Source organism: Rousettus aegyptiacus, unplaced genomic scaffold, assembly GCF_014176215.1.
Source record: "Rousettus aegyptiacus isolate mRouAeg1 unplaced genomic scaffold, mRouAeg1.p scaffold_m13_p_5, whole genome shotgun sequence".
Classification (NCBI taxonomy): domain Eukaryota; kingdom Metazoa; phylum Chordata; class Mammalia; order Chiroptera; family Pteropodidae; genus Rousettus; species Rousettus aegyptiacus.
Window position 1 is genome coordinate 73,789,178 of NW_023416308.1, and position 56,636 is coordinate 73,845,813.

The 56,636-nt window shown below is 48.4% G+C and overlaps 1 protein-coding gene across 3 annotated transcripts; it reads right to left on the reverse strand.

Moving 5' to 3' along the window:
- Positions 1–343: 343 nt before the first annotated feature.
- Positions 344–18,724, reverse strand: TSKU (tsukushi, small leucine rich proteoglycan). 3 transcript variants are annotated; one of them, XR_004950928.1, is made up of 3 exons: positions 14,362–14,472; positions 1,654–4,972; positions 344–1,172 (listed from the first exon to the last, which is right to left on the reverse strand). XR_004950928.1 is itself a non-coding variant. In XM_016161619.2 (2 exons), the coding sequence occupies exon 2, from the start codon at positions 4,962–4,964 to the stop codon at positions 3,891–3,893; it is 1,074 nt and encodes a 357-aa protein (XP_016017105.1). In that variant the 5' UTR covers positions 4,965–4,972; positions 18,702–18,724; the 3' UTR covers positions 344–3,890. The 3 variants fall into 3 exon arrangements, 2 of the variants coding, with proteins under 2 accessions (XP_016017105.1, XP_016017104.1); XM_016161619.2 differs by lacking the exon at positions 14,362–14,472 and adding an exon at positions 18,702–18,724 and having other exon boundaries at positions 344–4,972; XM_016161618.2 differs by having other exon boundaries at positions 344–4,972.
- Between the last annotated feature and the right edge of the window lie 37,912 nt (positions 18,725–56,636).

Below are 56,636 nucleotides of genomic sequence, written 5' to 3' on the forward strand. Positions count from 1 at the left end.
TTGACCCTGATCTTTGGCTGTTCATGCTCTAGGATCTAAAAATCAATGATCTGATTAAACAATCTGATCTGATATTTTAGAGCTACATAACTTCCCCAATTTTTTTTCAACAGAAAAATAAATGGAATCCTAGTATTTTTTGGTTTCTCATAATTCTCTGCCCTCTTTGATAGGTAGGATTTGCATGACAAACCTGGCCACTGAGGTAGGATAAATAACATGAAGGTGAATTATCTGACAGATGAAGTCAGGCTCAGGCTGGTTTCCTCATCTGTACGGTGACAATAACACCAGGGACAGTTGTTGGGAGAAGGAAATGATAGCACACACACAAAGTCCAAGAAACTTGTGCCCAGTAAATGGCGGCTGTATTATTAATGAAATGAGAGCAAATATTTGTCACCCACTCTGTGTCATGATGGCAAGCTGTGCCTCAGTTGCTTCCCCATCTCTGAAATTCAACTGACGTGTGCATTATAGTCTAGTCCACGTTGGACACACAGAGCAAAGATCCTGCGGTTTACAGTATTGTTCTGCAATTGTAGATCTTAAACTTTATGAAATTCTTCAGTTCTGAGTCAGTTATCAAAATACAAGTCTAAGACTATGTGGTTCTGTAATTTACTTCATAATTCTATGGTTGAATGAGGGATTTCCAGAACAAGGATTTATGTATGGCGTGTTGATTTTGTGCCAGGCTCTGTGCTTGATTCTTTACACGTTACTTCATTTACTCTTCATATAAACCTGTGGAAGGAGACGTTTTCATCCCCATTTTCCAGGCTCAGAGAGGTAAAATGACTTGGCCAGTCACACAACTGGTTTGTAACGGGCCCAGGACATTAACGCTTTTCTGTGAACTCCATTTTCCCAAACGAATCTTGGTACTCATCTCCATAATTCGGTAAGATTCTAATGACCCCATTCTCAGCCCCAGGAATCCAGGAGGGCGGAGTATAGCAGGATGAAAGTAGTCTCTCCAGGGGAAGGTGGGGCTGGCTGCAAACTGCTCAGGTCCACTTTGGCTTTGCTGGAGTGCCCCTCAGATCTGGGGTGTCTGGCCACATGTGAACACGAGGTGGCGCTGAGGGCTGCGAGCCTCCGGAGGGCCTGCATGGAGGTCCCGTTCACCACCCGGCTTCTGCTCTCCCTCAGACAGGCGGAGGCCAGGGCTGGGGGAGGAAGGACAACCCCACAGTGATGGTGTTTGCACCCTCCCTCCCACTGCAGCTGCATCTCAGGGCGGAGGTGACCTGCCTCAGAGCTCACCACTCCTGCAGGAGACCCACCCAGACTCCCTTCCCCTCTTGCCTGAGGACCGCTTTGTCCCTATCTTTAAGACCTGTATGTTCCATATCCCTCCTCCAAGAGCTCCTTCATCAAGTGGGGCTTTGGGAGGGCCCAGCCCCACTGAGTGTAAGTCCAGAAATCTCTTCCCCTCCTTTCCATTTAAAGCCTCTCTCATCCCAGGGAATGTGGGAGGGGTGCAGAACCAATGGAAGGACTGAGGGCTGGCCTCTCACCCTAACCACATACCCTCCCAGGCCTCATCGCCTTCTCATATTGACTATAGGTGTCTATCTGGGCTCCTGGGGGTGGAGCAGAGGCTGAGTGACAAGATGGGCCAGTTCTGGAGTCCGTGCCATTGCTCACCTATGACTCCTCCCAAGGGCAGCTCCTTCAGTTCAGGCACACTTGTCCTTCTCAGCTGTGCAGATGAACCTCCTTCAGGAAGCATTCCTAACCCTACCACAGGGCTCTCCCAGCTCCCGGTGCTGTTGATAGTGACATGTCCTCTGTGTGTCCTTCTTCCTCGTCCTAACCCAGGAACACGAGGCCTTTCACGGCAGAAATGGGGGTGAACTTGTGATTGTTGGTGATGGATACTCCTGTCGACAATGGCCAGTTAGAAGGAAGAATTTGCTGACAAAAGAGCCACTCGGATGAGCTAGAAATGAGCTCCCTGTCACTGGAAGTATGCAAGCAGGAGTGGGGACACCACGGTAGTCGAAATGCCAAGAAGGAATAGAGTACTGTTGCAGCTCAGAGGAATGAGGTGGAGAGGGGCCTCAGGAAAAGCTTCTGAGGAGGTGAGGTAGAAACTGTGCCTAGGAGGACGAGAAGGAGCTGGCAGGGATGAGGGGAGAGAAGGGAAAGGCAAGGTCCCAGAGTAACAAACGGCCTGAGCAAAGGCAGAGGCATGCAAGAGCCTGGCAAGTACATGCAGTCAGGGTGGCAGGGAGAGAGGAGATAAGGAGGGTGGACAGTGTGCAACCTATAGTGAAAGGTACAACCTATTCTTGAGTAACTCCTCTCTCCGAGTCGCCTCACTTCCCCATCCTGGAAGGTTATTGGGCTTTTCAGGGAAAGCCTGCTGCCCAGGGCGGGGCTGGTCCTGATTCATCCTGTGGCCCCAGGGCCCAGAGCAGGGAATGTCAGTGAACAATGGTAAAGTGATGGAAGGAGGGACCTTTTAAAAAATGTTTATTAAACCAAGGACCAGTTAGGTATTGGGTGGGGCTGGTACGAGAAGACAGAGCTCTCAGTGTCCTGTGGGCATCTTTGTGGGACCAGCCCCCTGATGCCCACATGGCCACTGATGGTTGGCTTCTACCCAACACCTTCTCCCCAACACATCCCTAGGACGCAACTATTACAAAAGTAAACAAATGAAACTTTCTTTTACAAGTGACATTGTTCCATCCCCTACCAGCAGGGGTTGGGGGTGGGCTGGCTGGTTGAAAGTGACAGTCCATTAAAAAGGCAACAACTTGTATAAAAAGACTAAGGAAAGAGCCCAGGGCTGGGAGCCACCCTAGTGGGGGAGCATAAACTTGGATGGGAGTTGCCTCCTCCTGCTGCATTCTCAGTTGGGGGAAGACAGGCTGTGCGGGCTCTATGGGTTCAGGGCCAGTGGGAACTGAATCTAGGAGGCCCCTTCTTGCTCACCGCCAGGTGAGGCTCCAAGATTGCGTCAACATGTTCAGGGGGCGTGTGGTGGGGGTGGGGGAGCATATAGAGTCGGTGCCTCAAGGATCAGTGGGTACGTTTAGTCTCGATGTTGGGGGATCGCTCCTGAGTGGGAAACTGGCAGAACTGGGACTGGCATGCCTGTGACTTAGCCTGTGCTGGTCACCGGGTGCAGCGTTCCACTCCTGAGGCTCTTGCCTGTCTTCCTGGGGATGACAGGGAAAGGGCATAAATGGCAGGCTGTGGGTCTTGGCAGCAAGGGGAGCCCAGAATGGGAGAGGGAGGGCATGATTTAGAGAAGACAGCAAAATGTAAACGCACCCAGCTGGGAGGCAGGACCCTGGGTCTGGTCATGCCTCTGCTGCTGCTATAGTACCTCTTCTCTAGGCCTGTTACCCCATCTGTCACGTCAGAAGGTGGACTGGATTTTTCCTCCAGTCCTTTCTATAACTAAAATTCTAACAGGGTCCTAGGGGGAAGAGAAAAGGATAAAGAGGGCCTCATGTGCCCAGAGCAGAAGAAATCCATGCCCCTGAGTAACTGGATTGTGGATCCAAGGGGGCACTCAGCCATAGACCTGAACTCTGACTTTCTTCCCGTCCTGGTCAGGTTGGTCCAGGCCTGAGAGAAGGCACTTTAGGGTTAAGTGGGGAAGGACAGCAGGGGACTGCTCTCTGCTTTGGCATCAAAGACCCTCTGCTTATGGTTTGGGGGCAACCCAGACAAAGTGGCAAGACTTTGCTCCTAGGTGTTGGTCCCAGGTCCAAAGCCTCTTCCTAGGTCCACAGCTATGTTTCAACGATGTCACCACACAGGCATGCAGAGTCCCCACTGGCATTGGCACATTAAAATATAAATTACCCAGGACCTGAGTCAGCCCAGGGTAGCAGTCTTTATGTGGTCCCAGACCACACCATTCGTCACAAGGTGTGGGGATCCCTGGCAGCTGGTTCCCGGGTGTCTATGCAGTGTAGGGCCACCTTGGAGCTGGAGCCAGGCTGCCGGGGATAGGCGCCCTCTCGTACCAGGCGCTGGCACCGCATACCCTGGCCCACGCTGATTCTCTGCAGTGCTGGGAAATGAAGGAGCAGCACCTCAGGCAAGGGCACCAGGTCTGTGCCCGACAGGTCCAGCTCCTGCAGAGAGTCCAGGCCTGAGAACATCTCAGCTCCTACCCACTTGAGCTTGGGGTTGTTTGACAGGTCCAGGACCTGCAGACCCTGCAGCTCACGGAAACTGTAAGGCTTCAGTCTGGGGAAACCCTGCAGGCTGCCCAGTGAAAGGTGTGTGAGGCCAACCAGCCCCATGAAGTCGCCTGGGCTGATGGCAACCAGTGGGTTCCCATCCAGGCTCAGGTAGCGCAGGGGCAAGTCCTGAAGGTCGGGCACGGTACGGAGCTGGTTCCAGGCCAGATTCAGGCTTTGAATTGTGGGTGTGGGCAGGCTGGCCTGCGCACGGTGGGGCACGAGGTGGTGGATGAGGTTGTGGGAGAGGTCCACTTGCAATGCCCTGCCCTGGCTGTGGGTAGTGAAGGCAGACACTGGGACCTCACGTAGCCGGTTGTGGCTGAGGTTCACGTCACTCAGGGGTGAGCTGGTGAAGCTCTTGGCTGGCAGGGCTGCCAGGCCATTGTGGCTGAGGTCGAGGGACTCCAGGTAGCGAAGGCGGGAGAAGGTAGTGGGCGAGATGCTGGTGAGCAGGTTGTGGCTGAGATCCAGGCCAGCCAGTGTGGTATAGCCTGGTCCTGACAACACTGACTCATTCACTGTCTCTAGCCGGTTGTAGGACAGGTCCAGGTGGGCTGTGTCCAGAGGGATGGGCACAGGCACAATGTGGGGGCCCAGGCCACTGCAATCCACTTGTGTCAGGCTGAAGCTGTCGAAGAGGCCGAAGGTCTCCACCTCACACTGGCACCCAGGAAAGCATGGCCGAATCATCTGGACTCCTCTCACAGCCAGCAACAGCAGTGGGGGCAGCAGCATGGGCCACAGCATGGTGGCAGCTAGAAAAAGAGCCATAGGTGAGGGTTTTGCAGCAGGTACCCCACACAAGTTGGTTCTAGCCCCACCCCATAAGACACCAGCTAATGTGTCTAGGCACAGCTGAGAGCTGCCACGAGCACCCCATCCTCCCAGGATGCTTTCCCTGAACACTCTTCATTATATAATTCCTCATCCCTGTGTCTCTCTGGCTTCAGACTCCCCAGCTGTTTGGTAAAAGTGGTTAGGCCACATTGGAGGATTTTGAACTTTCTTAGTTGAAAGTAGGCCTGTTCTGGCTGAAGTGAGAGGGGGGACCTGGAGCCTTCCATGCCTGCTTACCATCTCTGCCTAAGGACATTAAGGAACTCAGCTGGAAAACCATTGGACTAGATGGGTCTTTGGCTGGCCCCTGCAGCTCTGGTGATCTAGGGCCACGGGGCTGGTCTCGACCCGGGCCCTATCGGTAGTGGGTGGGATTCACGGCTTAGGGGTCGGGGTAGGGGTCAGGGTGTTCCATTTACTTCTGCTGAGCATGTGCCATGTGTCGGGTGCTGTGCTAGCCACCTCACCTCACTGTGGTGACACAGTCTTACTTAACCCTCGCAACCACAAAAACTGTTAAGATAGCAATTTCTGTTGCCATGTCACAAAGAAGGAACTGAGACTTAGAGAGGTTCAGAATGCTATGTGTGGCCACATGCAAATGGGAGGGGAACTAGATGGAGCACAGGGAAAGCGCGGTTCACTGTCAGGGTTTGGCAGTGGCTGAGCCATGCCTGAGACCCACATTCCAGCCTCTCGGACCAAGGTCCCCCTGTAAGAACTGGCCCTACCTCATCTCTTTTTGGGTGACAATGTCTGAGTCCATAGTCCTAAGCCCCCTCACTTGGCCTGTCGCCCAGAGGCAGGATCCTTCATTCCAATTGGGGATCCTGTGTCTAGACTTTCAGATAAACTCTGAGGATACCATCCCAACCCTTTCCCCCTTGCCCTGCCCCCGCCCTTCCCCACTCATACAGCTCTTACTCTTCTTTGGCTCTTTCTTTAACCTAGGGCATGCAGCTGGGCTAGTTCACCCATTATACAGATGAAGAAATAGAGGCTCAGAGAGGAAAAGAGTTTTACCCCAAACTAGTAAAAAGCAGGGCAGGATTAGAACGCAGGCCTGTGCAATTCCAATTCCTCTATTTTCATCTGCTGTCTCCAGCAGTACTGGCAGGGTGGCCGGCGGAGAGACAGGATCCAAGAGGGGCTTTTCCCACTGACACTTGCTATGGCACAAGCCACGTCGCCTCCCCTGACCTCAGTTTCCCTCCCCGTACAATTATCACAGTAGCTGTCACTGATGCCAGGCACTACATGTACACTGTGACATTCAATCCTTATGTCCACTGTAGCTCCTTGGATGGCAGTGCTCAGGGAGGGAAAGGGCTGAGCAGTGAAAAGCGGGACGGTCTGTGGTTATCCCCTCCCACCACACAGCATCCACTCAGCCTGGGACATAGAAGGCACCAAGCCTCACTCCAGCAGGTCTCTTCATCTGGGGTGGCCCTGCTCTGCCCCAGTGCCCTGTCTTCCCCCCACCCCTCCCACTGGCCTTCAGTTCAGGGAGGGATAGAACAGGGACCTGCCCACCTTCTAGACTGGGGTGGCCGGGGAGGGAGCTGCGGGATAGTATTACCACCCTTCCATGAAACTTTAAAGGGGTTGCCACCTGATCCACAGTGGCTCTGCGTGGGGGCAGGGATAAGCAGGATTCTTCTCCCCACCCCGCTATGGGAAACTCCTTCTCTCCCACCCCTTTCTTTTATAGAGTTCAATTTGAGGATTAAATCCAGCCCAGGTGCATTCCGGGCTTGGTCCCAACCGAGGAAGGAGAGAGCATTCCAATGTCTGGAACCAAAAGGAAAATATTAAACTGCTTTAGGTCTCCTTTGTTCCCTTGGGTAAGCTTTTCACCACAGAGGTTCATTACCAGTCAGGGTTCTACCTTGCCTGCTTATCAGGTCTGCTAATATCTACCCTTCCTGGGGTTTAAACAAACACTATACATACAAAAACAGGTCCTGAGATTACCCTTTGGTAAAGGTGATAATACAATGTGTCTATTAAGAGCTAAATGGCCTCTCACTAGCTCCTGCTTATGTAACCAGGAGCCCAAACATAGCCCAGAGGTTACCTGTTGAGACAGGAGGCCTCTCTCTCACCACTCTTCTCCAGGCCTGAGCCTTGTCCCTTGAACCACAAGGCAGTAATTCTTGTCCTGCCCTCCTCATATGAGTTCATTCAACCCTCACTGAAATGTAATGCAAACTGAAAAGCTGTGTTTGCATGCAGGATGGTCATCACTGGACCACCATAAGCATGGAATTGAGGCAATGGTAGGAACAGCTGATGTAAAGGAAGAAGGGGCATTAAATGAGACCTAACTAGATAGCCGTGCTTGTGAACACTCTGAGAGCACCCTGGACGGGTTCTTGCTCAGCCCTGGACATTCACATGGAAAGTGCTGACGGTGACAGTCAGAGACAGTGCTCACTGTGCGCTAGTGCTGGACACATATCCTCTCATATAATACCCAGTCACTCCAGGAGGTCAGCAGTCTTATGTCCATTTCTGAGTGGAGGAAACTGAGATTAGAAAAGGAAGGCAGCAGAGCCAGGAGCTGAACTCAGGTCAGGCCTTTGTAACCTCATAATTGGTTTGATTCCAGTGGAATCTGTATTTCTGTGTGTTGCTGCGAAAAGAAGAGTGTCGAAAGTCCTAGGGCTGAGCTCCAGCTGCCAGTGACTGCCATGACAGCTGGTAGGTGCCAAGCTTTTTAGTACTCAATGGCTCCGGAGCTTTCATGAGGTCACAGTAGAGCCCAGAAGCCTCTCAGGGGTGTCCCAGGCTGTTGAGAGAAGAGAAGGGAGAAATCTCCCAAAGGGTACAAAGGCAGAGGTGTGGGCTGGTGGTCTTTGAGAGTCGGTGACCCTGCTCTGCTTAGAGGAAATGTCCTCTTTGGGGTAACATAAGGAGAGATGCCTTCATGTGAGTGTCTCAGAGATGCTGGGACCTGGCACTACTGCTACAAGCCTCTTAGCAAAGGCTCAGGGACCAAGGGGAGGGAAGAACTTTTCCTGGAGGAGACTGAGGGAAGATAAGGAAAATTCCTGGTGGTGGGGCAGAGCCCTTTATAATTTACAAAAGGCCTCTTCTCACTTTCTCACTTGTGATTTGAGCAGGGAAGACTGCCGAGCGGGGTGTGCACTCCTTCACTTTAGCAATGAAGAGAGCAGGCAGCGACTTGTCCACGGATCCCCAGTGAGGCGTGGTGACCAATGCTCAGGCTCCGACCTCCTGATCCCAGGCCCAGGGCTTCTCTGGCCCCTGAAGATACCTACTAACTCTCCTAAAGATCTTAGGAAGTCAACAAAAATAACACTCCGAAGAGCTTGTAATTTCATGATGCCATAATGCTAGGTATCATAAGGATAAATTGCATATCTAAGAAAACTGTAACTTATAACTATGCATTACAAAAACCCAACCTAAATTCTAATTTTGGAAATTCTAGAAAAAAATAAATCAGCAAAACAGTGGTTTTTCTTCAGATAGGAGAACTCTAATTTAAACATGACTTAATCTCCTTTCCCCCTCATTTCCTCTCATAGTAAGAAAATATATAAAACACAGTGAGTAACGAAGGCTCCAAATAGGACTGCCTCTTGGCCCTCTCTGCTTTCTCTGATCTTGGCTGGCCACAATCCCTGAGCCTCAGTCTCCTCATCTGTAAAACGGGGCATTAATAGCCACCTCACAGGACTGTCATGAAGAGGAAACTGTAAAACAGTGGAAGTAAGGAACCTAGCAGGGCTCCCAGCACAGGGGAAGGGCTCAGTGTGGGCTGCCCTGCCTTCCTCCACTGACAAGGAGCCAGTAGGGTGAGGATCAATGGATGGACCTGACCCCATCTTCTTCCTCCTTCCTTTAGCAAACACGTATCAAACATGTCAAAGCTCTTATCAGTACCCTCCTGGGGAGCAGGTCTTTCCATGGAGGACACTGTGTTGTTTCTTTACAGGGCTGCTGGATCTGGGAAGGGATGGGGAATGTGAGTTCCTCCGGACAAAGACACCAGCCTCTGCTCTACAGAGAGGAAAGGCCTTCACAGTGTGAACCAGGCGAGTCTAGAGAAAGGGAAAGGCAGACCAATGACCACCATGGAAGCTAACGGAGGAAAGGGATCTGTGGCTCCAGACACATCACCTCTTATCCAAACCCTGACCTGCAGATACAAGGTAAAAGATCCACTGATGAATGAGGTTACAGAACACAAGGGTGGGAGGACAAGGACTTAGAAACTACCCACCTTTGCTTTAGGGGACAAAGCATAAGGTCTTCTGGGCAAGGGCCATGAGTTGGGCCCACAGTGACTCTAAGGAAAGTTTGCTGATGTCTGGTGAGGTCAAAAGAATAGATAGTGTGGTCCTAATAGACTCCAGACAGGTCTCTCCACTGTTGACACTCCAGGCCCTGCTAGAGGCTCTAAAACAACTTTGGCCACATCATCCACCTTCTCAAAAACCTCTCGACTTCTACTTTTACTGACAGAAATCCAGTTCTTCCTTGTACGGGGACACTGCAAGTTGTCCCCACCTTCCTCCCTCTCCTTACTAAACCCCCATCTTAACTTGAATCTACAGTGTTGGTGACAGCCACTGCTCACACTTCCCCCAAACTCAGAGAATTTCAGGGCTGGGGATTCCAACAGTCTCCGCATCCACCTGGCCTGCCCTGGCCCTGCCAGTGGAACGAAGCCTGTTCTGCCCACTCCTGTGCCACCCTCCCTCCCTTCCTTTTTCCCCTGGCCTGTCACACCACACTTTGGGCGCACTTCCTCAGACATACACTGAGTAAACTCCATGCTATTAGTTATTTACCTGCCCATTTCCTGACTTGAAGTGTGAATAGGTGTGGCATGACCCTGCCTTCTTCACCTGTTAATCTCTTCCCACACCTGAAGCCAGAGCCAGGCTTGGTAGGCAGCACTGCTGGATAAAGAAAGAGTCCAGCAGTTAAGAGTTAACCGCTGGGCTCAGACCTGGTGTGAAGTCAACTCCATACCTACTAGCCTCAGCAAGTCTCAACCTGGTTGAGTTTCAGTGTCCTTAGGAGGGATAACAGTATAGGGCTGGCTAAAGTATTAAGCGGCAGCGTGTGAAGCATTCGGCTCTGCCACATATTTGCTCAGTGCATGGTAAACAATGATCGTGATGATTTATTAAACTTCCTGAGGGCAACCACAGTGTCATTTTTCTTTATGTTCCTCCCTAACCAAGTACTCAACGCATGGCAGGTCCGTTGTGCCAACATTCTCCACTCTGTTGGTGTTTGCTGGCCAGGCCCCAAGTTGCCTCTCCTCTGAGAAAATGTCTCTGGGGTTAGGGGTCCTGGCTTGGCCCTCTCGGCCCCAGCTGCCTACTTCTGGTGCTGCAACACAGCATCTCTGGCCCAAAGATTTGCCAGCCCCTCACCACAGCTTCAAGAGGGAGTCTATGGCACAGGAACAAAGTGGGTGGGGAACTGGGTCTTGGGCTGGACCAAGGGTCCCAGCACCCACCTAAGACTGGCCTTTGCTTTCACCAGCTGCTCCTCAATGCCTGGCTGCCTCCCACCCTGCTCCCTTCTTCATGAGCTCACTCAATCTGATGCCAACGAAATCCCCAGGTGGAAATTCCATTAACATCCTGCCCCCCAACCACTTAGTCAGCTCTGGAAACGCAAGGCAAAAAGAATTTCAGGGCCAACTCCTAGAGCCTTGAGGGCTGGCTCTCCCAGCAGGACCGCTAATGGTACACATCTGTATAAACACATCAGCTCACCATGCACTTCTACGCTAGCACCTTGTTTATGCCTCACCACAGTCCTTGACCATGGGGATTACTGTCCCTATTTTGCAGGATAGGAGACTGATATTTTTAAGCTGGGTAGTAGAGGAACCAGGTCTCAACCCCAGAGGTTCTTAGCTCCAAATCTAGTGCTCCTTATACCACTGTGCCTCAATGTACAAATGGGCCCATGTAAATGATGGCTAGCTAATTGTGCTGGATGATAATTACGTTTACCTGTCTGTCCTCTGGTGGGCAGGGATGGGGTTAGGTTCATTTTTATGTCCTGGGAGCTGAGCGTTGGGTCTGTCACACTATGTGAAGATATACCAGGCATGTAGAATACTACCACCTCACCCAAGGACACCACTCAGCCTTTCCAGTGCCTCCCTGCAAGTCACCCTGCAAGGTTAGCAGGTTAGATGGCATCCTATCTCTTTTACAGCTGCATAAAGAGATCTAGGAAAGTTCAGTGATCTGTCCAGAGTCAACACGGCTGTGAAAGCCAAGGGCTGGACTCAGGATCCAGGTAATCTGACACCCAGTGCCTGGCCTCTGTAATATCATCCCTGATGCAGGTGGGCCCTGGGGCCCCAGCAACCTTGCCCAAGGAAGATAATCTACAAGGAAATGGGTAAGGTTCCCAATAGTATTTTTTCCTTCCAGTGTGTCTTCCTCCTGGCCTAGACTGTTGCAGTAGCCTTGTTCCTGGCCCTCTGCCTCCAAGAGCCTGCCTTGCTGGGCACCAGAGTACAATCTCAACAGAAGACTAGGATCCCACCACTGCTCCCTGTTTAAAACCTATCCCACAAAGAGAAAGTGCCAGTCTCGCTCTGAGGGTTCTCTGCCTTTGCACAGGTTGTTCTCTCTGATGAAGATGACAGAGATGGCCTTCTTTTGTCTACCAAACAAATTCTCACTCATCCGATTCCAAATCTAACCTGCCTCTCATCTGACAAAAGGTAACCCTCCCACCGGGCTGTCCTTCAAGGTAAAACACTTTGTTGTCTGTGGCCATCTCCAAATTTGTGTCCAGCTCCTCTCCTGTATGGCGCTTGGCTAAATGAAAGGGGATACACTACATGTGAAAAGTCCTGATCAGAAAGCTTTCCTCTGCTTGGAGAAAGTAACAATTGGTCCAAGCTTGCAGGATACTAAGGGTTTTGTCAGGTGGTGAAAGCAGGTGTAGGACCATACAGACTATAAATCTCTTCTCATTTTATTAGCACATGTAATTCATGATCCTAGCTAGTTGACATTCGCAGATTAGTGAGACAGGAATTCCTGTCCTCCTTTGAAGGATGAGGATACGAAGAATCAGAGAGGTCAAGTTGCTTGCCCAAGGCTACAGAGCTAGGAAGCAATGGAGTAGGAGTAAAATTCAGGTCCTTCTGACTCTAAAAGGCTGGAGCAATCAATGACCTCCAGATTAATCTCCCAGTGTCTAGCACCACCCAGAAGCCAAAGGAAAATTTCTTAAATTACCTTTTCCATACTGTCAAATCTGTTTAAATCCTCCAGCAGCTCTCTACTGAGCACAAGTTTAAATACCAGCTCCTAGGCCTGGCATTCAAGGCCTTCACACTTGGCCACTGCCTTTCTTCCCAGTCTCAAACTGAATTCTAATCCCTGCCCCCATCTAACGGTCCACAACGCAGACCACTTCTGTGCTGTTATCAGAATGCACAGAGCCATGCAGTGCAGTTTCCTCTGTGGGAGATACTTTCTGTCTCCAGGGTATATTCACCTGACTCCCCCAGACTGTTGCATTCCAGCCTTCCTGGACTGCAGGGGCTCCTGGCCCACATCACTTCATCCCTCACTAACTTCAAAGCCACCTCCTAGCCCTTCCTTCAAAAGAGCAAATTAGTGCCAGCGAATTGGTCAAGGTAGAATGGAGATGTGTGTAACATTAAAGCGTTTTCAAGTGTTGGGGTCTCTACCAGCCAACCTGAATCCAAAGGGAGGAGAGAGGCTGTCAACACCTCCCTTTTCCAGAAGAGAAACTGAAGCCGGGAGAGGGAAAGAAAGTGCCCACAGTGGCCGCCTTCCCAGGTGAATGGCTTGTGCCCCTCCACATTTGCAGCTTCTGGCAAAATTCTGGGTATAAAAGACTGGGGCAGGGTGGGTCCAGTGTGTGGTAAGGTGTTAGGGTTATCTTTGTGACTCAGGATCAAAAACCCAGTCTCCCGCCACCTGAGTCCTCCCTCTAGGGTCAGACTTGGGCTCTGCAAGCCTGGACTTCTCGGAAGGGTAGAGCAGGCAAGGAGGAATAATAGGATAGGCTCCTGAGTCACCTCTTCGCCCGGGCCAAGTGTGGGCGGGCACCGCTCGCAGGCCGGCTCTCGCAGGCTGCGCTGGTTATCCCGACTGCACGCCCGGCGCCACGAGGGAGTTCCCACCCTCATCCTAAACAAGCTGGGCAACTTGCACAGTGCCGTAATGTGTGGGCCAGGAGCCGGCCTGTGCGCAACCAGTATGTGCAAGGTTCCTACACACCACAGTCCAGTTGGGGGTCCGGGAGCCGGCGCCCCGGCCAGGCCTGGATGCTGAGAAGCCGTCACCTTCTCACCTATGGGATCGGAGGGCTGGTTCCCCTACCCCAGGGGCGGCATGAAAACCGAGAGCGGATCTCAAAGCGGAGCGGGGGCTGGGGGACTGGCCTCTCTGCCCAGCGGACACGTCTCTCTCGATCACATACACTCCGAGAAGCGCCGGGCGGGCAACATCGGTTGCCTGCTCCTCTTCTCCAGCTCCTGGCCGGGGCCCAGGACCAGTCGTTTCCCTCTCTCCCCCTAGCTAGTTCGGCCGGGGTGGCCGGCACGTTCCTCCCGCCCTGAGTGAGGCCATTCCCCAGGCACTGCCGATCCCCACCCTCTAACCCCGCCAGTCCTATCCCGTCCCCTCTCGGCTCTAAGGACCCCAGGAGACGAAAGAGGGTAGGGTTGCCAGCGTCCCCAGCCCAGGCTGCAGCGGGGAGTACCTGGGCTGCTGCCCGAGAAACCCGGAGAAAAGTTTGAAGCCAAGTCCGGGGCCCCGGCGGACAGCACGGGAGCGAAGAGCTGGGGCGGTGTCTGGCTCTCGGCGCGCACACACTCCACGGACGCCCAATCCCGACACGTCGACAGGCACAGACCACGTACGCGGACACAACGATGCGCCCACCAAAACCCACAACCAAACGGGCCCACACAACGTGGACACAGGCGCGAAACAGCTACGCGAAGCCAGGGACATACAAAGCCACAGACTCACAAACGCGAGATGCACGTGTCGGCACAAAGACCCCCGAGGCGCCGGCCCCTGCCCCCAGCCCCGGCCCGAGTCTTTGTCTCCTGGAAGCCCTCTCCCTCTGGCAGGGTTCCCCCTCCCGCCGAACCCCGGGCATCTGGCGGCCGCTGCTGACACCCTGGGTCCAGGAAAAGTTGCGAGGCCCCATCCCGGTCCTCCTGGTCCAGCGCCGCCCGCTCGCCAAACGGGGCGGCCAGGCTGGGGTTGCGGGCTCCCGCTCCATCCAGGGACGCGCACGCACCCACCTGGAAGCCTGCGCCGCTGCCGCCTCGGGACGCACACCCAGGCGGCCCGGCCGCGGGCCCTCCGGCCGGCGCTTTTCTCTGTGCGGTGCGGCCCGCCCCCTGGCCCCCGCCCGTCCCCGGGCGAGCCCCCCGCCCGCCCGACGCCCAGTGGCGGCTCCGCCGGCAGCCCAGAGGTTTAGGGAGTGTCGCCAAAGTGTCTGCTTTTCCTGGCGCGCTCCCCGCCCCCGGCCCGCCTGCGGAGCCCGCGCGGAGCCCGGGCGCCACCCTAGGGAGCGTCTCAAAAGTGCGCACGCTGCTCCCGCCCACTCCAGTCGGCCTCGCTCCCAGCTTCCGGCAAGCGGGATCCCTGCCCCCTTCCCGGAGCGCCTGAGCAATCTCAGCAGATGGCCGCACAGTCAGGAACATCTGGAGGTCGCTGGAGAGTGTGAGTGAGTGAGTGAGTGAGTGAGTGAGTGTGTGTGTGTGTGTGTGTGTGTAGGGGGTGGTAAGAGATTGTGAAAGGGAGGCTCCCCTCTTCTCGATTTTTCCCCCCATTTTTTTTTAATGAATGAAAGAGGTCCAGAGACTTTAGTGAGAGGGAGACCTACAATCCCCAAGCAGAGAGACTGGCTGAAAGATGAACCCGCAGAGAAGCAGAGAGGAGAAAGCCGGACTTGGGCACAAAAGATGACAGGAGAGAAGAGAGTAAGCAGCAGATTTATATTTTTTCTGGAATGAATTATCGAAGTTCTGATTGGGATTCTAAGAAGAGAAACTGTATGTGACTAGGCAGCAGTTTATGTCTATATTCCTCACTCTGCAGCCCACCTTCTCTCACCCCTTTGTGGTGAAAAGGGCAGGAAAACTTGCAAAACAACGTATTAAAATGGGGGTTTAGAGGAGAAATTGCTTGGTGGTTACATTCCCTATGTGGGCGAGTGGGTGTGAGTTTGACTCTCCCAGTCTACAGACGGGAGGAGGGACCCCAAAGGTACAGGGTGGGGGTGTTTGTTGAGGGAAGCAATGGTCTTGAACCCTGGGCCTCCAAGAACTTCCTTGTTGTGTAGTTAGGCAGTGCGCCCCCTACAGTGGCCCAGGCTTCCCACCCAGTCTTTTTGCTCTTTCTTTCCTTAGTACTTTTTTTTTTTTTTTTAATTAAAAATTTTGCTTGGGCTTGTGTATTTGTGTCTGCCTTTGTGTCTGGAGAAGGAGGAAGGCAAGTAAGGAGATGGGGAAGGAGGAGTAGAGGCCACAACCCCAGGCCTCAAGGCAGCAAAATCAAATTTGCCCAGAGAACTGGGTGCTCTTGCAAGTCCTTACCCTGCAATCAAAGACTGGTGGTGGTGTGGCAACTCAACTCACCTGGGCCAAGACCCATGGACCATTTAGATCCTGCCAGTTAGGGAGGTCTACGAAGAAGCCTGGGAGCCTGGTCTTATCACTGTGGGATAGGGAGAGCTACCCCCGTCTCCTCTCCGTCCATTATTGGCCCCCAGTTAGAATTTCATGTTCCAGAACTGGGAGGCCAGTGGGGGCCACCCAGCTCAGACTTCTTGTCAGTTTTTGAAATAGTACTGTAGATCCCTTTGCATCGTTACCTCCTCATAATCGAGCTGAGTGAGAGCTAAGTAAATGGGCTGCTGAGAGTCAACTCTGCACCCCTTAAGTGTACTCTGTGCATCTTGAGGCCCTTAGGAGGAGTCAGAGCCCTTCCTTCACCCCCTCCCCTCCCTGCCTAGAGAGAGCCCTGAAAATCAGCAAAAACCAGCATTTGGTGAGTGCCCCAAGCTTGGACAGGAGTCAGACACATCCCTGTCACCTACCAGCTCTAGGTAACCTTAGGAAAATTACCTAACCTCTCTGAGGGATTGTCAGGAGTAAACAAGGTCACTTGGTAAAACATTAGTCTGGCTCACTGGAAGCACCATTGTGCGTTGTCATCACCATTATTATTATCCCAAGGTGTCTCCTGTTAGGGATGGAGCAGAGTCTGGAAAGCCCAGTAGTCTTGGGAGGGGAGAGGACCAAGGAATGGTCTCACCTGACCCTCTGGCCTGGCTAGCCCACACTTGCCTGCTACCTCCAACCCTCCTGTGTGTGGGGGACCTTTTGTTCAAAGGAACCCCTCTTGGCCCTGACCTAGAGACTTTCAACCTCCTCCCTTGCTGTAGAATGAGGTTTATTTACTTCAGCATCTGAGAAATGGAGATGAATACTCTACTCCCAGGGAACTGAACGACGTCAACTCCCACTGCCCTTGTCTGCAGGGTTGAGCTGGCTGGGCTGGAGGCTCTAGGCCCCTTCAAAGGGCTTCTCACTTACTTATAAGCATAACAAACGACCCTTCACATTTGAGCTGGTGGCTGGCAGCTGTTTCTGAGCACTTCTACTTTCATCATATCCCTGATCTTTAATTGGGAGGCAGCCTCCAGGGGATTCTTTCTGGTGGGGAATCTCTATTAGCCATACCCTCCCTCTGCAATGTGCCTCAGTCGATGGTCTCTCGGCTTCCAGGACCCCTCTTGTCTGCTGTCCCACTGTACCAAAAAATGGCCTTTATAAACTGTAGATCTGCAAAATGGACCATGACAGTTGCCTGCTTAAAACCTTTCAATGTCAAAATTCCAACTCCTTGGCCTGGCATTCAAGGCCCATGTGACATGCCTCCTTCACACTGAAGGAGACCAAAAGTTTTGCCTTTTGAGATATTGATTTTTAAGCTGTATTAAGCAGCAAGACTCAGAATGAACCGTTGATCCTTCTCCCTTTCCTGCCCAAGAGATTTAGATAGAGAAGCCTGCTTCAGAGAGGAAGTTTTAGGGAGTTTACCTCAGCCTAATTTGAATTAAATATGGTAAATAGGAGGGCTTCAAGCTGGGCCTTTTAGCTAGATACCCCAGTATCCCATTGTTTTTGAGTTGCCTAGTAAGAATTTTCCTTCCCTGTGTGTTTGTGTGTGTAGTCCTTTCTTACTCAACTACCTGTAAATTGCCCATTCTCCTTTCTGAAATCTTAATACCCCATGCCCCCCACCCCATCACTCCTTTGTCCAAAATGTCACATATACCCAATCTGTCACTGTTAATTTGATTATTAGCTCAGTTAGAAGAACTTAGAAGGTGGGAGGAAAAATATCAATTTTTTTATAGCCCCACAATCCCCACCTCTTCAGCCTCATTACACATCCCAAGCTCTAGTCCTCTTCACTTGAAACTAAGGGGAGGGAGGTAAGGGAGAGAAGTGACTCTTCATTCTTCAAGTCTCTGTCCAAATTTTCCTCCCCTAGGAAACCCTCTGGCAAAGTTGGTCCCTCCTTCTATTATGTTGCCATACACTATCACTTTCCCCATCCTCTTCACCTTCTTGTGGTCATCCTGGGCTTTATCACATGTCAGGGATTGTGTTGGATACTTTCAAGGTCATTACGTCATTTAAACGCTATGATAACCACACTAGATTGATAAATGGTGAGGCTTAGAGAAGGCAAGAGATCTGTCTGGGGTTGCACAGCAGGTTCTCGACAGAGCTAGAACAACAGTTAGGGCTCCAGTGCTCTTTCTATATTACCTTACAATCAATGCAAGAAGCAGAATGCAGTAGAGAGGACTTGGAACCTAAGAGTCCCAGGTACAAATCATTGCTCTATTCCTGGCTACCTATAGACTCTGGGCTAGTCACTTCCACCCCCGAGCCTCAGTTTTCTTATTAAAATGGGAATAAATAAGAAGCCCCATCTCACAGAAATATGAGGATCAAATAAATTAATACAGATGCAAATATGTTGTAAGTCATAGGATACTGTGTGCTTCTAATTGATTTTCTTGATTACGATACTGCAACTGAGGGTAACTAGTTGAAAGTTTTGTTATCTCTCAGAACTCTTCAGACTGGAGGTCAAAGGGACCATCAGTCCTTTTGGCTGCCTTGCTCATTTCCCCATGTTTTGAGAAAGCTACAAAGTCTTTCTTTTTCTTTCCTTTAGCATAGCAGTCAAGCCCTGATGAGAAAACCCTGCAAATCCAATGTATTTCCAAGAACGCCAGGATCTCTAATTATATTTCTCTTGCATTTTCTTCTCCCCATCTGTCAGAAGCTGGCCGATCTAAAGTTAATAGAGCATCAGGACTGCATGAAGAAATAATAGAAAAGAAGAAATGTAAGAAAAAGAATGCCTGTCCAAGCACCCTTCTGATTCTGTAGGTCTAGGTTGACCTGAGGTATTTTTTTTTAAGCTCTAGTGGTGATTCCAATGTCAGTATAGGGATTGGGGCACATGGCAGAATGCCTTAGGGTATACAGAGTCCTTCCCCATACTTTCTCATTTTTAAACCTCTAAGCAAATGTCTTAGGTAGTCACTTACCACCTCCATTTCACAGATGTGGAAACAGAAGTGTCTCATCCAGGGTCACACAACCCAAACTTAAAACGGGCTCCTTGAGGGAACTAGCCATTCTTCTGCAGGGTAGGATTCTGTGCATGGGCTTTGCTGGTTCTTAGTAGTCAATGAATGATGAACACCCCTCCCCTCCTGCCAAGTCAAATGCTTCTCTAAATATTTCTCTCCCACTCTCCCACCTCCGTACTTTTCCCCTGCCTGGAATGACTTTCTCAGCCCAGGCTCCCAGCTGTAGCCCTCACTGTCTTCCAGCCCCGTTGCCTCCTCCACAGAGACATTTCCATTTTCCACACTTTCTCTTCTTTGAGCCTGGAAATGCAATGATTTGTGTCTCTGTGCAGTCCTCTCTCCAGCCTTGCCTCTTGCTGTGATTTGCTGCTCCAATATCCATAGCTGTTGGGGTTCATGCAGATGCTGCCAGTTCTCTGCTGCCTCTATGTCTTTGCTCCTGCTACACTCCCTATGGAAGTGCCCCATTGCCTCACCCCATCTCTTACCATTCAAAATTCAGCTCAGTATCATCTCTTTCAGGAAACCTCCCCTGACCTTCCCAACACTGAACTCTGCCATGTGAGGTCCTTCTTCTGTGCTTCCACAGAACAGTGAGGATACCTCTGTCGTGAACAGAGAGTTGGTCTCTGCATTGACAGGTATTCATCTGAGAGCCCCAGAGAATGGTGCTCAGGGAGGAGGGAAGGTTCTGGGAGTCCTTGTCCCTCTCTTGTTAGTCTGCTTCCTAAGGCCTGACAATACTCTCTAACTTCCTGCCCCTCCTTCCTCTTGTCTGTCCCCTCTTTTGTTCTTCTCTCCTTTTAGTCTCTCAGTCCAGTAATCAATTACTTGGGACTCTCCCCACTTTCCTCTTTGTCCTGTCTTCCTGGCAAAAAACAGACCGTATCCTACTACCACACTCTGCAGGCAGAGGGCCCCTGACTGTAAGTCAGGACGTGGGATCCCAGTCCCAGCTTTGTTTCCGATTGACACAGGCAAGAACAGCTTATTAATAACAACATATTTGCAGGACCATTTACAGCTGACAAAGTCAGTCTGACCATTGTCTCCTTTGCCCCTCGCTACAGTGCCCTCTGTCTGAGCCGATGTCTCATTTAGATGGTGGTGCGAATGACTAGTCTAGTCCTTAAGGGCCAATGAACTTTGTTATTAGGCTTTGGATACATGAGGACATGATTGCATGCTGCGCGCTCAAGGTATTATCTTCTGTTCTAGGACAAATAGAAGTATACTCATTCCTATCTCTTGAGCAAACAAGTTCTATCAATAGACCTTTTTTTTTTTTTTTTTATGACAGGCTATAGTAAGAAATAGTTATTATCACACAACCAAGGATACGGGTACCAGCACATATACATGTACATAAAGCTGAAACAAAAGTTTGACAGAACAATGCTTATCCTTACCGCAGGTAATACACTCTACTACCTTCTTTACTTTCCTATTTATTTGATCAGGAATAACAGTGGCGATCACAACCCTGCAATTTGATTTCACATCTCACTAACAGGTTACAATGGGAAGTTTGATAACTTCTGTTTCAGTATATGTCATGTTCAAACAAAATAAACCCAAAGAACAACAGAGTACTTCCTCCAGCCTAGTTCCTCTGTGCTCACTGCTGTCTCTCTTCCCAGCCTTCTCTCTGATATGTTCACTTAGAAATATTTCCTCACCTTGTATCCATTAAACTTCTTAAATGACAGTCTAGATTCATTGTTTTCACTTTCCATTCATCTCCTCTAGAAAACCATTAACTGGTCTTTGCCACTGCTAAGCTCCCAACCATGCTCACCAACCCTCATGTGATGTTTGCCGCAGCTGACTCTCCTGGCTTCTCTCCTCATTTTCTCTCATGCTGTTACGATCTGTTCCTTGTTGATCTCCTTTGCTGACTCCTCCTTGGTTCCAGTTCATACATGACTGCTCCCCTGATTCTTCTCTGCATTCCCCACTCCTCGCACTCTGCGATGGGTTTCTGGGGCTGCTCACCCCACCCCACCTCATGCTTCATGTCTTCAGTCGCTTGCCATGTTGAAGAGTGCATATTTTTATTTCTAGCTGTCATCTCTCAGGTCAGCCTTTGTCAGACCTCTCTGGCCACCTGCCTGCTCATCGTCTCCTTTTGGAAGAGTGCCACAGGCTTTACACTCTATTTCCCTGAGTAAATAATTTAGCTCCCACTCAAACCTGCCCTTCCCAAGTCCTCATCTTAGGGAAAGGTGCCACTCAGCTGTCCAAGGCCCCTCTCTCTCCCTCGTCCCCGCATTCAGTGTATCCCTAAGCTTCTCAAATCTGTCCTCTTCTCTCTGTTTCAATTACTTAATCCTAGTACAGGTGACGACATTTCCTGCCTAGACCATGGAAATCACCTCCTCAAGGCCTCTTTGCCTACACATCATCACCTCTAGACCAAGCTCTTTAGAACTGTAAAAGCATTTCTTTTAAAATGCTATACTGATCTTGTCTCTACTTGGTTTAAAATCTTCTCATGACTATTGCTTTTACAATGAGGTTGTAATCGTTTCTCGTGACATGAAGAACCCTGTGTATTCTGGTCCCAGCTGCCTCTCTTGCCTCACTTGCCACCTGTATCTCTGTGTGCAGACATACACAACCACCTTCAGTTTTTGGATTAGGTGCCCTCTCCCCTCCCAGCCTTTGGATCTGCTGTTCTCTCTAACTAGAACACTGGCTAGAGTCTACTGCTTCCTCTGGCTGCAACTTAACTGACAACTATACAGAAGGCCTTGTGGATCCTACAAGTGAATCCTGTGCTCTGTCCGGAGCACTCTCTGCTTCTCCTGTCATGGTCCTTACCACCTTTTGTCAAAATTGGCTCATGCTTGTGCTCTTCACCTCCAGACAGTTAGCTCTGTGAATCTAGAGACTCTGCTGTCTATGCCCCACAAATCCAGTCAGAACCTAGCACACAGTAGGCATTCAGTGAATATTTGTAGAATAATGGGCATTTATACTTATGGATGTTGAAGTATATTAGAACCACCATCGTGTTAACAAGAGACAGTAATCGAATGTTTGGAACATAGACTGTTACAATCAGAGTCACAGGACATTGGAATCATGGAAATACAGTGATTAGATTCAGAGATTGTAGACACATTCACAGAATGACCAGGGGATATTTCAGTTCATCTACTTCCCCACTATGGTCTTGGGCAGATTGATGAAACCCTGTCTCTGAATTTCCATTTGATTTTTTTACATACATAAATAAAGTTTTATTGGAACATAGCCACATCTGTTCTTTTACGTAATATCTCTGGCTGTTTTCTCATGGTAGCAGCAGAGTTGAATAGTTTTTTATTTTCAATTGCAGTTAACATTCAATACCTTGGAAAGTGGTAGAAAGAATTCAATGGAATCATTTATGTACAGTGGTTCACACGATCTGGACACATAGTAACTGCTCAGTAAGTATTTATTAGTGTCAATAAACATCAAATAACAATCTCTTGCAATAAACATTTTAGAACTCAGTGTTCAGTAAAGCCTTGTTGCGCAATAGGAGTGACTGTTCATACACCTGCCCTCAGAACTGAGACAAGGGTATTGGAGTAGAGGACAAAGGAAGAGACTTACATTTACAGAGCTCCTGCTATATGCTAGTCACTGTGCTAAATGTTGTAAGTACCACTATCACCTGTGTGAATGCTCACAACAAACTAGGTGCAATTAGTCTGATTTTATAGTTGGAGAAACTGAGGCCCAGAGAGGCGAAGTAATTGTATGGCTTGCCAGTGACTAAATGGAGATTTAAAATCCTCGGGCTGGTTGGACCTGAGAGCCCATGAGCACTCAGCCACACCCCTCTATGCTCAGAGTTTCACTCAGAGCTGTTTCAGCTTTAGCTTACCTCCTGAGAGATCCCCTATGTCACACTTGTATTGGGACACACTGGGCTCTCCAAGTGGGCTTTGGTCCCAGGGAGCACACTGATCATCAGAACTTTGCCCCATTGCCTCTCAGTCTCTCAACGTTCTTGAGGGACCAAGAGGTGAGGTCCCATCTGCTTGTCCAGCCTCATTTCCTACCATACATCTGCATACCTCCATCCATAGCTGATGGTCACCCCCAGTAGGTGACAGGCTCCCAGAAACCCAGTGCTTTCTATCCTCTAAACTTCTGCTCTGGTCTTGTCCACCGTTCATGACAACTGCTCCCCTCCCCTCAGAGACGGAGATCTTCAGTGTCTTCAGTTAAAGGCCTAGGAGCTGGAAAGTTAAGTCTGTCCTCAAAACCAGGGTCTGAGGGGGAGGAAAGAGTATGTTCTGAGTTTGGGGAGCAGGAATTAGAGAGTAAGGGGTGAGAGAGGAGGGAAATAGTAGAAGGAGGGAGAGGAGAGAATGAAAGAGCAGGGCAGGGCCCAGTGTACAGTTACATAAGGGTGCGTGCCCAAGGCCAGTGCATGACGTAACTCAGGTTCCCTGCCAGGTAGTTCAAGAAAGTTCATCAGCCATGGGCGTTGGTGCTATCAGAACAGATATCCCAGGAACAATTATGTAAAAGAGGGAGGTTTTAGCCCATGAGGAGCTGCCGTAGTAGTCGGTGACCTGGCCGTGGCTGAGGCGTGGGCTCCCCTCCCACCCCAGCCGGTTCTATGCCCTACTATTTGGAGCTACAGGAGAGGACCTGTACCACAAAGAAGAAAAGATACTTGTCTGTCAACATACTTTTATTTTAATTCTGTTGCAGGAATTAAACATTTGCAGAACATTTCCCTGGGTTCATGCTGTGGTCGCCTTTGATGTTTGCAGCGACCCTGGGAGGTGAGGCTCATGCCCTCATTTTGCAGACTGGGGCTCAGAGTGGGGACGAATTTGCCCAAAGCCACACTGTGAGAAAGAAGCAGAGCTGGGACTTGTTGTTGATTGTTGCACTGCTGGTACCTGTGATAGTGACCTCAGTAAATAAAGTTAACAACTTCCCTGAGACTTGCAGTGGGCAAGATATAATTCTTATCTGAATTCATTTAATCCTCATAACTCTATGTGGGAGGTGATACTACTGTTAGATTCTCTGTTCCACAAAAAGGGAAACTCGGGCATACATTGAATTAATAAGTGATGGAGCTAAGACTTGAACCCAGGCACTCTGGTTCAGAGTCTGTGCTCTTAATAGATTCACTTAAATGGGGGTCAGGGTGGAGGGAGTTTTCAATTATGCCATGAGGCCCCTGCCCTCTCATTCATGGATAGTGGCCCATCCAGGCCCTGTGGTCAACATCATTGTTAGCTGGCCCAGCCGTGGACAGGCAGGAGGATGAGGTATCTGCAGGGCTGGCTGTAAGCCTCATTCAACCCAGCTCAGATCAGAACAGGTGAGGGCACTCCAGGGAACTCTGGTGCCCTTTTCTCAGAATCTTACCTCCAGGACAAAGCAGCAGAACAAGAGGCTGTTGAGTTCACATGCAGCCTTCATGGGGTGAGATAGTGGGTGGGTATGGAAGGCTGGTTCTGGTGCGGTCCAGGCACTTGGACAGATGTGGTCAGGGAGGTCAGAGATAGGGTTCCAGCCTTGGCTCTGGCCCTGCTCACTGTAAAAACCTGGGCAAATCCTTGCCCCTGGGCCTCGGTCTCCCTATCTGTATAGTAAGGATCTTGGACAGTATGATTTCTCAGGCCCCTTCCAGCCCCGTTCCCTCTGCTCTGAGTTATAACTCCTTAGACATGACTTCTCCTTTCAAAGGACAGAGATGCCTTCATGTCAAACACCGTCTAGGTCAAGAGTTCCTAGCAAATTTTTCACTCCCACCAGCTAATTCTGGCTTTTAGCCATGGTCTCAACCCCCAAAGGAATGGCCGAGGGAGGAGAATAGGGCTGGTGTTCAGACCGTGTGCATCCAAACTGCTTACTCTTTGTAAAAAGATTGATATACTTCTATATTGGTTGGTAAATAGCCATTTCCCTCAACTCCCCCAGGGCTCCCCATTCTGCCCAAGTATTCCAGCAATTAAATGGTTAATGCGTGGCAGCCCTCTGCCCCAGCCAGGAGTGCCAACATCTATTTGGCTGCACCGCCATACTGCTGTGTAGTTGTACCATGGTCAAGTAAGGTGAACATCTCACAGGAGTGGGAGCAGGGTGGTGGGGTGGAGAGGGTCGGACATGTGAGTGCACGCCCTGCCTTGGCCACTAACACCCTGTGTGCCCTCGGGCCACTTCCTTTCCATCAGCTTCAGTTTCTTCAAGGTGCTCACTTCACAGGGTTGTTGTCTTAAATGAAATAATGGGGGCAAAGCACCTTGTATGCAGTTAGATGCTCAGAACATGTTCGTTCCTTTTGTGGCAGACCAATGAGAATTGTTTGAGTTCAGGGGAGAGGGAGGTGGGTGACGTGGCATGATAGAAAATGGGTAGATTTTTGATCCAGAAAGACCCAGTTGCGAAGTCTGTCCACTTACTCATTGTTATAGGCTGAATCGAACCTCTCCAAAATCCATGTGTTGGAGTCCTAACCCCCAGGACCTCAGAATATGATTGTATTTGGGGACAGGGTCTTTAGAAAGGTAATTAAGTTAAATGAGGTCAAATGGGTGGTCCCTAGTGCAATATGACTGGTGCCCTTCACAGACACATGGAGGGAGACTGCCATGTAAACATGAAGACGACCACTTACAAGCCAAGGAGAGGAGCCTCAGGAAGAAGCCAACCCCGTTGACATCTTAATCTCAGACTTCTAGCTTGCAGAACTGTAAGGAAATAAATTTCTGTTGTTTGAGCCACCCAGTCTATGGAAATTTGTTATGGCAACCTGAGCAGACTAATATACTCAGTATGCAACATTAAGCTAGTTAGTTGAAATTTCTTTGCTTCACATATTAAATGAGATAGTGCCTGAGAAAGAACCATCACAGAGTAGGCCCTTCTGCTCCAAGCTTGGGAGTAGGAGAGTAGAGATGTTACTGAGTCACTTTGCCTCAGCATTAATCTGCAGGACTCCTGACCCTTGACTGGCCCTCACTTTTTTCTAGCCTGGCAATCCTGTCCTCAGCTCCACCCCTTGGCCTTGACTCTTATTTCCTATCTGCCAGACTGTAAGGTGGTCAGAGTTCATAGAGGCTTTGCCCTTATTTGGGAGCAAACTTGCTGTGAGTGATTGGTTAACCTGACTGAGGCTCCAACACTAGGGCAGCATTGGATGGGAAGTAGGTATAGTGGCCCGGGAGGTTTCAAGGCCAAAGGGGTTGACTGTGTATCATGGTATTATTTTCCAGAATGCTTGCATACCATGTCTCATCTGATGATCACAGCAAGGTGGGCTGGGCTGATGGGCTCCTCTTCACACAAAGAGAAACTGAGGCCCAGAGAAGTTAAGGGACTCTTGGCTCAGCAAGCCTGGGTTGAGATTAGGATCTTGGAATCCAGTCTCAGGCCCTGGCTCTTTCCACCACTGGGACTACTTACTTGCCCTCTAAGCACCTGGGGGACTGCGGGGTGTGGTGAAAGCACATGGACCGGGAGTCACCAGACCTAGGCTTTAATCCCAGTTGGACCAGGGACCAGCTATGTCAATAACTGACAGTTATTGTGACTGTTTTATAACTAACTGCTCAGTAACTGTTGATGAATCAAATTCCTGGAGAGCCATGAAGAATGACTGTGGATGGGAGAGATGTCTAGCACTTGGGGGTGGGGCCCAAAGCCTCCTTCCCCACCTGCCTCCTTCCCCCAGTGTCCGGCAGTCCTTGAGAGGGAATGAAATAGAGGGCTCTCATAACAGGGACAGGGAAAGATAGGTCTGAAATTTACCTCTCCCCAGCCCACTGTAGCTGTCTGAAACCCGTCTCCATATTTGCAGTTCTTAGTTCAGTAAACAGTTTCATTATCTCCATAACACTGGTCACCATCCAAACTAATTTGGATTACTCTATTTTGACTATCCCTGACACCCCCACAGAATGATGGCCATGCAGCAGAGACTGGTCTGTGTTGTTCCCTGCTCTGTCTTCTACACCTAGAACAATGCCTGGCGTATGGTTGGTGTTTGGTCATTATTTGTGCAGTGAATGAATGAATGAGTGAGTGAATGAGTTGATCCTTTGTGATCAGCCCTTTGCGGTATTTAGGGATGTTGCTTAAGTCAAAGCCCAACCCTGTTTTCTGGACCCTTCCAGTCTGGTGGGGGAGGCAGACACAGACAGTGACCAACGTGTGACCTGTGCTGTGACAGAGGGAAGGAGGCACTTGGGCCGGGGGAAGCCAGAGCAGGTGGCATCTGATTTGCTTGAGGGAGCAAGAGGGGCCAGGTGGAAGGGCCTGGGAGGCCTCCCAGAGAAGCCTTAGCTAAAGAAATAAAAGACGAGTGGGCGTTAGAGGGACAAGGGCGGCAACAACATTCTAGGCAGGGAACATGTGCAAAGGCACAAAGAAATGAGATCCTCTGCAGTTAGAAGTGCCTGATGCTGTAGGGGCAAGACAGCAACTGAGATGATGGATTCCGGGGGTGTGGAGGGGGCACCTGTGGGCACAGCAGGGTTCTGATGGGAGCACAGCTGAGGGATGTACAAATCCGAACTGTTCCTTCTCCCAGTTCTCAAAGGCTGTTCACCTGCTGAGAGGTAGGGGCTGCGCAGTGGCTGCGCAGGGGCTGCAGCGTCTCCCAGTGTTGCAGATGTTTCCTCCCTGCTGCCTGACTTTCTCAGGTTAGCGCAAGCTCCTCTCAGAGCTTGGGTCAGTCTCTGCCCCGCCCCCCCCCCCCCACCATTCCAGAGAGAGAATGGGCTGGTGGCCAAGCCAGCCCAGGGTGGCAGTGGGGTCTTGAAGCAGCCACTCCCCTTTCCAAGCCTAGTTTGCTCCTCAGATTTGTAGTAGGTGGATACTAAGTGCCTTGCAGGCCTCCCCTCCTGGAGTTTTGGTGTTTTGGCCGATGGAGCCAAAACACCAGGGGAGTATGTGGTGGCTTTTCCAGCCTGAAGACACTGCCCAGTGGCACCAGGAAGTGTGACTCATTCCATCCTTGCTAGGGGTGGGGATCAGGCTTCTGGGGCCTACCTCCTCCTTTAGCCAGAAACCTCTCAGCCCAGCAGCCATGGGGGAGCCTTAAAGCCCGAGAGATGGGTCATAGACTCTCTTGGAGACCTCAGTAGGTTTCTGCCTCTTTCTGGGCCTCGGTCTCCTTTTTGTAAAATGGGTATAAACAGTACCCATCCTCTTCCTGCAGATCCAGGGTGCTCCTCATCCTGGGTTTGGCATTGGTTCACCTCGGGAGAGTCTGCCCTCCTTTTGGGCCTCAGTCTCCCCTTGTGCATGTTGAGGGGGTTGGAGGGCCCCTGAACGGCTTTCACTGGATCCAGTTGGTCCTTGGTGATCACACTACTGCTCAGTACCCACCCAGGATCTGCTCGAATGCTTCCAGGAAACTCGCCACATCTCTTGCAACTTCCTTCTGCCTCTGGAAAAGTCTAACAAAAGGCCTTTCTTACACTGTAGCTGTCTTCTCACATCACTCCATCACTGGGGTCAGTTCTGCCTTCAGAAGCTATGGAACTCCATTCAATTTAAGAGACCCTAGGCACTGGACACCCTGGCCAGACCTTCTACTGGCCTCCAGGGTCATGGAGGAACCAGAAATGGTCATGGTTCTTTAGGGGATCATTATCAAGATAGGGAGAAAGACCTATAAACACACAGTAAACATCTAATTTTAGTGAAACCTGAGGGTATGAAAGAAAATGCTGGAACTGCTGGAGCAAAGCATGAGCAAGGGAAGGAAGCAAAAAGTGAGGGTGGCTGTTTTAGGCACCAGGCCAAGAAGTTGCTATGTTGTCCAGCAAGAACTGGAGAGATGTGGCAAATCCACTAGCTCTGTTTGACTCCAGACTGACTAAGAATCCCAGTAGCCATCTATACCCACTTCTGAGCACCATGCCCTGTTGCTTCATTGAATACCCTCAATATCTGTCTCATAGAATCCCCACAACAACCCTGCCAGATAGTAATTCTTATCCCACTTCATAGATGAAACAACTGAGGCCCAGAATAATCAGATACCCTTCCAAAGTTTACATGGTGAGTACACTTGGAGCCCAATTAAAACCAGTCTGGCCAAAAGCCTCTCTATAGGCCATGCTGCCTCATGCGTCCATCTGTTCCTGTCGTGCCTGGGTTTGGGATCTGTTCCCTCCTAGAGCCTTCTCAGAACCAGCCCCTGGCTACTCGTGCATTCCCTAATGTGAGTGAGCCAGGGCAGAAGGTTCCCAGTTGGGATGGAGACTTTGAGGACAAGATGCTCATCACCCCAGAGGGATTCCAGGTATAACCAGCAGCCTTGGGAGGGAGGTACCCCTTTGTGTGGATGAGGTGGGGTCTTCCCAGCACCCTCAGATTCCTCCTTAAAGGTAGCCTTTGCTGCAGTAGCCTGGCTGTGGCAGGGCCCTGATCTGGAAGCACCAAGTCCAGGCTGCAGCCCTGGTTGGCTCTCAGATGGGCTCTTTTCCCTCAAGGCTCCAGATTCCCTATTTGAAGACAGGAAGGGACAAGCTCTCCAAGCAACACTCATAACCGGCTTAATCAAGCACAGTCTCCATCTGATCTAGAAGGGCAGATGTGATTCTGAATATCCCCCTCCATCCCCTCCCAAGATCCCTCCCAAGTCTCTGAGGGCTGCAGCTGGGCCCACCCTGCGTCCTCAGTGGGGTGTCCTTTCATTTAGGAAAAGAGTTACTGAAGTCAGTGATGGGATGGGAGGGCTGGGAGAGGATGTGATCAGTGTGTCCTTGGGTCAGACAGACCATTAAGCAGCTGTGTAACCTGGGTCAGAGCTCTTAACCTTCCTGAACTTCAGTTTCCATATTTGTAAAGTGTTGATAATAATAGTGCCTACTATTGGGGATAGTTATAGTGAGGATAAAATAAGAATTTCAGGGATATATGTCTATAAAGCCCTTGGCACAGAGCCTGGTATGTAGTAAGCACTCAGCAGTGTGGCCTTGACGACAGCGATGACGATGGTGGTGATGATGGCTGCGAGGGAAGGAAGCACGCCAGCGACAGCTATATCAGACAGCATGAGACATTCCCAGCGTGCGGCTACTTTCCCACTTCCAAGCTTTGCACAGACTGTTTCTTTTTCCTGGCTGCCATTCCCAGAGACTCTCCTACTCTAGTTCCCCAAATGCGTCCTGAGTAACCAGGGGCCCTCATGGCACCAGGCCCTGTGGCTCTGAGCCTGGACGAAGCCCCGTGCAGATCGGCACCCGACAGCTGTGCCCTGGGCGCCAGGTTTGGAGGAATTAGTAGAAGGTTTCCCAGGAGAGGCAGAGTTCAGCTCAAGTCTTTATGGAGGAGCGGGAATGGGCTGGAAGAAAATAGGATTTCTTTTTCCATCTGAAGGCATTCCAGGCAGATGAAATAACACGTGCAAAAGCAGAGAGGTGTGAAATAGCATGTTGAGCTTGGGAAACTGCAAGAAGCCCAATACGGTTAGAAAGTTGGAAGCAAGTGGGGAGGGGTGAGAGATGAGGGTGGAATGGAGGGGATGGTGGGGACAGATCATGGAGAGCCTTGGGTGCTAAATAAGACATTCAAAATGTATCTTGGAGGCAATGGCGACTTATTATCTTCCTCGTACAACAAACATTTCTGAGGATCTACTCAACCCAAAGCACTTTTGTAGTGGGCCCTATAGCACACTCCCCATTTGCCCATACCTCTTTCCTCAGACTAGAGCGTTTATCCCTCCAATGGCTGACAGCTCACAGCTGAGACTCTGTTCTCTACCATAGCTTTAGGCTGAAGAGATACTCATCTAACATCACTTCCGTTCCTGGGTCCAACCTACATCTACTGACTGGTCCATATGGGGTTATAAAGTTGTCCCCAACTTAGGACAACTGTGAAATATCATTCCAGCTCCCCCTTGGTGGGGTCTGCATCACAGCCCCACCTGTCCCTCTGCCAAGTTGTGCTCCAATCACTCTCCCACAGGTATAGATCTTGAGATCAATCCCCAATAAATCTCCTGCCCACAAATCTTCATCTCAGAATCTTCTTGCCCAGGAACCCAAACTGTGACAATCATCACTGAGAGCTGTCAATGATGGCTCACCGAGGGGCCAAAGAGACACCCATGCTTTTGGAAGGTAGTTCTGCCCACAGTGTGAGAATGAAATGGAGGGGCAGACTGGGCTTCTGGTTTGGAGCCCAGAGGCCAGGGAAGAAGTTGTTCTGATTTAGCAGAGGGACAATTGAGGACATAGGTGGGTAAGGGCAGGAAAGGGGATGGATCTGGAGGACTTAGAGGAAACAGGATTGCCAGACAGGGGACAGACTGGGTATGGAGGCTGCCCAGAGCAGCTGAGCAAAGGTTAAATCAATTCCTGGGATGGATTCCGAAAGACAAGTTTCAGTTTGGAAATGGACAACGTGCTATGCCTATGAGCCATTCAGGTGGAGCCCAGTGAGTATCCATGATCAGGAGAGGAATTTGAGCTGGAGGTGGGGATATGTCAGGGGAACCAGCACCTGGCAGTTTACAAAGCATTTCCTCACACCCATTAGTTTAGTATGGGTACCAAGAAATCAGGAGGTTCACCAAGGTCCCGGAGATCCACTATTGGGCTAGATGTCAATGCATTACTGACTGGATCATGGGGGTGGTGCGGTGTGCTGGCTGGGAGGGACACTTACAGGCCTCTGAGCAGCAGCTATTTACCAAGCAGTAAGTTAGCATCCTTGCATGCCAGCTGAATATCAGCACTCCTGGTTCCTGACATGATCCTCACAAGAATCTGCTGAGGCAGATACTACTATAATCCCTTCTTCAAAAGAGGAAAACAGGCTCAGTGGGGGGAGTGACTTGCCAGAAATTGGACAGCTCCTAAATAGGAGAGCTGCAGTTGTACCCAGGCCCATCTGAGCCTGTATCCCATGTCTGTAATTGCTTGAGTGGGATCAGAACCCAGAATTCTGGCCTCTTCAGTAAGGGTCCTTTCCTTTTGTTCAAATGACCACTTTCTGTAGTGAATTTCAAAATTTTTGATCATGAGCTATTGTCTCCTTCCAAGAAATGGTACCGAGAATGTCCAGGCCCGTCTCGAAGGGAGAAGTCCCATCTGCAGTACTGACCCAGGGTGGAGTGGGACAAGGCCAGTGCGAGGCACAAGGAAATTTCCAGACATGACGATCCCCCAGCTCCTGATTTGGAGCCCAGTGTGTAGGGAAGTGCTAATGGGCAGCACCTCCCCAGTGGCAGGAGACCTGGAGGCTGGCTGTCCCTGTCTCAGTTGGGGCACACCACCTTCACCCTCTTTCTCCAGAATGAATAACTTGTGAAGCAGTAAGCCTGTTATTATTGAAAAGGTTCCTGTGGAGCCTGGCTAATCATTCATTTATTCATCGGTCCATTTAACACCGAACAGCCGTTTAGGAAGTACATCCCATGTGTCTGTGCCACATGAGTCCTGCTCTCACGTGGGTCCAGGCTCATGGAAGAGTTGGGTACTAAACAGTGAGACAGACTGGGAAATAACAAGGCTATTTTGTCTGTGCCTGTGTCCCCCGTGCCAGCACACATGAGGCCAGTAGAGGGATACTGCCAGGGGCTATTGATAACGGATAAAGAAAGGAAGGGCTGAAGGTGGACAAAAGGGCTTTCTGATCAGTATGAGAGAAACCCCTTAAGAAGGGGTGGGTGGCATCTGCATCCCTGGAGAGAGCCAGCCTCTGCCCTCGGTGTTTGACAGCTATCCATCGAAAGGCAGGAGACACTGGGGCCTTCCCAGATCTGCAATCTTCAGTTCTGCTATGGCTCCAGGTGGTATCCAGTTTCCAAAAAAAACATTTTGGCTGTTTGCTCAGCTGTGACCCAGAAGACACTAAACTGATTTTCTTAACTAACTCCTGCTCAGGGAGCCTGAGAGAGTGTTGGCAGGAGAAATGGAAAAGGGAGAGGCCCCATCTGCAGTACTGACCTTGTACCAGAAGTCCCAGGTACGAATTGATAGGGTTGCACTTTGTCAGGGTTTTAAAAACATGACCTGAAAAGAAAAAAACAAAACAAAACAAAAACCCATGACCCGGTGTTTTTTTTTTTCTTTTCTTTTAACTTTTATTACTTTTCTGAGAAGATGATTTTAGAAACCAGCTCCTAACTCATCTCCCATCTCTCAGTCACCACCTCGTCTCTATCTACATGGGGCCGTGGTACTCAGCAAAGAGGCCAGGTTCCTCTGTGGCCACCCATGGAAGAAGAAATGACTGCATGAGAAGGGGAAGGTGAGGGAGGAGACTGAGTATTGATGAGCACCTACTATGTGTCATTTTTATGGATGAAGACAGAGATAAAGTAATATGTACAAGAACACATAGTTGGTGATGACTCTGCTAATACTAATAAAATGATAATTATTAGGTGAAACCATTATTTGAAAAACCACAGTTTCTTATGGTTCAACCTAATACATGTTATTTAAGCACAATGCAGGATGTTCTATATTCTTGAGGGAATTCTCTGAAAGGAGGAAGTTTTTATTTTGATCTCAAAGCCAAAGGAATTGAGGATAAGAGAGTTTAGGTGACTTGCCAGTGCTCCCAGTAGGTTGGCAGGGGCTAGGCTTTGAACTCAGATCAGTTTCCAAAGCCCGTCAATTCCTTGACCTCAGGCCAAGGACCACTTTGTCTCCTGTCCTGAAACTCATGTTGACTCAGGAGGTGGAAAGACACTACTGACCTGGTAGTTGGGAAACCTGGGCTAGTACAGACTCTGCCCCAAAGCTCTGGGTGGCCTTGAGCAGATCGCTGCCTACTCTGGGACTCACTGCCCACATCTGTAAAGGGAGGGGTGGAACTCACTTATTTCCCCCTGAGACCACCTCTGGATGTGGAATGTGCATGTAGGCTGGGACCAAGCCTGCCTCATCTGTGGTTCCAGGGCCTGGGGTTGCCCTTGGCTCAGAACGGGCCTCAGTGAGTCTGCACTGACTATAGCGGCAGGAGAGAGTATGCATGGCTGCGCTGTGAGTGAGAAGCTGAAAGGCACCAAGTGAGCGGGCAGGGAGCCCAGAGCTCCTCCTCCTGGGATGGGAGGCTGCCTTCCTGGTGACGGGGCAAGACTCCCCTGCCTAGACTTTTGACAGGCTTCTGAAGGTAGAGATTCTGGGGATCCCTTCCAGCTTCGCTTGGGGGATTCATGGCCTGGGATACCCCTCAAAAAAAGGCCCTCACTCTTGACCTTTATTGGGTCTCCTGAAAAGTTGGAGTTGGAAGCTTGCTAAGGGGCTCAGTGTCTAAATGCTTTCCCCAAATTGCCAGTCACTTATGTCACCATGTACTCAGTCATGTCCCCTTACTCCTACTCTAGAGAAAGAAGACCAAGCTCAAGGTATCTCTCAGAAAGAGACAGAGCTGTTCCTCTATCCATCTCAGGGAACTGCCCACCCAGCTCAGAGGAGAAGAGTGAAAACAAGATCAGCGCTTTCTACATCCAGGCTTGCGGAAGGGAGGACGGTTCGATGGCCTCCAGGGAATGAGCTCATAGACGTTTTACATCACGACCTGGGTTGACCTCCTGGTTCCTGAACTTTAGGAGGCTCATGAGATAGGCATCATGGGCCTCCATTTTACCATCTGAACTGCCAGGCACAGTAGCGACTGTGACCATTTATTGAGCACTTACTGTATGCCAAGCAAGATGCTCAACACTTCGTATTTCTTCTCACATTTGAACTTCATAACAGCCTTGTGAGTAAATTATTATTTTTATTTCCATTTTACAGCTGAGAAAATGAAATTTTAGTGATATTATATAACTTGTCCAAGTTCAGCTATCTTATCAGTGGTAGAGCTAAGATACAAATCCAGGTTACTTACATCCATCCATCCATCCATCCATCCATGTATCCATCCATCCTCCATCCATCAGTTACCCATTTGTGTTAGGTAGAGTCCCATTAGAAAACAGATTCACACTTAAATTAGGGGAGTTCAAGGCAGGCTTAATAAAGAGACTATATATAAAGATGGGGAGGGGATAGTGTGAAGAGAAACCATACAGGATCTTGCAATATCTTAGAGTCAGGAATAGCAGGTTGATATTACCTAGAACGTGAAGGGGTGAGATGTTAATGGAACTGGATGAGAAAGAGTCATGTGGAGATGGGCCTGGCAGAAATGGTGCCCATTGTCAGAGATGCACCTGTCTGAAGCACCACACAGAGAGGGGGCCTGGGAAATAAGGACTCTGGCTTCCTCCCTTCCTCTCTTATTCTTCCATCTCCTGCTGGCTCCCCTTTTCTAGACCCAGCCAGAAGCCAAAGGGCCCTGGAGCCCGTTGATACAGTCCCTTCAAATAAGTGTCCAGGATACAAAACAGAATGCAGAAATGTGGAGAACAGATCAAGAGGGGCAAAGGGAAGGCACTATCCATCCACCTTCCATGGCTCTCTTGGCACCATGCAGTGTCAGGCTCTACTATTGGTGTGAGGATGTTATTCCAAGCAAAACAAATGTGGTTAGTTTAGTCATATGCTCACCTACTCATTCATTCATTCACTTATCCTTTCATCCATTTATTCATTCATTCATCAAGTGCCTTTGAGGCTTCTGTGAGAAGCTCCGTGCTGGGCGCTGGAAGAGTGAGACCCAGCTCCTTCTCTTTGATTGCTCACAAACCACTGATACGTCATTCTGAGATGTGATCCGAGCTTCCTACTTCATAGAGAGTGGGTCTAGGGGTGATAAGGTTGGTGTGTCAGATGACATGGAAACAGTTCAACCAGCAAGGATCTATTTGCTGACTTTGCTAATTTGACCAATTATTCTTAAGATTATATTTGTCTTTTGGGGGTGGGAGATGTAGTCAGGAGATGAAAGACCAGCTTAGGGCCAAGGTGAGGCTCAGTCCCCGGTCACATTAACAACATTATCTTATGATGAAGAAACAAGTCCCCAGCCACATGAGAGCAAATCACAGCCCCAGGACTTCCATGGCTCCTGTGGTACCTGGGGAGGTAGGCAGAGGCCACTTATCACAAGATCTGGCTTCTACTCCTGTTCAGATGTGCGCCCTTGAAGGAGGCCTCTGGGCCTGCCCTCCCCAGCTGTACAGGGGTTGCTGGGACCTCCAGCTCTGAGGTTCAGTGAGTCTGGGAGGAGGCCACAGCTGGGGACTCCTTTCTCTTTCCCTGTGCCATCCCCAGAGCTTTTGACAGGCCTACATGAATGATTCTGTGGTTCTGTTTTCCTTCAGGAACTTGAAGTTGTTGCCTCACTTTCCTGCACTCAGTTACCACCTGCTCCCCTTAGCCCTGATTTAATTACTGCACCTAAACACCTCTAAGCTCATTACTCTTGGGTGCTCGACTTGCTATGAGGTTAACGGCACTGGTAGTGTTGAGCTGAGGGGTCTAGATGTCTGCTTCTCTGATGCTTCTTTGCCTCTTGGTGCTTCAGTGTGTCAAACACAGGAGTGCCCAATGGAGTATTCTCAGCCCTGGGGTCTCTGGCTTGACGGGGACAGGAGCAACTTGTGTCTTACTTCTTGTTTGCTTAGTCAGTCAGTGGACTTTCAAAATAATTCCTTGAGAGACTATATCTCGATCCTGTATTTATATCTGTATTTCAGTCTTTGTGATACAAATGGGCCTCTAGAACTCAAAGCCCAAGCAGGGCCCCCTTTTGCCCAGATGTCAGAGTGGCTCTCATCAGATGGGAATGTGGGCACTTCAGCAGAAACCAGAGGGGAGAGATGCTGGTGACCTGAGCCACCAGTGGGAATGAGAGGGCAGCGGGGTTTGCCACTATAGAATGAAGGTGGCCAAGGACACATGACGCTTGCCGTTGCCCTGGCACTATGCACCTTATCCACTTCGAGAATTCTAGCACCCCATGTGGGAGGGAGTGGGAACCCATGATCTGTCTGAGGGACCCCTGAACTGACCAAAGTCATGTCCATAGTAGCAGAAATTAAGCCTGAAGTTCGCACTTCTGCATCCATGGGTGTGGCTGACACGGTCCATCCCTCTCTCCACCTTGGGCCTCTGTTAGGGGTCTCCAAAGTGAGTGCCTTCCATTTTGCTATGATGGGAGGAGCGTCAAGGCCCCTTCCAACTTGAAGTGTCCTCTATTTTTGGAGTGGGGGCTGAAATAGAACCCCATTTGTGCAGGACTGCAATGTTTCCCACATCACAGAATTTTGTGTCCTGCCCACTCACTGCCAGCCACCCTTCCCCCACCATTGGGAGCAGGTGACTGGATTATATCCTCGGCTATGAGTATATGTGACTATGGGCCTGACCATGAGCACAAGAGTGAGCGAGACTTTCCTGTGAGAATGCGTGTCCACACAAGGAAGCTCATCAAATTAAAAAAATCAGAGAACATGGAACAAAGACCATCATGTGCTACTGGCCTTCAGCCTCTGAGTCGAGGTGTGTGTTTCAAATGAGGACCCAGCAGTCAGCCTGCTTGGTAGGTCAGTTCAGTGGCTTTGAGCCAAGAGACTCTAGACTTAATTTTTTTGCAGGGTCTTTTAGTGTCTTGGGATGAGGGGCTCCTCAGGATGAAAGATGGGGGTCGGAGGGAGGCTAATGTCAGGGGCCAGGGGGGATATTCTAGGTCATCCAAAGCAAACATGGCCCTAAATCAGATCTCACAGCAAAAGCCATCACTGGGTCTGTCCATGCAGAGGACTAGGCTGCTGGCAGGAGAGGGAGTGGCCAGGACCAAACATGGAAGCTGGAAGAAAGAAAGAGCAGAATTTACCTGGACACTGCGTTTGGTTCCTCATGTATAACTCAGTTCCCCTTTGCCACTACCTTGACAGGTAAATGATTGCCCCACCTTACAGAGGAAATAATAGATGCTCCAAGAGCAGGCAATAACTTGCCCAAGGTCACGGAGCCAGTAGAAAATGCCACCCTATTGCGATGATCCCCTTGCTCCCTAACACACAGCAGAACTGTTTTTGGGAAGCAGAGAAAGAAGAGGTAAGGTTTGCACAATGGAATCAAATACACATGTGGCCGTATTTCAAGCACTGGGGCTGATGGGTGCTACTCTGAATGTCTATACTCACCTGACAGTCACCCTAGAATTCAGATGGGCACTGGGTGCCCTATCAAGGAGTGCCCTGCAAGGAATTAAGTCATATTTCCTTTAATGAGAGAAGTTGTAGACAGACAATAACCTTAGAATTCCAGAGTGTGGCTGCAGGGAAGTTCTTCCACTTTCTTAAGAAAGTAAGGGGTCCTCTAGCAGGGAGGGGTGGTGGGTCAGAGTTGTTGAGAAGGCAGATGCTGGAAGCAACCTGAATCCCTGGCTCTAGGGTTGCCTAGGAATGAAAACTGAGACAGGGCTCAAGCCCTTGGGGTATGAGGGGCTGTGAGGGAGCAGGCTGATGCTGGAGCATTCCTCTTCTGTTCAGCTCTGGGAAACACAGCCACCCTTTGACAGGAGTGGGGAAGGAGCTATGGAGAAAAGCCAGGTCTCGGTGGGGCCAACAGCGTGGTCAAGGAGAGGGAGTGTAATTAGAGTGTTTTATGGTCTGACAAGGAAAAGCTGCCAGATCTGGGAGGAGAAAAAGGTACTGAAGTCTTATCCGAGGGAGGATGGAGGTCAAACCCCATCTTGCCAGGGCTGCCCGTGGCCGTGGGCCTAGCAGGCAGTCCTGCCAGGCAAAGAGCCCAGGTGCTGTGTGTGCTTATCTGAGCTTGGCATGGCAGCGGCAGGATGGTCCTTTGAAGGAACATGTGGCCTAGTAGAGGGCCCTGCCTTTGCTGTCAGATCGTGGGGGTCAGGTTTTTGTGCAGTGACACTGGGTGGCAGGCAGGAGCAATGGTAGCCAAGGCTACTGGACACAGGTGCTCTCTCACTGCTGGGAAAGTTGGACTAAATCCCTGGAGTGGAGAACAATTAATGAGGTCTCTTGCCAGGAGAGAGAGAGACCAGATTGGAAACCTGAGCAAATTTAATTTTAATTTAAAAAAAAAAAAAAAAGATAACAGCCCTAAAGGATAAGTTTGCCACACTTGTGTATGTATCGATTAGGAACTTCTTTGTAACAAGATACAACATAATGTTAAAGCACAAATGATAAATCAAGAGAAATGTTTGCCACACATATTAGAAGAAATCGATGCCTAGAAAAGAGGAAAAACTATACATCAACAAAAAAAAGACAGACAAGCCAATAGAAACTGGGCAGTGTTTGAATAGGAAAGTCACAAAAGAAATAAATAGGATTTATGCAAGCAAAGATGTTCACTCTGCTGCTCCTCAGGGAAATGAAAATTTAAAATGAATATTGATAGGGAAATTAGTTTTCACCTCTAAGACTGACAACTTTTGAAAAATGTTGGTGATATCCGATTTCGACAAGAATTTCTGGCAATGTAAGTTGAGAAAGGCTTTCAGGAGGCCCACCGGCAGACTCTATAATTTACATGTATTTTGGTGTATTTGACTTAGCAATTCACCTCTTATCTGCCCTCGAAGAAACACTATATATGTGCACAAAGAGGAAGGTGCAAAGATATTTATTATAGGGTTTGTTGTTCATAATAGTGAAAAATTGGAAGAAAATGTACAAGAATAGGGGATGGTACATTCATTCTATGCAATACCATGCAGCTACAAGGACCTGCAGCCTTGTAAACTTGGACTTATATATGATCCAAAAGAAGGAGGCCTGAGTATTTATATCCCTGGGCTGTCTTGTGTTCCAAGTACCCTGGAGGCTGAATTGAGAGCCAGTGCGCTCATAGGCTTCCACTCAATAGCAGAGGCTGAGGGGAGACCATTAGGCAGGGAGCTAGATGGGGGACGAGGCAGAGACTCTGGTTCTGCAGGCAAAATGAGCCAAGGTGTAGCCAGGTCAGCCAGTACTACCACTGGGGTGTGGCCTGGGTTGAAAGAAGACCCTGCGTTCACTAGCCTGAGACCTCACACGAGGAGCCCAGCAACCAGGCAGGTATAGGATCACCCTGGAGAGGTATGGACTGACTTATGTCTTTAGGGCAGTCCTGTACCTGCCTGGTCGTTTATGTCAGTTAAGGCCCCTCTACTCACACACACCAGGGAAGCCAGGTGGAGGTGGAAACTACCTGAGGGGTAGAGCATTTTTATACAAGACAAACTGAATATTTCCCAAAGAGACTATTCAAATGACCAGATCAGACAAAGCTTTAAACCACATTAGATGACATTGTGCAATATTTTCCTGCTAACCAAAGGGGGAATGGTTTAGAAGGAAAGTTGGATGAGTAACAAAATATTACAGCTTCCTGTGCATTGGAGTGTCGTGAGCTGAATTCTGTGGTCCTGACGCAGTGCACTGAGTTTGGTCAGTTTCCTCTGCATGGCATGCCTTCCCTCCTTGCTCCTGTTAGCTCTTACTCACCTCTCAATTTAGCTCTGATGTCCCTCCTCAGGGAGCTGTCCTTGAACCCTCGGATGGCTTCCACACCCCTGAGCTTCCCTTTATCACAGCACTTAACATGCTGTGTTGTCATGCTTCTCCCTCATCAGACTGTGAGCTCTGGGGGGCAGAGGCCATCTACTATTCATCGATATACCCCTAGTACCTAGCACAGTACCTAGCATATGGCAGATGCTTCATAAACACTTGTTGAATAAATGAGTGCATGAGTGAGAGGGGCTGCATTTATAGAAGACCTGAAAGCTGTGTGACCCTGGGCTAGTCATTTCCCCCTCCTTGGGCCTGTTTTCCATCTACAAAGAGGTGGAGGTGGAGGAGTTGGGCTTCTTTCTTAAAACCCCGCATACTCAGTCCTTCTCCTGCCCAGCTGGCCCAAGACTGTGGTGTGCTCTGTCCTCTCTGCTCACTGAGAAATTCTAGACCAGAGAGCCCAGTCTATGCCACCTCCCTGCCCCCTCCAATTCGGGCCTTTGCAAAATCCTGCCGCTTCCTCTTTCCAGATATGCTCATGTCTGGCTTCCTCTCCACACCCTCCGCCTTGAGGGACCCTGAGGCTTCCAGACGGGCGTGGTCCCTGCCTCTTTCCCGGAGTCCAGCAGGCCGGCAGTGAAGCCGCAGCTAGGAGCTGCCCAAGGCCTCTCCCTGTCCTGGCAGGAGATCCCGCTCCTCTTTTTCAGACTCTTTCTTTCTCTGTGTGTCATTCTCCCTCCCGTTGCTATGTTCCTCTTTCCTTTCTCTCTTTCCCTTGTTGACATAAGAACGTAAAACCTGTAGAAAATTTTTACAAAAATTTGTTTGAGCCTAACAGAGGATATGCCTAGAAGCAAGATTGCAACAGACTCAGAAAAATGTTTTTCAGAATGAGTTTGTAGCTTCTTTTATTCATTTGGAATTATGGAGGGAATGTAAGGAAAATTACATGCAGGTGGGAGAAAGCAAGGCGGAGATCGGATTACAGGACAGTCAACAAGATTGTGTGCTCTCTTGAGGGTGGTTTCTCTTGAGAGGTCTGAAAAAAGGCATTTCAAAAGAGTGTTTACCTAGATGCACAGAAACAACGGGAAGAGCTGGCTTAAGACAAAGATAAAGAAGTTAAAGACTGTGTGTGTGACTACTCAACATGACCTGCCCAGGTAGGGATTTATGATCAGACCACCTTATGAGGTGACTTTCCATAGAACCTCTTTTTCATCCACACCCTTCCTGTCCCTCACTCCGTGTCTTGATTTGTCTGTGTCCTCTCCTATTTCTTCTCTCCAAACCCATACTCTACCCTAGTGGCCTTCTTTCCTTCCATAGGCCTTAGCCTCCCCAGCCTGGCTGAGGGTTGCTCTCAGTTTCTCCCACAGCCCCATTCTGACTCCTGACTCACCTGCCCCCGCTTGGACAAGCCTGATTCCCCACCCGTATCCTTCTGTGTCAGGTAGGTGCTCCAGGACAGCCACTGGCCCCAGCACAGTCCAGGGGCCATGCTAGACCCACAACATCCTAGCGTCATATTCCTGAGGAAGAAGAGGGAGTGGTCATGACCCATGGCCACGGTTGTCTGGGCCATTTCTGGCCTGGAGATATCCTGCCCCCACCCTGTGTGAAGTAGCCTGGCCCCATCCTGTCCCTGGCTGCTCTAGTGCCCTGGCCAGGGAGCAGGCTCCCACACAAGGGCTACACTCATGGGTTCCCTGAGGGTGCTGTTTTCCCTTGTTGGCTTTCTACTAGGATCAGGGCTCTTAGATATCATTCGGTTAGAACCTAGGCCCCGCCAGAGGGATGCAAAAGCCCCAAAACAAACATGGCATAGATACCGTGAGACTGGAATGTGAATGCTGCGATGGGAATTAAACACGTAAAAGTCTGCCATTTGATCCTGGGCTCTGCTTCTTACCAGTGAGATAGTCTTAGGAAAATCATTTCACCTTTTTAGCCTGTGTTTTCTTTTCTATAAAATGGGATGATAGAGTCCCTCCAGGTACACTGTTATGAGAATTACATGCGAAGACATAGACAAAACACCTATCACTGAAGGCTCTCAATAACAATGAATGTCACTCAAGATGGAATCTGAATGCCTGACAAAGGAATGACCTCGAGGTCAGGGGCTCAGTGTTCAAATTCTATCTACACCTTCTGAGGCTGGTGTGTGGGAGTAGTGGGGGGAGAGATGCTCAAAAAGGGTTGAAGAGTGAACAGATAAAAGTGTGAGGGGACGAATGACTGAATCTCAGTCACTGACCAACTTGCAAAAAATCACAGGTCCTCAGTAAAATGGAGAGGTGATCCTTACCTTGAATGTATGAATGAGAATGAAATTAAATAAGGATGGTAAAAATGCATAGTTAATGCTCAATAAATCTTAGCCCATATATAAATTATAATAATTACATAGCACAAGAATTAAAGTTAAAAATTCAGTGTATAAGAATCAATTCTTACATAAAATGAGTTAGTTACCCCTTTTGAGCTCTAAGTGCTAAGGAGCATGGGCAAAGGGCTTGGCTTGCTTCTTAGTGGCCCTTGGGCTCAGAGCAGACCGAGTGAAGGTTCCTAGACAGTGTTTGGCAGGTTCTTGTCCAAGTGGTTGCTGAGGAACCAGAGCTCCAAACTTAGGAAAATTGCAGTCTGGAGGCAGACCCAAGGATACCAAGGTCAGGGGGCCAGTCCTGCCAATGAGGGCAGAGGCAGTTTTTGTGACTACAGGCTTCACCCCATGTTGGTAGTGAGCCTGGGCACATCTTATTCCCAGGCTGGGCACCAGACACCTGCCCCATCTGAGCATGTGTCACAGTGGCAAGTCAGACAGATCTGGCTTTATCTGATGCTGTCTGCCCTTGAATGTGTCCCACATGCTACCAAAGGAGTTCAGAACAGGCTTCCCCAAGGAGTGCCACTTTGGCATATAAATTGTTTTGAGCTGAAGGCAATTGAGATTCTGCAGGCTCACAAGAAACTTTTACTTTTCCTTAAAAAAATATAAATTAGGGGGCTTGCCCATAATGAGAGTGGTCACCAGAAATAACCCTTTATGACCATTCTATAAGGTAGGGCAAATGTCTAATTATGTGACATCTGTTCTTCTATTGTCCTTCTGCCTGAAGTCCCAAGGCGCCTTACCTCATCCTTAGCTCAGAATGTCACGTATACCTAATTTTAACTTTCTGTCTCTGAACCTCTCATGTATGTGGGGTTCCCAAATGTACATATGTGATTGAATTTGGTTATTTCTCTTATCAAACTGTCTCACATAGATTTAATTATTAGACCAGCTGAAAGAACCTTAAAAGGTAGAGGAAAGTTTCTTCCTACCCCACACCACCCCATCTGTGCCTTGGCCCCCCACTGTCCCTGCCACCTGAGATATGCAGTCTGGCCTTTTCTTTCTATTACTATCCTGCTTACTGTTCAGCTGCCAGCTCTGCTGCAACCCCTCAAGATTTCTCTGGGTCAGAATGACTCACTCACTAACCTGACTTTGGGCACGTTACCTGACCTGCTGAGCCTCAGTTCACTCATTTGTAAAATGATGCTGTTCATACCTACCTGTGTGTCTTATGAACATTTAGTGAGAAAACTCATATGAGAGTGTCCAACATGATTTTGGCACATAAATTCTTCTTGACACTTTCCTTTTCTCTTCAGTAAAACATTCGTCTTGCTGTTTCCCTTATGTTGGTTGGCACGCGTTCCCATCAGAATGGGAAGTCCTCAAGGAAAGAGTTATTCCCATCCCCACTGTCTAACACAAGACCTGACCCAACATGAAATGCATAAAGGGACATGGTCCTGGTCCAGACCATCGCAAGATAAGTAGAGTCACATTCTTTGAGCACTCACTAGGTCTCAGGCAACATGGGAAACATTCTCTGGACATCGTTTAACCACTCAATAAATATTTAATGAGCATCTACTACATGTCGGGTTATGCCAACAGAGCTTAGGTAACATCAGTGACCAAGAGTCACAAGTCCTGTCCTCACAGAGCTTGCCTTCTAGCAGAGGGAGCAGATGACAAACAGCAAACAGTAAGTGTTAGAATGTGACAATTGCTGTGGATGAAAATAGAGCAGCTCGGGCGAGCGGGGGAGGGAGAGTGGGTTACAATTTTAAATTGGGAGGTCGGTGTAGGGCTCCTTGGAGAGGATATTTGAGCCAAGGCTTGAAGGGATGAGGGGGTTCACCATACAGATATATCTGCGGGAGGTGTATTCCTGGCCAGGGGACAGCCAGGACAAAGGCCCTAAGGTGGAGCTGACCTGACTCGTTAGGGTGGAGAAGGAGACAAGGGAACATTAGGGCATGAGGCCAATGCATTACTGGGTTAGTTCACCAGAACTTTATAGGCCATTGTAAAGACTGACTTTTGCCCTAAATGAACTGAGGAGCCATTGGAAGTTTTGAACAGAGGAGTGACATGATTCAACATATCTTTTAAAAAGATCTCTCTGCAAGACTATTCTACGGGTTCAAATCCAGCTCCGTCTCTTTGTAGCTGCATCACTGGGCAAGACATTTTGCCACTCAGTTTCGGTTTCCTCTCTGTGAAAAAGCAGATTAAGGATAAGTGTCTAACAGATTCTTGGCAGAAATTCCTGTCTGCTTTGAGGCCTAAGAATAGCAGTCCTTCTGAGCAATTGGTCCATTTCAATCTCACCAACACTGTGGCAGTGTTTCTCCTGCGAACTGCTTGTTGGGAAGCTGAAAGCAAAGTGGTGCCCTACTCAGAGCAAAGGCATCGATCTGCAGGCAGTCGCAGCTTCACTCCTGTGCTGTTCCTTTCCACGTCTACTTGAAACTTAAAAAAAAAAAAAAATTATATACTTTAAATAACTTCTTTAAGATGTTAGATATTTGGGGACATAAACATGTACACACCATGAAGTAAATATATGTGACCCAAAGAGAATCACTTTTTATCTTTTTTGTAGTATTTCTGTAGTATTCTGGAGTATTTTGTAGTATTTCTGTAGTATATGTAATTGAGCACTATTAAACGCTTATTCTTGTCTTTCTGTACTTCCATTAGCCCTGTTCCCTTGTCCCTGCCCAGGCTACCAGGGAACTGCACTTTTGTGCCGCAGTGGAACACAGATAACAAAGGTAGCAAACACTTGGCTTTTGAGGTTCGGGTAAAAGCGACGCATTTGGAAGAACTGATGAAGAATCAAGCAGTCCAAATCCCAGACCAGACTGTTGTGGCCGCCAGCCCCCGAAAGACACACGGACCACCAGAACTCAGTGAGTGAGTTATAGGAAACACTCTTTATTCAGCCAGCTGGGTCTGCCAGGGGTACACAGACCCCAAATTAAGCACCCCCGAAATGTAGAGGTACAGAGTTTTTAAGCCCAAAATCCTATTCTATATTCTGTCTAAACACAAAGGGCTATATTTCTTCTATTCATTACCTGTCAACTCGCAGGTCAGGTGCATATGCGGGGGGTACAGAAGCAGAAAGCTTATTGCTAGAATGTCGTGTTCCTATGGGTGACAGCCTATGTTCCCATGGACATAGCCATGTTCCCATGGACATAGCCATGTTCCCATGGACATAGCCAAGCAGTAATTTTCCTGCAAGTAATAAATTTCTAGCAGTCATTTTTCAGCCACTACAAGACAAGGAGCATTCTAATGGAGAGAGGAGGTAGGGTGGAGGGGAGGTAAGAGACTGCATGTGCTAAGGGGGCCAGCATCATCTACCCCCACCACTGCTCCTCCTCACTCTGCCCCAGGAAGCCCATGTCCAGGACCAGCCCCAATGAGGTAAAGGAGTGTTGCAGGACACCGTGAGCCGGAAAGAGGCCAGGGCACTTGATGTCCTTGCACCCTGCTGAGGCTCTGGACAACAGAGCGGAGAGGATGCAGAAGTACAAGCAGATGGGCCGAGGCAGCCTAGCAGAATTCCCCACAGCCTCTGAGAGGCTTAGGGGTGGGAGAGGGAGGTCCTTGCCCTGGAGGGTTGGATGAAGAGCTCCCTAGTGTCCCCTTGGCTCACACATAAGTGGAAAGATCACAATGAACCTGATGTGTAGCTGTATCAGCTTCCTGGGGCTGCTGTAACAAACTGCCATACACTTGTTGTCTTAAAACAACAAAAATTTATTCTCTCATTGTTCTGGAGGCCAGAAGTGCGAAATCAGTTTCATTGAACTGAAATCAAGGTGCCGGCAGAGCCAGGCTACCTCTGGAAGCTCTCAGGAGAAGCTTCTCCTTGCCTCGTCCGGCTTTTTTTTGGTGTCTGTTGGCATTCATTAGCTCATGGCTACATCTTTCTCCATTCCATCTTCACGTCTGTCTAATCTCCCTCTGCCTCTCTCTTATAAGGATATGTGTGATTATAATGAAGACCTATCTGGATAATCCAGGATAAACTTCTTCTCTCAAAATTTTTATCTCAGTCACATATTTTGCCATATAAGGTAATACTCACAGTTTCTGGGGATTAAGAAATAAACACGTTTTGGGAGAGGGGAACACTTTTTTCTGCCTACCTCAGGGCCCACAGTAGCCAAGAAAGCTGCCTGACACTGAAGGACAGTGTGCTTGGGAACAAGGCTTGACAGGCATCACCCACTGAAGCCTGACACCCAGGGCTCAGACACCACTGCGGACAGATAATTCTTCCAGACCTACCTGTAGAAATAGGAAAAAGGAGATGAGAGTGGGTGGTTTGGGTGGGGGACACAAGAATGACTAAGATTAAGTTTCCACCTCACAGAATGGGGGTTCATAATAGAAATTAAATTAGAAAAATGAAGATGCCACTTTGTTACTTCTGAGTGGTCTGCAGTTGGAATCCATGTACATACATGCTCCCACAATATAACTCTCATCTACAAATACTAATTTAAAGGTAGTGATTTTTGACTTAATAAAATACTGTAAATATCTTTCCATGTCATTAAATATTCTTCTACATCATCATTTTTACAACTACCTTTAACATTCCATTTATTGATATAAAATCCTATATATACATCATTTTATATTTTTACAAAATGTTGTAAGCCACTTTAAATCCCTTCTTTTTTGATGTGATGGGAAATTGATATACTTATGAATATCTTATAAGATTGTAATGAGGATTAACTATAATATATGTAAAATTTGAAATTGTAATCCATTCAAATCTGGTCATACTTTTTTAAAAATCAAATTCACTTCTCTATCTTTTCTTATCGAATAAAGGTATTGCTCAAATTAGAAACCTGGACGTCACGCTAACCTCCTCTCTTATCTCACTCTGCCCTCCCACACCCATATCTAATCAGTTGCCAGTTCCCATCCATTCTGCCCTTGAAACTTCTGTGGGACCAGCCAGCTCTCTGCATCCTCATTGCTCCTTTCCTGGGAGAGGCCCTTACCACCTCTCGCTGCCACTGAGGCACCAGCCTTCTCCCTGCTTCTTTGTTTGGGTTTCCCAAAAAGTAGAGCCTGAGACAAGACCTTGGGTGCACACAATTTATTTGGAGAGTGATCCTAGGACTAAATCAGGCAGGGAGGAAAAGAGAGGAGAAAAAACAAATAAGCTCAGGTGCCCGTGGGGCCGAGCAGGCCCCTGCAGAAGCCCTTCTCTCCTGGGACAGAGAATAGGGAGGCAGGTGCTTGGGGTGGGAAGCAGTCAGCATGTGTGGGAACTGTTTCCTGTGGTTGCGTTTGGACTCAGGGGTGGTCCAAGGAGATCCGGGGGGGGGGGGACATCATAGTGTCTGTGACACTGGTTCTGCCTCAGTTTCTCCTTCTCCTGCCTGTCTGCACTTTGTAGCCACAGGGTTCTTTTTGTGACATGGTGTCACAAGCAGAACCAGTGTGAAAATGAAAAAGCCGGCATGGGTGGTGGGACAGATTGTCTCCCCAAGTGGTGCTATTCAAGGAGCTGCACCTGGGTCCACTGGCAGACTTGCGTCTGAATCTAGTTCAAACTGAGTTGGCCTGGGCCACATTGGACTGGAACAGGCCAGAAGTGTGTGAGCAAGCCTCAGGACATCAGATTGTATTTGGTTCAGGCTCTACTGGTAAGGTCTTTAGCTTCTGATGAGAGGGGGAGGTGGCCCAGAAGGACCAGGGAAGCCACCTGGGAGTCCACGCTGGCCGTGGAAAATCCACATGCAAATAATTAAGAGTTTACCCTGTGGCTTTTGAATAAGGCATAAATGGTATGGAGATGTATTTAAATCAGCATTAATACCAATTAATATTCTCATATATGTCTGTAGATCTTACCAGAAAAAAAAAAAAAGTATATGACTATTGGAATATTGCCAGTATCAGAAAATAAATGAATAAATGAAAGACTCATGTGTATCATGAGACCAGCTGATAAAGCAGCTGCCTGGAAGCTGGTGACTTTCCCCAATAGCCTTGTGAGAGCCTTCTCTCTCAGGCATCTCAAAGAAACCTAGGGACTCTGTTGGAAACATGCTGTTTGGCTTCAGCCGGAACAGACCCTTCCGTATCCTTAAAGGAACAAGTTTCATTATGTGCTAATTAAATAATTAGTTCATCAGCCATTTTCCTGGTGCTTGCTTTGTGCCAGCCCCTGAGCTGGTTCCTGGGACACAGAGGTGGTTCAAACATGATTTCTGTTCTCAGAGGGCTCAGCATCAGGGGTGACCGAAATGGGAGACAGAATTCAGTACTGTAATGGAGGGAAGCATAGAGACCCCGGGTGGCCTGATGAGCCCAGGAAACTTCCTACAGGGTTAATTATGACGTGGGTCTTGATGAATGAGTAGAAACTGACTGGGTAGGAACAATGTAGGGGGTAGGGAAAGTGGGCATTATTTCAGCTCCATTTAGTGAGCACCTGCTCCATATATCAAACCTCTTGAGAGGTAGTAGCTGTGTGAAAATAAGAAACACAAGAACCCGACTGCTGAGGAACTGGAGGCCCAGAGAATAAAGTGACATAATCAGAGTTCCACAGCACATCAGGAGCAGAGCAAGGAGTGGAATTCTCCAAGTCCCACCCTTCCTGGGCATGACTGGAGGACAGCACTAGGCAGCTGGTGGGAACACGGTTCCCCACTCTGAGTGTATACATGCAGGCTGGTTCCGAGCCACCCCCTCTCTCTGACTCCTCAGCATGAATGGATATGTTGGATATGCCTTTGATTTCTGTTTTCTGTGCCTTTCTCCACCTCTCAGGTCAGAGACTGTGAAAGCGTCTGACCCCAGGTAAGAAGACCAAGGCAGGTATCCAGGACAGGTAGTCCTGAGGGAGGGTTTTGCTGAGATAGCTGAAGAAGCCAAGTCCAAACAAACATTAGCATAGCTCAGGTGATGAAGCCAGGGTCTGAGACAGAAAGCCGCTCTGTGTCACCTGCAAGGTGCAGGTGGGGTAGGGAGAAGGTCAGACGCAGGGGATGATACTGTCACAGGCATTTTTGGAAAATATGATTTCCCATACGACTTTGCAGCTTCTATTTTCACTTCCTTTATGATATCGTCTGATGAACAGGAGTTCTAAACTCTATAGTAGACAAATTTTTTACACTTTTCCTTTATGTTTGCATTTTTCAATGTCTTGTTTAGGAAATTCTTCTCTGTATTAAGTTCATAAAGGACTGTTTCTATATTTTCTTCTAAAATTAACAAAAGAAGTTGCACTCACATTTAAGTTCTTGATCCATCTGGAATTGATTTTTGTGTATAGTGGTATAAGGTGCAGACCACACTTTATTTTTTCCAGAAGGATAATCAGAACCAGAAGTGTCAGCACTGTTCAGTGAATAGTGCTTTCTTCACCTAGAATGCAGGTCTCATATATCAAGTTTTTTTAAATCATGAATAAACATTGGATTTTATTGAATCCTTTTCGTTTTCATCTTTGAGGTGAAAATACAGCTTTTCTTCTTTAGTTGACTATTGTTGAATATTAGGATAAGATTCAGCTATGAATGACAGAAACCCAAAATAATAGCAGCTTAAACATAAAGGAGTTTGTCTTTGTCTCATACAAGTCTGGAGTAGGCAATTCAGTGACAGTTTGGCAACTGTGCTCCAGAAAGTCCTCAATGTCCCAGGCTCTCCCAATTTGTACTGTCACCTCTCAAGGAGACTTGCCTCCTGATCCAAGATGGCGCTCCTGTAGCACAATCACCTGCTGTAGGGAGTGGAGGACCATAGGGCGGAGGGCTGGCCAGCTGGCTCTCAAGAAAGCCTCCTGGAGTCTGGTGCCTTAGACTTTGCTTGTATTTTATTTGGGATTTTTACATACATGTTCATAGGTTCTATAAGCTCATGATTTTCCTTTACCTCAGCAACTTTGATATTTGTATGGAAAAGTTATATAAATTTGGTTTATACATTCCTTGAAGGTTTGACATTGCTTATAAGAAAAACTCTTCATCTTGTGAGTTTTGTTGTGGGAAGATTTAAAAAAATTCTTCTTAGCAATTGCACGTTTATAGAAAAGTTGTAGATAGGGTACACATAATTTACTTTTTTCCAAATGAATATTTTATTGTTTCCCACAAACAAGGATGTTTTCCTACATAACCAGAATAGGGCTATCAAAATCAGGAAATGAATGTGTATATATTACTATATTAATATAATACTTAGATTTTATTCATGTGTCTCCAGTTGTCCAAAAATGTCCTTTACAGACAAAGGACCCAGTTCAAAATCTTGTTATGTTATGTTTCCTAGTGTCCTTCAAATTGAAACAGTTCCTCAGTCTTTCCATGACTTTTATGACCTTGATACTTTTGAAGATTATAGGCCAGTTATTCAGTAGTATGCCCTTTAGTTTGGGTTCATCTGATGTTTCCTTATGATTTGATTAAGGTTTACAGTCTTTAGCAGGAATATCACGAAAGCAATTCTGTGTTTTTCTCATTGCATCCCTATTGGTGGCACCTAATTTTAGTTTGTTCCATTACTGGAGATGTTCACTTTGATTATTTGGATAGTGTTTGCCAAGTTTCTCCACAGGAAAATTACTGCAGAAAATTATTTCCATTTGTAATGAAATAGTATTTCATGGGGAAGTATTTTGAAACTATATAAATACTCCATTCATCATCAAATTCGTCCTCTCTTATCCTTTCTTCCCTCTCTGACAGTTTGAACTCATGGCTTCGTATTTTATTCAATGAATTGTAATCTGTTACTATCGTTATTTATTTTGATGTACAAAGTGTTCCAGAATTAACCAGCGACTTCTATATCTTTGGTATAGCCCCATCACTCTTTGAGCACTTCCACACTTTCCAGAACAAGCTGTCCCAGGCTCATTTTGTTCTTCCCCTGTCCCAGACCTGAAATAAGCCATTTCTACAAGAAGCCCTGGTTCCTTTTAGAAGCCAAGATCTAAGTTTCAGGGGTGCTCATTGCTATTGGGGTGTTACTATTCCCAGGTCCTCTTGATAGAGCTAGAAAGCATATCTATCTGGAAAACCACAAGTTCATGGATTAGTGTTGAATCCAACACCAGAAGACTAATTCTGTTTTTCTCTTTTTCCATATTTGTGATTTCTTCCTGTAATAGTAGGAACCTGGCTCTCATCATCCTTAATATATTTATTTGTTTGGTCATATATAACCAACCTCCCATCACAGCCAGTGTCCCCTCCTTCATGGGAACACCCTCCTCATCGTTCTGCGCTTTGCTATCCTATGCCAGGTCAGCCTCCCCATGGGCACAAAGCCTAGCAAAGGGGAAGTAAATGTCAGTGTTTATTTACTAAGCCACTTGATGCTCAGGCTTTTGTGAATAACCCTGGCCAAGTTTTAGTCTACAAAAATCTTTTTTAATTTTGAATTGTTATAGAGGAAGAAACCATTTGCTTTCATAATTGAAAAGAGAATTTAAAAAATAATTCCAAATAAGGAAAACACACACTTAAAGGTCCACATAGAAATCCTGTATCCTAAGAGTAGATTGCTAGATTCCTGATTTTAGATTCTTTTTCTAAGATGAACGCTATGCTTCCACACCTTTGTGAGAGAGTTCACTAGGGTAGTTACTCATCCCTGATAACTACAAATCTGATAACTATCCAACTAAGCACACTCATTTCTGTAATTCTGATGCCCCTGGTTCCTGACTGACAATCGCAGTGACTTCTGGAATCTGTTGTTCACAGCTACACCATCTTCTTCCTCGCTGCCAGTGGACATTTCTTGGGCCTGCCAGTGTGCTCCCTCCTGACTCACTGGGTTTAATCTGAAGAGCTCTGAGGAGCCAAATCGCCAGGCCCAATAAAAAGCACGTGGAAATGGAAATCTGTTAGTATTTGTTCAGCTCACACCAAACCTGGCTTCTCTGCCCATTGCCACTGCCAGATCCCCAGCTCAGGGAGAGGTCAGTCAGGTGCTCACTGCTCTGAGTGTCCTGGGTGTCCCTGCCACAGCAGTCCAGTCTATGGGCGAGACCTTGGCTCTCTCTTTTTGCTCCCTTTGGGACTTTCCATGGGGCTCTCGGCTTTTCTCCAGGTTTCATTTTCCTTTCACTATCTTTGTCGCCTGGGTTCTAAGCCTGATTCTGCCACTGATTTGCTGGGCTTCAGTTTTCTCATCAGGAAAATAGGAGAGGATTGAATGTGAAAGATCCTAAGGCCCCTGCTGGCTCTGCCTTCTCTCAGTTCCTGTCTCTGGCACATGGCCTTTTATTTGGCCACTTTCTGCTCCCTGTCTTATCTCACACCTTCCTTTCTGCCTCTGATTCTCTTGCAGTGTCTCTCCTTCCTCTCGTTATGACTTTATTTCCCTCTCCGAAAATCTGCTTCCTATCCTGACTTTTCTTTCTCGAATCCATTTCTTCTTCCTTTCTCTATTTCTACTGCTTCCGACGCTATAGTCTCTGTCTCTACCCTTCTCTCTGGCTTTCTACTTCTTTCCTATATATGACAACTTTGTTCTGGATTCTGTTTCTCCTTCTTATCCCATTACTACTTAAGTACTTGACTCCCAAGTCCCTGCACAATACTGCTTTCTCAGCCTATTTTTGAGCCAATGTTTCTGAGCCCCCACCTCTTTCCTATCCCTGCCCAGAGTCCTCCTTCCCATTTGTGCCCTGACCCAAGGCTGAGAGCTGGGAGCAGGTGCCATGTGGCCCCTACCAGAGCCAGGCTCCTCCCCATAATGGATACAGCAGCTGTGTGGCTGGCTCCAGGAAGGATGTTGGGCCCAGTTGGCTGTCTCTATCTCAAAGAAGGCTCAGAAAATCAGACACAGCACTCACTCACATGGGGTGTCCTGAAGCAGAAGCCCGGGCAGTCATCTCTCATTGGGAACTGCTACTGGCACTCAAGTTCACCTCAAGAGTGCTTCCTCTCTTTGAGTCTACTCTGGCCTTAATTGCCAGCTTTCAGCCCTTGAAATGTTCTCTATAAAGACATGGATTAAGAGTCAGTGGGGAGAGAAAATTCTGACCCATTCATGGTTTAAGATCTGGCTTCATTCTCATGAAACCCACAGGTTCTGCACTTAACAGTCTGGCCCCATGCTTTCCAGAATCCAGATCTAACAGACATTTACTGGGTGCCTCTCTACTAGTACCAGGCATAACTGAGGTACTGGGGCCACAGAGAATAATTTAACAGTGCTTCAGGCTGCAAATTCTCAGCCCTATGCCCTCCAGGGCACTGGTGGGGGCCCACATGGTGAGTGTGGCTCACTTTCTCATCATGGTTTTCTAGACTCTCCCGTATACTCCTTGCTATTTGTTGCTGGCTCTCTGTCAGCTGGCAGGTCTCTATTGCCTCTGATCTTGCTCAATCATTTTTCTGGAAATTGGGTTAAGGCATCAGGCAGACTCAGCAACCTACACATGCTTAATAAGGGGGAGGGGCTGAGCTTCATCAGACCAAAGGGTCCATTCCAAAGCCAGTGTTCCCTCCTCCTTTTGTGCCTCCACCCTCCACTAGGTTGCAATCCTTTGCCTCCTTGTCTAGCTTACAGCAGGGGCCCTGGTTTAGTCACCTGTCCTCCAAGGGGCATAAAGGGAATAAGAAAACGTTGAAGTCACAGACGAATGAAGAAGTGAATTTTGACAAGCTGGACTCATGAATGGGAAGTGCCAGAGAAACTTCATCAAGAACAAATGCAAAGGTCCTGTTTGAGGTGGGACAGGTTGTTGGGCCCGGTGCTGCTGGTAGAAAAGGCTGACTTTTTGTGTGGCACCCTGGTGAGCAGCACTAGAGGTTGCTGAAAGGCAAAGATGGTCTCGAGGCTCAGCAAAAGCAGGTTTAGACCCGGGCAGGTATGATCCCACTCAACTCTTCATTGGTCTACATTACTTTGGCAGGTTCTAGACACCATTGGTTTTCTATTTATTTTTTGAAGCTTGTGGAACTGGGCTTGCCTTTCCGCAGGGCGCCTCCTGCAGAAAAGCTCATTCTGAGGCAATACAAGCCGGGCCTGGTCCCTGTGACAAATCCCTGGCAGGGGTCAAGAGTGACAGCAACACATTAAAAAAAATGCCGAAGGAAAAGCTCAGCCTCCTGAAACACTTTGTTAAGATGGCCAATTCATACCAGCCACTGGAGGAGATGAAAGTCAAGTTCCACATTAAAACGTTAATTTCCCACATTACAGGAGTGCTCCTGGAGCTCCTGGACAGGCTGTTAAGTGGGTACTTGGTATTCACCTTGGGCGGCAGGATGGGCTCACTTAACTCCATCTCTAAGAATCTTCCCCAGTCTCTGAGCGACTTCCCCCCTTGAAAACTTCCATACTTGCCTAGACCTGTCTGCATTCCCCAGAACCACTTTTATTCTAGTAGAACTTTCTGTATTCTCATAGAAATCTCATTAGGTCCTTACAGACCATCATTACTTTCCACTTTGTACTTTCTGCGTGGCCTTGGGTAAGTCACACAAACCTCTCTGAGCCACGAATGCCTCACCTGTGAGTGTTGAGGGCTTGAGGGCCTTTAGTGTACTTTAGCTCCATGTCCATGTGCTCTCTCCTCTTCGTGGAGCACCTTCACACCCATTATATTGTTTGTCTCCTCTGTAGCCCTAAGGAGACTTAAGATACCCAGTTAACTGGAGAGGAACTGATGCCCCAAGAGGCCAAGCATGGTGCAGTAGAAACAGTCTTTGGGACAGTTTAGAATGTATCTTGTTTAATCCTCCTGACAAGCCTAGAAGGCACACTTATTTTTCCATTTGACAAAAGGGAACCAGGCTCTGAAGTACGAAGTACTCTCCCCGAAGCCCCTGGCGCCAGGAGTCGGTCTCTAAGCCTGTGTCCTTTACACCTCACCCCTGCTCCCCACAGACTCTGACCTGTCCTCTTTGTCTCAATTCTTTCACTTGCCAAAGCTGTCAACACGCTATAGGCCAGGCCCAGTGTTGGCTAGAGGTATACCCTCCTGCAAGATGCTTTTTACTGCCAAGAAACTAGTCTAAGCCAATTATTTGAACAAAGGTGCCCTCTACTGGATAAATACTAAAATACCAGCCTGAGTGCACACTTGTATATGAATGTCTTTTTCTGATGAGCATTTATTTCTTCATCCATCTATCTATCAACCTTTTGATTCACCCATTCGCCTACCCATCCATCTACCCATCTGCCCATCAGCCCATGCATCCATCATCCCAGTTTCACTGATATCTTATAGGCATCACCCCCACCTCCTGCTCTGCACCAGCTTCACTGACACAGAAACAGAAACAAGAGCGCCCCATATCATGTGCCCCTCTCCTTTTTGTGGCACACCTTCATATCCATTATATTGTTTGTCCCTCCTGCAGCCCTAAGGAGTCTTAGGACGCCCATTTAACTGGAGAGGAAGCTGATGCCCAGAGAGGCCAGGCATGGTGCAGTAGAAACAGTCTTTGGGATAGTGACTGGTTTCAAATCAGGGATTTGTCATTTACTAATTCTGGCATCTCAGTGAAGTTTCTTAAACTGCATGAACCTTAATTCCTCGTCTTTAAAGTTAACTCACCCGACTTAATATTTATTGTGCATATACTATGTGCCAGGCTTGGCTTTGGGGGTTAAGCAATGAACAGGACTGGACAGCTCTTATTCCTACAAACCTTACACCATAGAGATTAGAACGAGGCTTAAATGAAATGAGAATATGTCACAGTGCCATATAAATGCTACTTATGTCATGTCATCATTATTACCTACATGAGGAACATGGAAGGATTGGGGGATGTTTTCCTGGGAAAAGAAAAGGTGAGGAAATGGCTGATGTTATGTTTGTTTGTTTGTGTGTTTGTTTTTAAAGTGGCATATTTTGGGGTTGAGAGGATGCATTCCGGAGCGAGGCTTCCTGGTTCTAAATCCCAGACTCTGTCCCTTAAGAGCTGCATGATCTTCAGCAAAACTGTGCTTCAGTTTTCTCTTCAGCAAAATGGAGATAAAAATTCAACATATACTTATATATATTTAATAAGTGCCAGGCAGGATCTTGGGAGCCCAGATATGAATAAGACAGGGAAGCGCTGTCCTATCTCATAGGAGTGTGATGATTAAATAAATCATTTCATGTTAAGCACCTAGAACAGTCCTAACGGAATGTGTACAGTAT

Coding starts and splice junctions, on each gene's coding strand:
- TSKU (XM_016161619.2), bottom strand. CDS start 4,964: ATGCTGTGGCCCATGCTGCTGCCCCCACTGCTGTTGCTGGCTGTGAGA.